The 72,089-nt window shown below is 35.7% G+C and overlaps 4 protein-coding genes and 1 long non-coding RNA gene across 6 annotated transcripts; 2 read left to right on the top strand and 3 right to left on the bottom strand.

The window, feature by feature from the left end:
• Positions 1–6,046: 6,046 nt before the first annotated feature.
• LOC103724145 (ankyrin repeat-containing protein At2g01680) lies at positions 6,047–10,286 on the top strand. The gene is made up of 3 exons (XM_008815311.4): positions 6,047–6,409; positions 7,573–7,982; positions 9,027–10,286. The coding sequence occupies exons 1-3, from the start codon at positions 6,118–6,120 to the stop codon at positions 9,897–9,899; spliced, it is 1,575 nt and encodes a 524-aa protein (XP_008813533.1). The 5' UTR covers positions 6,047–6,117; the 3' UTR covers positions 9,900–10,286.
• Positions 10,287–11,620: 1,334 nt separating this feature from the next.
• LOC103724146 lies at positions 11,621–12,237 on the top strand. Its single transcript, XR_606769.4, has 2 exons — positions 11,621–11,760; positions 11,855–12,237. It is a non-coding gene; the product is annotated as an uncharacterized LOC103724146 (long non-coding RNA).
• Positions 12,238–15,759: 3,522 nt separating this feature from the next.
• Positions 15,760–31,595, bottom strand: LOC103724147 (protein VAC14 homolog). 2 transcript variants are annotated; one of them, XM_008815314.3, is made up of 20 exons: positions 31,172–31,591; positions 30,952–31,065; positions 30,733–30,798; positions 29,384–29,473; positions 29,161–29,280; positions 29,041–29,069; positions 28,810–28,952; positions 28,624–28,718; positions 28,272–28,358; positions 28,057–28,164; positions 27,877–27,968; positions 27,614–27,695; positions 22,688–22,753; positions 21,788–21,903; positions 21,545–21,665; positions 21,285–21,446; positions 21,075–21,203; positions 19,123–19,191; positions 16,632–16,910; positions 15,760–16,298 (listed from the first exon to the last, which is right to left on the bottom strand). In XM_008815314.3, the coding sequence occupies exons 1-20, from the start codon at positions 31,259–31,261 to the stop codon at positions 16,275–16,277; spliced, it is 2,082 nt and encodes a 693-aa protein (XP_008813536.1). In that variant the 5' UTR covers positions 31,262–31,591; the 3' UTR covers positions 15,760–16,274. The 2 variants fall into 2 exon arrangements, 1 of the variants encoding a protein (XP_008813536.1); XR_003383082.2 differs by lacking the exon at positions 15,760–16,298 and adding an exon at positions 18,422–18,511 and having other exon boundaries at positions 16,778–16,910; positions 31,172–31,595.
• A 6,345-nt stretch (positions 31,596–37,940) lies between these two features.
• LOC103724148 (E3 ubiquitin protein ligase RIE1-like) lies at positions 37,941–59,031 on the bottom strand. Its single transcript, XM_039129393.1, has 5 exons — positions 58,364–59,031; positions 48,464–48,583; positions 47,587–47,719; positions 47,330–47,488; positions 37,941–38,547 (listed from the first exon to the last, which is right to left on the bottom strand). The coding sequence occupies exons 1-5, from the start codon at positions 58,852–58,854 to the stop codon at positions 38,386–38,388; spliced, it is 1,065 nt and encodes a 354-aa protein (XP_038985321.1). The 5' UTR covers positions 58,855–59,031; the 3' UTR covers positions 37,941–38,385.
• Positions 59,032–64,736: 5,705 nt separating this feature from the next.
• LOC120111744 lies at positions 64,737–65,201 on the bottom strand. Its single transcript, XM_039129630.1, has one exon. It carries the CDS (start codon positions 65,199–65,201, stop codon positions 64,737–64,739), a length of 465 nt encoding a protein of 154 aa, XP_038985558.1.
• Between the last annotated feature and the right edge of the window lie 6,888 nt (positions 65,202–72,089).

Raw genomic sequence — 72,089 nt, 5'->3', positions numbered from 1 at the left:
CCATGCAATCTAACATTTAAACTCTATATAATTCGATAGATTATGTTTGGTAACAATCATAACAGTGATCCAAATAACTTGAAAGAAAATAAGGCCCAAATTCAATAGAAACATAAATTCAGTTGAGCAGCTATCATTATTTTCTTGCTATCCTTGATCATTATTTCAGGTTATCTCGTCAACAATGATACCAAGAATCCTACTTCTAGTTTTTGCCCATCCATAATGCTTGATTTCAATTTAGCCTTTAACTTGTGGTTGCTTACTTTGGAACTTGATTGATAGTTCATGCAGAGCTTAAAGTGCCAAAAGTTGAGGATAAATATATCTATCACATACCTACCGATATTATGGGCAGGCATTATCTTCACTACTTGAAGTTTCCGTTCTTCTAGCTTGCTTGTGGGGTCTTTCTTTATCTTCTTTGTCCTCTTGGTGCTACAAACAATGCATATGTATCTCTTATAGTTGACACTATTCCGATTGAGCTATTTTTCCTTAAGCCTGCAATTTTTCAATGATAAGCAATTGATATAGAACATATATCATTATGTCAAACTAGCGCTGTGTGTTACCTCCCAGGCATCTTTAGTGTAAAGATGAGGATACTGGAGCTTGAGTTTCTTTAGCTACTGAGTTTTTGCAAATTTTTGTGTGATACCCAAACTCACAAAGCTTGCATTTGTGCATCCTCTACGATGTATTCTCGTATATACCTTTAATTCTTTTTTTTTGGACTTCTAGAAGACCTTAGGCTAAGCTTAGGAGGCAGTACCTTGTATTCAATATTAACTTTCACCCATTGAGCTTTGTCAAGTAATGGTTCAATTTTCTACTATATAGGTAGCCTTGTACTTCGCAATAGTGAGTACTTTGAGACATAATTTTCTTGATTTTCACCTCTCATAGTAAAAATAAAGGTTGCAACATACATAGAAGGAATGCTTGATAGCTCCTACAGATGGCAAGAGGATCTTCGTTTATTTAGAATTACCTCATATCTTCCATTAGTCTCAATTACTTCCGCTATAATATAATCACTGTTGTTGTAAATATTATAATCACCTAACTTAAGGTTATTGTCTCTTATATATTTCATTACAGTAGGAACTAAATTTCTCTTCCAGTGCGCAGCCATCCTCTTTCTAGCTTTCACCTTCACCATAATCTTTTGCCTCACAACATCCAATAAATCAAGAATTAGCCTATGTCTAGCCTTAAAAATTCCAGCATTGAATGACTACGAAAGGGTTTTCGTCATATAGGGGTACTTAGGTGTAATGCCAAATTGAGATCTATTCCATAAACCAGTATTTTTAGCACTAAGATACTTGAATGCCTCCAAGCTAGCCATGTTAATTTGATCCACAACATCATAATGCTAAACTTTTATGATGCCCTTGCGGCCTCCCATACCTTGATTTTAAGCCAGCGTCCCGATAACTTTGTTTGAAAGCTTTTGTACAGGTACTTCATATATTTTATATATTATGCTTAGGGTATACATATTGTACTACTTCTAGTCTTTTCTATGGTATGATGTAAGTAGTAGATCTTCAAGAGTTCCAATTGATTCTTTAAGTACTTCCAAAAACCAAGTCTAGCTATCACCATTTTTAGATTCTATTATATTAAAGGCAATTGGAAACAAACCATTATTTCCATCAAGTGTTGGAGTAGCCATCATCATATCCTTGAAATTTCTTTAAGTGACAACAATCTAGGCCTACAAAAAGCTTTAACCAGCTAAGAAGCTCATACTTTAGGCCCCCACAAAAATAAAGAAGTGGTGAAAGTAATACTTATCACCAACCACATCTAACTTCAGCTTTACTACACTATTTGGGTTTCTTCTCAAAAGCTCCTCCTTGAAATCCTCAATTCTCTTAAAAGAATCTGCCTAATTGCCATGAATCATGGACATGACAAGCTCTTTTCCTCGCCAAACTCTTTAACATGGAACTCAAGATGATGGAACTACAACAATCTCCTTCTTATTTTAATAGATGACAAGTTACCATTTTTCCTTAGCCAACCAATCACCTTGTCACATATCCGAAATTATGAGGCCTTCTTGTTGCTGCACTTGTTCACAGGTGAGCATGTATGAGGCTCCTTCAAATTTTAGACTTGCATATACAACCACAACAAGATATTAATACATGCAACATCATCGATAAGCTAATATAAATGATGGATGTTTGAACCATAATACCTGAAATGTATGACATCACATAATAGCAAAGTATGGAGCCTCCAATTACAAGCTTCATCTTTACAACTAATTGTTATTCTACTTGGCTCACTTTTGAGAACCTTACAACAAATTTAGTCAATTTAATATACCAACTTAGTGCTACCTCGAAAAATTTCTTTTGTTGAAAATGAGATAAACCTATATAAAAAATAAAGGAATTAAGCATGGTTTTTAGCCTACTTCAAATTTACGCCACCACTAACAGATTGAAGCAAAACATCAAGCTCTAAAGAGGACCTCCGCTCCTTGGTAGTTGATTGTGACCATGGATCAACAATCAATCAACCAAGAAGAGAGCAATAATGGGAGAGTCTCATACTCCGACAACAAGGAGAGATTTGGTGAAGAGAAGGAAGAGAGGAAATGGGGAGAAGGGCTGTTGACGGTGGAGAAGGGAGTTGAGGGATGGGAGATGCTAGACCCTACGAGGTGGGTGAGGGAAATAGAGGGTTTGAGAGAGATTAGGAAAAACAGTAATTTCAAAACAGGTAGAGAGGGAAACAGAGGCGCAAGTGGAAGAGAGCGATCAAGAAAGAGAGAGAGTTTTTGTCCTTGTTTCTTGGGCACCCCCACCTCTTGGCTATCTCAAAGTAAATTTCGACAGCAGCAGGTTAGCAGATGGCGCGACCGGAGGGGTTGGCTTTGTGATCAGAAACCACTGTGGTAGGATGCTGGCTGTAGGTAGGCGCCGGACACCTGGGCTTATTGGTTGTTGGGGCAGAGCTGCGGGCTGCCTGGGAGGGGTTATCCTACGCCAGGCAGGTGCTTGGTGTGGAGCGAGTGTACCTTGAGGGAGACTCAGCGGTGGTGATCGATTGGATCCAGGGGGCGGACAGGTATGGTGATGGTCATCCCCTTATCCGGGAGACACGCAGGATGGCTCAGTCGATGGGCGGCCTTCAGGCAGTTCATGTGTTTAGGGAGGCGAACAGAGCTACAGACTGGATCGTCTCCTATGTCGCCCGGCACTTCGGGGATTTTTTGTGGACATCCGGATCAGATGTTTCTTCTGCTTTGTTGTCTTTACTTTTCCGTGATCTAGATAGGTGTACTAATATTAGACTTATATGAATGAGTAGCCGTTTTAACTAAAAAAAAAAGAAAGAGAGAGAGAGAGAGAGAGAGAGAGAGAGAGAGAGAGAGAAGGGAGATGGATAGGTTGGTTTTTTTTAGACAAGTGAGACTTGTTATCTGCTTCATAGATAACATAATAATTTCATAATTCTAATTATTTTTTAATTTAAATAAATATAATTTTGACTAATGAGTTAACAGAACCATGATGGTGGGATATTCATACAAAAATAATATTTTATGAGGATATTTATACAAATCTCAATTTTATGAAGGTATTTATGCAAATTTGAGTTCTTAGGAGGGCATACATGTAAAGACATCTAAAACAATTTCTTTATAATATGGTGTGAGATAGCTTGAATTTCAAAGTAACTTTTATTGTAATACTAGTGTGTTCATTATCTTGATTTTGAGAAATTAGTATTGCTAAATTATATATATATATATATATATATATATATATATATATATATTGCTAAAGCGGATGATTCATATAGTTTGAGTATGGATACATCCAATAAAGTCAGAAAACAACAAGTTCTAGAGCACTCTAGGCAACTCCGCTCTCTAATCTACAGGATTATTTTAGATGTTCCATTAGTTGTTGGGACATGGAACTTAATTATCTTTGGTGCTCGATGAGTTATGGCATGGGAATTCAAAAAACTTTATTTTTTGAGCGAATCAAATTCTAATGGATCTTCGTTGTATTAAATATTATCATCATAACTCATTTAATCCAATATCTATGGGTGTAAGGGCCTGGTGTGCATTTTTTTTTCTTTTTTTCTTTTTGAATACGAATTACATTTTTTGCATATTATGCTGTAATATTTGAGGGCAATGTTGTTATTTAATTAGGGCAATGTTGTTATTTAATTGAAATAGTTACCTTTTAACCCATCTATACTTTAGTTAGAGTACTGAAGGAACCATGATAACAAGGGTATTGCTTAAAAAAAATCCAAATATCAGAGGTATGTTTATAAATGTCAAATTTTCATGAGTACATCTATTACGGACTGACATTAATTTTTAAACTATTTTTGTCAAATATAATTAGGTCACTGTTGACGTTGTTCTTTAATTGAGATAGTTAACTTTTACCCCATCCGCCCACCAACAACCATGCTCTATCTCTGATTTGACCGCCATGAGCATCATCCTTGCGAAAGTCACTAATGGTCATCCCTTAGTCCACTGTAACCCAATCCCTATTGGTGTTGTCTCCTTTCCTCGCTGTTTCTACCACTAGTGGCCCCATTGGAAGACGAAGGAAAGAAAGGAGGAGGAGGGTGGGGTTCTGCTGCCACCCAAGGCTAGGCAGCCTAATGAAATTCCTCAGACATTCCATTTGGGAGTTTTGGGGAGAAAAGAAAAAAAAAAAAAATTTTAATAAGAAGGAAAAAGAAAAGAAAGGAATAGAATAGACTTTTTTCTCCTCTTGTTTAGGAGTTTTAAGAGGAAAGAGAAAGTAAGTACTTTCTCTTATTTGAAAGTTTGGAGAGAAAAGAAAAAAAAATATACCTTTTTAATTTATCCTAGGATATATTTGTCCTTTTAATTTGATACTTCTTTAATTTAAGGGTAAAATAGGTATTATAAAAAAATTATTAAGTTCCAATTCTTTTTTCTCCAAATCCTCCCACTTATAGGAGGAAAGAAAAGAGAAAATTGGAATCCAAAATTTTTCCTTCTATTCCCTCCCAAATATCAAAATTTTTAACTTTCCTTTCCATTCCATTTCTTTCTCCTCAATTCCAAGTTTTCAAACAGAGCCAGGTAGAGACCATATGTAAAGGTAATGGGTGATTGATTCAAGGTAAAAGTAGTTATAAAAATAATTTAAAATAGAGAGCAATTTAGTCAATTCATTTATCTAAACTTTAAGTTTTCTACTCAACAATAATAAGATTAAAGCTGATCATTGGCTAGATACAGAAAATATCAAATTTTATATAGATCCGGTCCTAAGCCCTAGCAAAAATAAGTATAGTTTTAATCCACGGTCAATAATTAGCTTTACATAAGATAAAATACAAACACAAAATTCTTGCCAAAGAACAAGATAGGCCTCTATCAGGTCGAGCACTTACAAAATTGATATATAAATCTCATATCTTTGGAGACATAAGCTTAGCCATCCTTTGATAAAATATACTTTTCACAACTAATATGATAAAGGCCTGTAACATCATCCAAAACTTATTTTAATACAAGTAGAGATAGTTTAACTTTGTTTGAATTGGAGATATCTTTGTAGACCAATAACAGGCAATGATGGAGTTCAGCATTAGCTGATTAACTTTTTCATGCAAGATTTATATTAGTAAAAATGCTAAGTATGATCTGAATTCTTTGTGGAATACTTCATGCACCCTAGAGATCCAAAGCCGCTAGTTACCTTTTACCACAAAAAATAGCCGCTAGTCCACTTCATGGCGTTTGGATTTTTGTGGTGACAAAAGTGGGTTGGTGGAGGAAAGGGAGATTTATGTTTGTCGGCAATCCCTTCCAATCTTTCTACCCCAATCTACCAAGAATTTTTTTATCCAATTATCTTTAGTAAGATCACCTCCATGTTTCCCCTATCAAGCATCTTCTCTTCTTAATTTTTCTTCAATTTAAATATCAAAATAAAGTAATCATTCAGTAAAATCATTTAAATAAGGACCTTAAGTTTCCCTAACTTCTATAGTGGAGACAGCGACAGCGACAGAAGCATATCTATCCTAAGGGGAAGGGCTGGGTGCGTGAGAGAGAGAGAGAGGGAGAGAGAGAGAATGGATCTGCGGCTCCGATCGCACCAGGCCTTCTGCTTGGCAGTCCGGTCTGGGGACCTGGACGGCGTACGGCGGCTGGTGGAGGGCCCGGACGCCGGCGTTGAGGGGGCCGTGGCGGTGCTGATGGCCGCGCAGACGGAAGCCGGGGAGACGGCGCTGTACATCGCCGCGGAGAACAACTACGAGGAGCTCTTCCGCTATCTGCTCCGCCTCTGCGACTTCGAGACCGCTACTCTGAGGTCTCGCGTCGATCTCAACGCTTTCCACGTCGCCGCCAAGCAGGGCCACGCCGGTGAGCTTCTCTGCTCTGCGTCCACCACCACCAAGATCAAAACTAGGTTTTGTTGTCGATCTCCGTACTCTGATTTGGTTTTATTTGATGGGACGCAGTATTAGACTAGAAATCAAGTCAACTTGAAGTCTGATTGTCTTCGCTTTGAACAAAACAAAAACAAAAAAACATATTTTTGCTGAAAAATACAACAATATGAGACATTTCTGATTTATTTAACTTAAACAACCAAGATTTTTTTCTTCCTTGATAATTATGTTCTACTGACAGAATCAGTACTAAGCATAACTGGATTCAATTGATTGTCATTGAAAAAATTGAAAATTTTCCATAATTCAGAGATGACTTTTGTGCTTTTTCAGTCGAATTTCTAGTGAAAGTGAATATTCTGGGCTGATTAAATAATTTTCTTTTAAGGTTCAAGATTCGAACTTGTAACCTGCAATATTGTGGAGAAATAAGAGATGAAAAGAAACATTTTTCTGCTTGTTGCTAAAGGAAATGGTAATTGATAAATTGACACGTTGAACAAGAAAGACAAGAAATTAGTTTTCTGCTTTCTGGGTTGGTTTTCAGTTGAAGCGAAGATGTTGAGCTAATTGATGGCTGTTATTTTTTTATGGTAGTATATGTGGTTTTAGTAAACTCCAGATTCATCTGTTTACTGTTGCCTCAGAGTAGGCTCCGACATGTTCTGAATATTTCAGTACTGTATTGCTTACATGTGATTTATAAGGCATGAAAAATATAGCGGGAACATGCATCCATGACTTGAAAGTATTGAGATTTTGGAGATACAGAATGAATCTTAGCTCTGTAATCTGCATCTTGTTCATGCAGAAGTCACTTTAACCGTAATGTCAATTCTATGAGAACTTAACTAGGACGATTACTTCAGATAATAATTTTTGAGAATGGAAGTTTTTCGATGCTGTACCCTGTCCTTGGTGTTCTTCAAGCTTCTCAAAACATAAATACTTTCTTGGAAACACTTCCAGTAAGAAATTTGATAAGTAATTTTGAATGTTTTCAGACTGTGGAATGAACTTATCAGATGCCGTGATGCATGCTTAAGATTAGTTCATATAAAATTTGTTGCTTGAAGAAATGCTTAGTTTGTGGCCAGGACGTGAAATATCTGAACCAATTTGCATGTGTCATAGGGATCGTGAAAGAATTTTTGTGTGTGTGGCCTGCACTCTGCAAGTTGTGCGATTCATCAAACACTAGCCCTCTTTACTCGGCTGCTGTTAAGGATCATTTGGATGTGGTGAATGCTATTTTGGATGTAGATGACAGTGTGATAAGAGTTGTTAGGAAGAATGGGAAAACATCACTGCACACGGCTGCAAGAATTGGTTATCATCGGATCGTCAAAACCCTGATAGAGAGGGATCCAGGAATAGTTTCCATCATAGACAAGAAGGGCCAGACTGCACTTCATATGGCTGTAAAAGGTCGAAATCCTGATGCTGTGGAGGAACTGTTGCTTGCTGATATTTCAATACTTAATCTGCGAGACAAGAAAGGAAACACAGCATTGCATATAGCCACAAGAAAATGGCGGCCACAGGTATGATGATTTAAGGGGTTTGCACTTTGGAATTGATTTCATACATAATAAAATAGCATTTTTCTGATTTACTTTGATAATGTTGCTCGTATTGGTTGTATAGCACTGAAAGTTGCATGAACATTTGAATAATTTAGTTTTTTGTGTGAGAGCTTATTATTTGTCTCCTCAGGAGTGTTTTCTCAAAAAGATAATACTGCCAGTCCCTTATCCTTTATGCATTTTTTATGGTTTCAAGTTTCAGTGCAGCTAGCAAAACTTGTTAAAAAAAATTTAAGCATAAAGTTGAGCACAACAAATTGTCCTGACACCATTTGCTAACTTCACTGTCCAGAATGTTGCACTTTACTATTTTGCATATAGTGCTTACCTCAGAGCAAGATAAAAAATGTATAAGGACATCTTTGGATCATGCTAGTACTGTTTCAATTTTCAAAATTGCCTGCTGATTCTTGTTGCTCTTTGGTGTTTTGCTATTTGCCATGATTCACCTAATCTAAATTACACCAAATTTTCTTCTTTTACTTCTTCTTCTTTTACTTCTTCTTCTTCATGTTTATCATTGGTGTCTTGCTGTTTGACATGATTCACCTAATCTAAATTACACCAAATTTGATTTGGGATTATGAGAATATTATCTCGAATGAATTTGATTCACCTAATCTAAATTACACCAAATTTTCTTCTTTTACTTCTTCTTCTTCTTCTTCTTCATGTTTCTCATTGGTGTCTTGCTGTTTGACATGATTCACCTAACCTAAATTACACCAAATTTGATTTGGGATTATGAGAGTATTATATCGAATGAATTTGATTCACCTAATCTAAATTACACCAAATTTTCTTCTTCTTCTTCTTCTTCTTCTTCGTGTTTCTCATTGGTGTCTTGCTGTTTGACATGATTCACCTAATCTAAATTACACCAAATTTGATTTGGGATTATGAGAGTATTATCTCGAATGAATTTGAGTATGAGGAATTTTTATCACTGCACTATGCACAGCTAGTTGATGATATGACGCTCATTTTCTTTCCCTTCCTCAGATGGTCCGACTTCTATTAAGCTATGAATCTATTGAAATCAATGCGATTAACAATCAGAATGAAACTGCAATGGATTTGGCAGAAAAAATCCCGTATGGTGAATCTCAAATGGATATAACGGAAAGCCTAATAGAGGCTGGTGCCAAGCATGCGAGGAATGTTGGCCAGATTGATGAAACATCAGAGCTCAGGAGAACAGTGAGCGATATAAAGCACGATGTTTATTCACAACTCATTCAGAATGCTAAAACTAACAAACGGGTTACTGGGATTGCGAAGGAGCTGAAAAAATTGCACAGAGAAGCTGTTCAGAATACCATCAATTCAGTAACACTGGTAGCAGTATTAATCGCCTCCATTGCTTTCATGGCGATATTCAACTTGCCTGGTCAATATATTACACAAGGGAAAGATGCTGGCAAGGCCCAGATAGCTGAATATATGGGATTTCGTGTTTTCTGCCTTCTGAATGCCACTGCTCTTTTTATTTCCCTTGCTGTCGTCGTAGTTCAGATCACTTTGGTTGCATGGGCAACTGGTGCTCAAAAGCTGGTTGTCTCGGTTGTAAATAAACTCATGTGGGCTGCCTGTCTCAGCACTTGTGCTGCTTTTCTTTCATTAGCTTTTGTGGTTGTGGGAAATAAAGCTTCCTGGATGGCTATCACGATAACAGCAATTGGAGGGCCTATCATGGTTGGGACACTTCTGATTATGAGCTACTTCGTTCTTCGACAGCGGTTCAAGTTTGGTGAAGATTCTCAGAGGCGTATTAAGAGGGCAAGCGGCAGCAAATCCTTTTCCTGGTCTCTTTATTCAGCCTTTTCCGACCCAGATGCTTTGTCCGATCATGAGAAGAAGATATATGCTCTGTAACTTTTCCAGAGGAATGCATATAGGATGTAGAAAGAGCCAGCTTGCTACAGTGTGTGTAAATATCGTGGCAAGTCATATAATGGCAAGTCTGTTCATTGAACTATTGGTGCTATCTTGCTTGTTTGTACGGTCACGAGGAACATGATCCAGACACCACTCCTGGAAAAATATTAACAAGAATCAGATGCTTCTCTCTTCCACAGGTGCATTGAATCAAGTTGGTTCTCTTGGTAGTTGTAAACTTATTTGGTAGTTGAATTAAATTTTATTTGACCCGGACTGGGTGCTTGTGTTTTGATGCAAATCAGGTCATTTTCAAGATGGTATCTGCTTGCATCATCCCCATGTTTGAAATCTTTGGCAGATATCTATTGCGTGTTTTATAAAGGAGTAAACCACTGGTTATAGGTTAAAGTTTGTTTGATAATTCCACAAAATCGATAGTAGGAGTTGCATCAGTACGGTACCAATTTGGTATGGTATGATTTGTATCGTCTGCCAAGATAGGCTTCCAATATTTCGTTCTTACACTTGGTTATTGGTAAATGGTAATATTCAAAACAGGTTGGCATCGGACGGTACCGGATGATTTTACTTGGTTCGAGCGGTTGAAAATATGTTCGTCTCATATATTAAATCGAATCTTGATACCATACTCATGATGGTATTGGATGGAAGAGGTTAGTTTTATGAAAATGATGTTTGGGGAAGGCATGAATTATAAAAAATGATGTTTGGGGATGGTATGAATTGGTAAAGCACGACTTTTGTTCCCAATACAGCTATAGATGTCCTCCGTTTTCTTAGTCCATACGTAATCTTCTAAGCCAACCTCCAAACATTTCATATAATTAGTGATGACACCTTGATGGAAGCTTACCTAACCATATTGAATATTAACCACTAATTTTTTGTTTCTTGTAAGCCATGATTGTGGGAGAAGGAGACATGGTGCCAAAGAAAATGAGCCGCTTATCAGCAAGAGAAACTTCCACAGCGATCATGTTTTATCATCAAAAAGTCTTTTTTTCATAGAGAAAAATATCGCCTAGACACCCAGAGTCACCATCGCTATTTGACAATTATTGATATTTGTCTACGAAAGCTAAGTAAATCATTGCTAACTTCTCTAGTGAAATTTAGAGGACAATTGGTGATGTACCAAGACGTCATCTGACCCAATTATCTTGTTGAAAAAAATTTCCCCATTTTTTTTCTGGATTGAAATGTTCAACCCTTTTCTACTTAACTGAAGAATTTTATTTTACTTGATTTGGGAATAATTTATTCCATGGCAACCCATCAATTTTGGTCTCTCATCCAAAGTCCAAAACTTTGGTATTTTCAGCCTGGTAGGTTGGGTTAGATTGAAAAATTTATATTTATTTCTGTACCATCATAAAATACTGTTTTTACACAAATATTTTTAATATAACGTTGTTCTAATACCGTTAGTAAAAATCATATTTATTTTAATTAAAATAAAATAAAATTTTAAAATTATTTTTTTATTTTTCATCGCGATCATCTTATAAATATTATTTTTTTTGCACATCTATCTATTAAAAATATTTTATTTATTTTAATTTAAAATCATTAATTTTTTTAACGATATTAAGTGGCATGTATGCAAAAATAAGAATAAAAAATAGAATAACAAAACAAATATTTATGATATATATATATATATATATATATATATATATATACCGCAAAGAAAATGGAGGATTTTTAGTCGCTTGCCTAGCTGCCTTTCCGCCGGATCAACTCCTCCCCTCGCCGGCCCTCCCTGAAGAAAACTCCAATGGCCTCTCTCGCCCCAAGGACTGGCGATGCGGTCTTCGCCAACGTCGAACGCGTCGTAAGGAACCGACACCGAAACTCTAACCCTAATCATGTCGTCCCGTCCCCGATCCATTTCTCGATCTCTAACTTCCGTTTAATTCTGCGAGTAGAATGCAGAGCTCTTCACCCTCACGTATGGCGCCATCGTGCGGCAGCTCCTCACGGATCTGGAGGAGGTAGAGGAGGTCAACAAGCAGCTCGACCAGATGTAATTTTTCCTCCATTATCCCTCTTGCTTCGCTTCAGCTTATGTGTTTGCAGACCCAAAGATTGTGTCCTTTTGGAAGTGATTTCTTGATTTGAAGTTGGTATATCGATCAGCTTTTAATTTTGAATGTTATTGTACATGCTGTGAAGAAAAAGGAAACTGGTTTTGTTACTTTAGGGACTCGATTCAGAAAAGGATGCGTGTTTTGTGCTAATTTCAGTTGGAAGGAGGAATTGGTAAGGGTTACTTGGTTTTGATTTGGGGATTTCGGTCTTTTCTAGGTTTGATTTTGCTCTTGTTGGATTTATTTTACGGTTATGGTGCTTGCATTGCAATAAAATGGAAATTCATGCATCAAATGCAAAAGATATGCAAGTTAACCTCTAAAACACTGGGCCAGTAGAAGATGTAAAATGGGTCTGACCGCTTGTTGTGGAGGTATTTTGATAAGTTTCTCAATTTCTCTTTCATTCATCATCCTCATGCTCAACTACTAAGTTGACTAGGATAAATAGTTAAATTGCTGCTATAACACTGAACATCCATCATCTTTCATTAGAGTCGTGTGGAAGAAAACATTTTATTATAGTTTGAGCAATGCTACTTGGAGACTCCATTTTTAAGCTATCTTGGAGTGTCAACACTTTTGGACACTTGTACGTGACATAACATGATATGACACGGTTAGAGACACCAAATTGAAGTGTCCTACTGATGTCAGCAAGAGGAAACCCACACAGCACTTTTTTTTTTTGGAGTGCCATGTGGGGTACTCGTAATTTTAAGTGTTGGACACCATAATAAAGTGTCCTTATGGTTTTAATATAATAAAATTGAGGGTTTATGGACACTTTAAGTGAAGTGTTGTTATGTTATTATTCAATATAAAGTTATCAAGATTGTGCTGAGACTTTCATCAAAGTGTTATCATATATGTAACATAAAATTATTACAATTGTGTAAACACTTTTTGTAAATCATCTTTTAGTTATATATATCATGGTTGATAATCAGTTTAAGCATTGAAAAAGTCTGAAGTATCTTTAAATAAACCTAGTGAATAAATTAAATAAGTTGCAAACAATGACTATTCCATTAATTTGTTTGTTATATAACATCTGTAGCTTTTCTACATATATACATGTATACATACATACGTATGTTGTGCCAAGTGCCTGGGTAATGTACATACATGAATGTATGCATGCATGTATGTAACATGAGATGGTCTTTTCTCCTCTCGAAAGGAGAAGATATCTACTTTTCTTAACCTTAAATAAATAATAGGACATTCCAATTAAAGATCCATACTATTGATCATGATCTATACTACTAAAACTGTCTAGCAATCAAAAATCATTTGTTTTGGAAGTCTATAACCTATGCATCATATGGACACAAAAATGGATGTTTTTCATTGTGCTATTGTGCTAAAGTATATGATATATCATTAAATTGATAATCCATCTTGTTGATTATGATTTAAATATTTTAAAACATATATGAATTGAAAATCATTTTCTCTAAATTAAACTTAAATTTTACAAGTTTTTAGGAGCTTTGGAAGCATAATAAATTAACAATATTTGGTTCTAAAGAGAATTAAAAAGGGCTATTATCTAGTTATGGTCCCAGCAATCTGGGATCTTGGGAGGGACGTGCTGGGGATAGATCTAACTTTTGTTTTTTTTTTTTGCACAAAGTGGCTTCCTCAGGATTTGAACCCTAGACATTGCCTTTGTTAGCCCAAATCTTTTACATTGCACCAAGCAATGGCCCTTTGGTTCCAGAGAGAATTAAAAGAAAAATAAAATTTCTCAGATATGTTTGCTATCCTAGAACTCAAATCTCATGAACATTTGTATTGTTATTTGTTAGGCTGCCATCAAATATTAAACAGATATGTTACACTCCAAACTTGATTGTTCGATATTTTATTTTGAAAAATAATGATTTGATTCTTTCAGTAAGAAAACCTTCAAGGTAACATGTACGAAATCCTTAAACAATATATATATATATATATATATATATATATATATATATATATATATATATATATATTTCGAGATGATGTCTAATTTGTTTATTTATTTCACTAGGCTGGATGGGTATTTTTAACTTTTTTTTTTGTTCGGAATTGCTGAAATTAAAGAAGCCACAGAACTACTGAAATTACTTAAATCAAAAATTATTTTGCCATGCTGGTAAGGTAACCAGAATTCATTTTACAATGCTGTATAGGAATTTTCCTCTTGCAAAGCATGTAAGGTTTAAAATGCTGGCAATGTTTATGGATCATTGATGCTTTTAATAGTTCTTGCTCCACTGTCATTGTTTTTAAAACTTTTAAGTTTTATCGGGTATTCGATAGTGGGGATGCCTAGTACTTAGATTCTAGGTGGGTTGTCAGAAATAAAGAAACTAAATATTCAATATTTTACATGGAAATAATACCTAAAAGAGATCATTATTGAGAGATAAAGAGAGGGTAATTATTCAAATACTGAAAGTAATAAAATATTTGTCTCAATAATTCCATCTCCATACATTTTCTCCTTTTCTCCTCTCTGTTGTTGTTGTTGCATCTAGCTGTTGTTGCTAATGCCTAAGTTGTGGCTGCTATTGCTGAATTAGAAAAGTGAAGGAGGAAGGAAAGCCAAGGTGGTTGAGGGAAAGAAAGAAAGAAAGAAGAAAATGAGGAGTTAAAAAGAAGAAACTGTTAGCTATTTGAATTCCTTAACTGCTGGCCAATTGGCATCTGCTGAAGCTAGATTCCTCCATTGTGCCCCTTTCCACTTTTGAATTGAGAATCTTAATATCCCTCAAAATCTGTAGTCATTTACTCTTTTAATTTGAGGAATTTAGGGCTCAAATTTTGATTTCTTTTTGTCTTGTACTTGACTAGTGCAAACCTGATCCAGCCTCCTGAAAATGTTCAAACTTATATTGCTTTCCCTGATTCATGCTATGAGAAATCAGTATGTTCACCAGATCACCCAAATCAAAAATCCTCAACAGATCATCTACCTTTTATTTTTATCTCTAATTTGGGCTGACCCATTCCGAAGCTAATCCCATATATTTATAAATATAAATTCAACATCTTGTCAATAGTAGCCCAACCCACGAATCAATCATCCAAACAGATCCTTCGAACCCACAAATTGTATAGATTTTAAGCTTAATCATCCAAACAGACCCTTCGAAGCATCAAAAATATATGAGATATCACCCATCAAAACCCCGGAGGAAGAAATATCACAACAGGATACGATTAATTAATCAGAGCTAATTTGATGAGGCGTTCACTCAAAGCAATAAAAGCACCAGACATATAACGATACTGCTAGTCAATGTGCCACAGAATCAACTATTGGCCATTCTATATGGAACAGATCAAGTAATAAAGTAATTGCAGAGACCACGGCAAAGAAGTGAAGCAGAGAGAATGGAGATGGCCAACGGCCAAATGTCTCCCGCCGACGGGATTAAAAAAAAGAAAACGTAAACCCACCGACATTTATGAAATGAAAAAATATTTTACAAGGCAGAGTTACATTGCTCAGACCAGAGAATGTTGCATTGCTGCCATGTTGCAAGAATCACCATGCAATAATTGCTTCTTTCAGAATTGGGGTACACAAATTTAGGATTTAAAATATATTGAATTGATAATGTATTAAGAACAAACTCCATTTTAGACATGGATGATGCCGGCAACAAAGCTTTTGATGTTAAACCAACCTAGGTTAGCAGTAGTGAACTACAAAGCCATTCACCCAGATATCAAGAGACCAATAAAAATAATGAAACAATTTGCAACAGTTTAAGAAAAAAATATAAACAGAAAAGTCTCTGACTATATCATAATTGGGATTGTCGAATCAGCTGAATTTGTGCAACCAACTTAACCCCACCATACAAAATACTTCCCTTGGCTCTGGCTCATATGGTCCTCACAAAAAAATACAAAACCATACGAGCATACCTAGTCTGATAATACAAGGAATAGCCCTGACACTGGTAAAGCCTGTTTAGATCATCCACAATTCCTACCATCTCAATTCTCAATCCCATAGAATATGGACCAATGGTGAAGGGGGGCAAAGACAAAAAAGAAAAGAGAGGATTTACAACTAAATCTCTAGCATGTAAGCCTACTGATTCATGTAATTTTTGATGCCGAGATTGATCCGAAGAGATCCAAAGCAGCACAAACTAAACATTGGAGTCAGTGTTATGATTGTCCTGCAGTTGACCATGATGACCTAGATGAGGGGCTGCTGATGTCTGGAACTGGTGAGGGGCGGCTAGAACCTTCAGATCTTCAGAACCTTCAATTCCTGCACATTTTAAGAAAACTCAGTAACTCCAGTTACACAGATAAATTTGAAGTATCAAAAGCCGGTAATGAGACAGACAAAAGTTACATCTGTATTCATGGCACTTGGCCATAAGCAATATAGGGCGATAATGTATCCTAGTCATTGTTCGTAAAGTTATCTTGACATAGTACATCAATGCAGAAGTTTGGTGCAAATGCAAATTCATGCTACATCAAACAACACCTCAAACAAGGGCTGCTGCAACTTTTTGAGTTGTGATAATTGTGAAGATAGCAAGAAGCAAATAAAAGCTGATCTTTTGACATTCTACAATTTGCCATGACCCCAAACCTGTGATAGCATTGAAGAAGTTGAATGGCGGGACTGCAATTTCGTTTTCATATGCATGCGATGTCGCTGCTGCATGTTCCGAAATTGTTGCATCCTAGATGGAAAGTTGATTGCACTGCACATGTTTCCTGCATCATGAGTCTTATTTGTGTCATCAGTAATCTGAAGAATCTGTGAGTATGGGTTCCCTGATAATGCACGCTTGAGTTGCTCACTATTGAGAGCATATGATGGCACTGTCTTTAATCGAGTCTGTAATATCTTGAAGGTTGCACTTTGCTGCATTCACAAATAAAGATATACATAGCATAAGAACATACTTCCCAACTGAACAATTCTATACAGTACCAGGTCAAAGCTATAAAGAATACATGTCAAAAAAGAAAATGATAGGGGTAAGTAATATGAGCACTGGATGCACCAATCTGGATTAAAAGTGCCAGTCCGTACCATACTGTAGCTTAGTATACATGATGTGTCGATATATAATTGATACAGTATAGGGGTCTGTTGAATTGCATCATTCACATTGGTCCATATCACCACGTATTGTCTTAAACCATGCATGAAGCACTGGTAAAAGATGAAGCATAGCAGCACAGGTCTATATTCTTCTTTTTATTTTTTATCCTTGATCATCCTAGACAATCTATGGTTTCATTTTTTATGGCTCTTTACCTTTCTTCTCAATTTTTATTTAGGGTAACAGATATATTAGTGATTTGGACTGGACCATCGGAAAAAAAAAATAGTAACTACACCTCCAGAGGCACGAAAGGTCTGTTTTCCTGGAGGCATGCTAAAAGCATGGAGGCTTAGGGAGGCCCTCCACATGACAAAAATGGAAATCAGATATGCTAATATAGGTTAGTTATAGGTCGAGAAAATTCTTCTCATGCTTCTATTCTCATATTTACATTGATTTCACATAGAAAGATCTTATATTCATTCAGCATTTAGTTCATTAACATGTACAAGTTGTAGGATACAGGACTAATACAAGCATGATTGAGACATCCCTTGGTACCCCATAAAAAAAGAAACAATTTAATTATTTGGGATCAAGGCATTATTTAATGCAAGTTGCTTATACCAAAAGCTATATGTTTCATACAACATATTTATCATTATTTTTTGGCACTATCAAGCCTACAAAAGCAATCCAGGCTGATATCCTAGAAAGTTTTCCCCTTCCCCTTTAGTAAACTTTTCTCAACATACCCATCTTAAAAAGTGATAGTTTACATTTGGAAACAAGCACTTGCAATCAGTTTAATAATAATTGCAACAGCCAAATCTCTACAGCCAGTATTTTAATAGTAAGTCACACATAAATTTTTTTAGTATGGCAGCCCAGCCACAGACCAGTTTCTAACTTGTAATTGAAACATTAAGGTTCTATTCTACCACTCATATTGTAGTCATACTGAGAAAAACTCTTGCAACAGGCAACTGTAGAAAGTACTTTAAAAAAGAACCGACTGAATAGCAGAAACCTCAGTTTCCAGAAGAAACTTCAATGTAGGGTGAAGTTCAACTAAGCAGTGGCGCTCTACTTGAGTCACATGTGTAAACTACAATCTTTTAGGTTTTCAGCAACATAGTGGAAATAAATGTCAGATTAAGTAAAAGCGATATTATAAATAGCTTCTAAATGAAAAAAATATTATGTAGTTTCAAAATTGTATAGTTCTGAAAATTAAGAAGACACCATAAAATTTAAAAAGGTGAACGATAAAGACAGATATGTATGGAAAAGTTGCCATTTCAATATAGTCTAAAACAATTGCCTGTGGAAGTCTGCTTCCCAGCATGTTCACTTTGGATGTACAAAATGTCAAGCTTGGAGAAGACTAATAACTCAACCTTAGATGATGCTTCTGCCCAAAGAATAAATGTACTGTCACCAAAAAAATAATCAATTGTTTTTATTGATCTCTTTGATAATTCAAAGCAAAGGCCTTGATCCATGCACACTATATAATCTTCTAAACTTTAATAAGCTCATAGGTATAAACAAATTGATCCAAAAGACTATCATGATTTCAAATAGATCTTAACATTAGTTTAATTGCTGTCTTGGAAGAAAAAGAACCTACAAAGATGCCAGAGCACAAGATAGATAGGAATAGAAGCAAATATATTTATACATTTGCTAATGTGTTATTGATAACTAGCATACTTCTATATCTGGATCACTAGTCATTTAGGAACTAAATGCAACTATGGCTTTGACATGTACTGAAGACACATGTGAAACATTACAAATAACATCAGATATGGATAGAAAAATATATACTTATACATTTGCTATTAGTTTTATTTATAACTAGCACACTTCTTAATCTGGCTCACTATTTATTGGGAAATTAAGTAACCAAGTTTCATCCTCTTAGCTACCAAATTAAATGCAATTATGGCTTTTACATGTATTGAAGACGCATGCGAAACACTACAAATAACTTAAAAGATATAGAGCACATGAATTTACCTGGGGTAATAACATCAGAAGACCATACAATGCCCTCAACAACCATAAAAACTTTCCAGGCTCAAGGAGCTGCAAAACATACAATTTTAAGTTAATGGAATGAAAAAAGATCCATATCTTACTAGCTTCCAGAACACTCAGGTTTCTCAACAGTGATACTAACAAGAGAGTGATGTCAGCAAATTTACATTATACCTATGCAAAAAAGATATTAAACCCAGTTAATAGGACTTCCAATGCATATGGAAATTGGTAGATTAACTAGATTTTTTTAGAGATCAAACATAGTTAGCAGCTATGAAATTACAAGAAATCACAGTAAAAGAGTAGAAGAATGACAGAGAACCCAAAGGTAACAGGAGAATTTCTTGAGAAGTGACAGTCCTGTATGGCCAACAAAAATAATTTTACTCCCAAGCTACAAAAACTAATAAATTGCAGAGTATATTAAAAAAATTTAAAAGTATGTAAAAGCACATTTGCAGAATTAGTGCAATACTCACCTTATATCCAATAATAAATATCTAATGTCTTTTTTTCCCAATCAATATGAGTTCACCTATACTAATTTTGCTATACCATTGGTTATTATCCAAGGACAAGTTTGACAGGATAGAAAATCTCTTTTAAGTCATTTCTCACTACTTCCATCCAAGCCTTCTGCATCCTCCTCATCCACCTACTATGATTTCCCTCCCAACTAAGGCAATTATAACCCTCACGTGTGAAATACCTATCAACCATTTCACTCTTATCATGCAAAATGCACCAGCTTTTGCATCAACCACCACATCATTTGAGGGGAGGACTTCCCATGGCTGCCACCTGGCTGTTATCCCACCCCTTGCACAAAAAGTAAACGAAATGAAGACAACCTAAAAAGAGATATTTTTAACTCATTTTGGGGCTCTCTAGAATGAAATCGGAGTCATTTTGTCTCAATATCTCAGCATGAAGCCAAAAATGGCGGAGAGTGAGAGTGTGGAGTTGCAGTATTTGTGCTTATCGTCAATGGAGCTCAGGTGTGACAGGGTGCAAATAGAATGGCGGTGCCGGAGCAGAGGAGAAAAGTGTCCATGTCAAACAAGGACATGAAGGGGTGCAAGCTTCTATAGATGCCCCTTCAACCCACCCAAGAAGACGAGGGTTGAAGGCTCTGTATATGGAAAATCATTATGAATGATTTTGAAAAAGTATAAGGGAAATTTGTTCTGCTAATTTTTAGCAAGAACTTAGAAATCTCTTGTAAGTCAGTATTCTCTCTCCTTTTACTATTGCCAATTGAAAATTGTAATTAGAGACATGCTTTTCTTTTTCTTAGTCTTCCTTTTTTGGGAGGGGGAAGACCAAGGGGAGCTCAAATGGCCTAGAAACTTTTTCACTTATCATATTGAAAATTCGGGTTAGAGATATGGTTTTCTTTCTTATACCTTAGGAAGGGAAGATCAGGGAGAGTTCAGCGAACCCTAGTGCTAAATTAATTTTTTGTTTGCTTCACAACGGGTTAATTTCATCCCCTAACTCAGAATGGTCCCATCGAATGCTTAAAAAACTGGCTGTCAATCTGTTATTCATAACCAAGGTGTTCACTATAAAATAGGTGGATGTTATATGGGTCAGATTGTAAATAGGGATAAGGTAGGTCTATATACGTAATATTGGCAAAATATTGAGACTGATGCAAAAAGCCCTCAGGATCATATTTCTTGGATTTATAAAGGAGTGGATCCCTTCAAGGGACTTCTCGATTCTGGATACCTGATAGCATATATCCTTGCAAGAGCAATTTCAAATTAATACGATAACCAAATCAATTGGTCAGACAGAATATTGAGCAGTTTTAGAAACAAATATGCAGCATATGAGAAAAACTAAGTTCAAGCATATAGAGTTTGACTTGACTCAGAATGATAACATTTACATACAAATAGAAACAAAAAGAAAGTGCATACTTGCAATCTTAGATAAGCAAAAACTGGAGTCTCAACCAAGCGGATCAACTTATCTAGTTGTCTGAAGAACTTCTCATTTATGTCGTCTTCTCCTAGTGACTGAATTATGAAATTGGTGTGATGGTAAGCCTGTAGAACAGATGACAATTATTAAAAGAATAGGAAGAACGATCCAGGCAAATTGCAAGTAGCTGTTAAGAAATATACTACCTGAGCTAGTAAACATAAACTAATCAGTGCAACTGATGAATGGCACCAGGAAGAATACAAAGAAATAAATAAGTCTTTGCCAGCAGGATGCACCAAGGATTTCTTTAGAAGTGCTCTTAACCCAGTAAGCTCAGATGAAGTGAGTAAAATCACATTTAAAGCCTAAGATCAAAATAATGGATCATAGTAAGCAACTTAGAAATCTTTCATTTTGATTGTTTTCTCTTGAAGCAAATTAGAGATCCTAGAAATCAGAAAACCTGAACCATAATGGCTGCAAAATCCAAGTCATCTTCTCCCTCTAAAATTGCAGAAAATTCTCGATAAACGCATTCCGCATCCAAAAGCACACAAAGTCGGCGTATTATCAAAGCACCGCGCCTGAAGTATAAAGTAATCCATTTTTAGTTATTTTCTTTCCAAATAAAAGGAGACTAAACCTTTGTTTCTTATTTAAGGGTTTGAAAAAAATTGCACTGCTGAAATGAGAGGCCAAAACTTACTTTTCAAGAAGCAAGTGGTTTGATCGAAAATTATGAACTAGAAGACCAACAAGTTGGCGGAAGTGTGTTATATCTCGTGCTATGCTTGCATGCACTTCTAGCACCAGCAAAACCACCTGCATGTAAATAACACAATGTCTTGATCATACACAAGAAAAATAAAACTTGAAAGCTCGATATTGCTTTTGTATATTATGATGCAAAACATAATACTAACAAAGCTGTTAATGATCTGTGGATGATTGAAACATGATATACAAGTCTATGACTACAAGTTACAAAATTCAAATAAAATTGCAGCCACGTAGATTTGAAGATACAAAATCGAAAACAGGAAAGGCAAAAAATTATCATCTCTCTCTTTTCTCAGTTCAATTCACAGGGGAGGCAAGGCAAAAAGGTGCTTGGAAGAAAGCTAGCAAACATCCAACAGGCACAACAGGACAAGATGTAATGTTATCAGTTCCCCTAAACTAACAAAATCAGGGCCCTCTTATTATATATGTACTCAACTGGGGAAGATTCAATTTCTGGATGCAATAAGCCTAAAAAGGTTTGTAATATGCCTGAAAGTTGCATCAACACCTATTTACTTATGAAGGTAATCAACAAGCTATCTGCATTTAAAGAAAAGACCCTTGTGGATCAGAACAAAAAAATAGATACTCAATTTTGACGCAGTCCAAGTTGAAGATATGGTTTATGAACTACATGGAAATTGTTTGAGGAATTATACTTCTTGATTTTTTTAGCCAATTTCATGAGAGAGGGTGGCATTCTGCAAGTCTAAATGATATGCTTCAGATGGATGAGATTATACCACACCATGTTCTTTTCCCTTTTCTTCCCAACCCAGGTCCAAGAAATTGTCTAGTAACCCACATCAGTGAAGAAACATACCTCGTCGGAAGGATCTGAAAATGCCCTCAAAAGAGAGTCAACGATATCATTCAGGTAAGAAATGACCTGTTTCACAAACAAATATGAAATTTAGAACTTCTTCATAAACAAGCATCATTCGTCTGCGTAGGCGTGGGGGGTGGGGGGATCCAGAAGCGATATGAATACTAATGCCAGATTCCAGCATCCAGAAACAACTTAAAAACAGCAATGAATCGGCATTTTGCTCCCAATATTTAAAATGGGTGCACAGAAAAATCAGCAAATACAAACACCTGAATGAATAATCACAAATATATTACGTTCATATGTATACACATGCATTCACAAGAGAGAGAGAGAGAAGAAAGAAAATGCATGCTCATTTCTTCAACATTTGCTTAAACTACAGCTGCAAATATGCCAGGCTGACCAAGCCCAATCTGAAGCTGACCATGCATTACACTATGACAGAAATCAGATTTAACTCTACATGTTAGACTTTCTAATCTGAATCAATTCTTGCTCACCCAAAAAATGATCTACATTAACTAAGATGAGACCTGAGCAAATCTTAAGTCCTAGTTCTCAGATTGGAATTTCTACATAACAGATAGAAATTTTGTAACTGACATTGCTTGGATGAAAATTACCAATTCCACTGCTGCACGTCTACCAGCTAAAAGAAGTTGCAAGGATTTGAGCAGGGTTTTTACCTTCACAATGCAGGTGTGCATTAAGATAAATCATCAGGAAGGTAAAAGCTTCAAAGTATGTCATGGTGCAGCACTGAATAGTCATTATATGTTGATAATGCCATGGTTTGTGACTACTATATTAAGATTGACAAATCTTAAAATACCAGCAGGCCTCCCAGAGGTGTTTGGCTTCAACAGAAATTTGAAGAAGTTCTTTTGTTGGGATCTGAACTTTGGGGTTGAGGTGTTCTGCAAACAGGAATCTTGACCTATGACCTAGTTAGGATTTCCTCTGAATTAGGAGAGAGAACAGATCATTAAGACACATTACAGAAAAGATTTGATAAAAAGGTTTGACACATTGCAGAAAAGATTTGATAAAAAGGTTTGAAACAAAAAATCATTTCCACAAATTCTTATAGATTATATCTAGTCCAGCCTTCATACCCAGAAAATGTCGATACATACACTATATAGGCTCTAGATTGGGTATCCATATGCTATCCAAATTAAAAGAACTAGATGTGCCTTTCTTTGGCGAAGAGGAATAAATTAAGACTGGAAAAGATTCACATTCTGTCAATTGGAATAAGATGTTTACTTACATAGTGAATTACAAACCAGTTGGAAATAGAGTCCTTTCTCGAACATGGTTTAAGAGGTTGGCAATGAGAAAGCAAGTAATATAATGTAGGTATTATGGTAAAAGTAACAGATGGAGAACGTCAATATCAATATTTAGTAGGGCCAGTTACAGTTAAGCCTTCTTGAAAGCCCAACTACAAGACAATTAAAGCTATGCTCAAATCCAAGCCCAGGCCTACACATCAGAACCAAAAATCCAAGCTTTCTCTTAATTATTTCTGGTTTGGGTCTGTTTCCACTCAATTCTACTCAAATCAAGTACAAGTCAAGGATTTCCTTCGGCAAGCCAAAACTGACCCATTGCAAATACAACTAAGTGGCATAAATTGTGGAGAAAAGTGGGGGAAAAAAGAGAGAGGTAGAAGGGACTTCTGCAGGTTAAACTTATTTTATCTGGGGGTAAAACAAGTTTAACCTGGTTAAGCACCTTTTTGGTTGAACTTAGTCCGAGATATTACGACCTTGTATTTGTGCTCACTTAACTAACATGTTCCTTCAAAAACCAATGCTTCATCACAACTTCAACATTTCATTGACTTCCTTGTAAAAATAAGATACACTTTAAAACCTATAAAGTCTTCAATATTCACTGAGATTTATTTACTTTTCATTATATCTGAACAACAATCACATCCTGCTAATTCAAACCTTGATGTCACCTTGCCGATACGCCTAAAATTCTCTCTCTCTCTCTCTCTCTCTCTCTCTCACAAACACACACACACACACACACACACACACACAAAAGTATGCATGCATAGCCAAGCATGCAAAAGATTACACCAAAGGTTCTAAACCTCGGTTTTTGGTTTTGTTTTCAGTTTGGAACCCCCAGTAGAGTTTCAGTTTTGGCAGTTTCAATGGTTTGGCTGGTTCCACTGCGAGTTTTAGAGCTTCCATCAAAAAAGTCAAAATAAAATCCAAAAAATAGAAAGCTTAAAAAAATAAAAGAAATCAAGGCAAGTTATTTTACATCAATTATTTTGTATTTGAGTAATAATTTTATTACAAAATAAAATATTCTCTTTTCAGTTTTTTTAATAAATTGACACTATTTTGCTTAATAAGGCAGTTCATTTATTGAGGGAACCTTAGTATTATTATGGTCTAGTATCTTCAAGATTCTGTTCTAGTATCTTCAAGATGTAAAGCATACAGCACTCACTTTTTCTTGAATCTTAGAAGTCATTGTTGCTCACATTTGATATAATGGTCATGCAACAGTAGCTTGCACATGTCAAAATTTTCAAGTATGCTCATGAAAGACGAAGTGATATTGCTTAAAGTTTAATCAAGATATTTAATTAGATTATGTAAATATATTCTGTTTCCTTATCTGAATGCTTTATATACATGGAAATTTACTTGATAATATATGTCCAGTGTGTGTTACTGATAAATTAAACATGTGGCTAGAGCATTACCTGTTGATGCTTTAATACCAAATGTTGGACCCTAAAATCACTCCCCCACTTTATGAATGGCCGCACATAATCTAGATAATAAGCCAATTAGTTTAATGACTTTAATCCTTCTGGGACCTTTTTCATTGTTCCATTTATAGTCATTTAACATCTTTTTAACAAGAAATAATAGTTTCAGGCAGTTTCAGGAAGCTGGGGCTTCTAAACCAGTTGAAACTGGCCAAAGCTTACTGTAACTGACTGAAACTGAAATTTCAGTCAATCTCGACTCGGTTCTGGTGGAAACATATATCCTTGACCAAACTAAAGGTTTTTTACTAGCCAAGGCGCATTTAATACAGGAAATATGATTTGGGTCCAAGTTTTGATAGACCCTGGACCATTTCCAGTCAAGTTTATTCATAAACCTATAGTGTAGAAGGGTTTAGAGGTAATAAGAGCTTTCGACTAAGCATTTTGAATAAACTAGGATACACAATGTCATTATATATTTAATGGATAAGTAACTTTAGACAAGGGAATTGTATGAGTTTGTTTAGTTTTTAGTATCTGATACAGAATAACCTTTATCACATGATCAGTACTGCCAGAAAATCATGCTAAGACACATAACTATTGTGGTAGCAAAAAAGTTGTTAAACTCACATTTAGGAGAAACTAAAATGATATTGAATTTTAAAGAGGTAACCCTCCTTATTTTCCGGTTCATAATGATGCTAAAATATGAAGACAAAAGCACAAGATTCTCTCTTCCATGAGATTCTTACACTAAATACAAGCCACTGTTTGGATAATTATCCTTAAATGGCATTCCCTGAGTTTATCTTTTAAGAGGAAACTTAATTTTGACCGAATGGGTACGTTTTGTGGTCAAAAAAGATGAAAGCTCATCTTCAAATAAGTTAATCTCAAGACAATTTCAAAGTTCTTTGTTATAGCCAATTTGTGACTTCTTTTGACGTCGTGTGTCTGTTGATGGCTTTGAATTAAAAAGTGAAAGGCAGACAAGAAAAAAGATTTACCATCAAATCCTAATGCTTCTAAGTTTGGTTTCTGGCAATAAGACTATCCGGATAGCTATATGACACTAAAAAATGGGGTACCCCAACTGCCTTGGTATATGCCTAAAAAAAATTTAGATAAAAAAAAGGACAAAATCAAGATGAGAAAGAACCAGAGAAGGGAAGTCCAGAAAGGAAAGTTAATGAGATAGAGGAAACAACAGTAAGAAAAAGAAAAAAAATGGAAATGACCGAAGAGAAAACATAACTCAGACACCTAAATTCAATACAACTTCCAAGTTAATGTATTAATAGTTTACAAGTTGTAGTTGATATGTTAATGGAATAGACATCTTTAAAACACCAAAAATAGAAAGCCCCTTTAACCATCTCTTTTAGTGTTATTATCTCTTTAAAAATTTACAGTACCTAATCTAAACTCCAAATGTTTCAAATAAAGTCACCACATTATTTTTGGCCACTCATTTGTATGTAAAAGTAAGTCAATTAGACCTTTGTTCAAACACAATGCACTACCAAAATCCACATAATCTTAGACTTATGTAAAACTACTTATACATGCACTTGCATATCTTTTGATCTTTCCTTATTGGTCCCTCTTCCAGTCTCAATTGAACATGACCAAACCATTTCAATTTACAATAAAAGCTTTATCCTGTATCAGAATAACTATTAGATTTACTCTCATCAACTCATCACCGACCATGCCTTCCTTGCTTTACCATATAACCACCTCAAGGTATGACAAAATGACCATAGTACAGTATGTACTACTCCTTAATGTCCTAAACCACGATACCTACCAGTACATATTGCATGTCGTACTGCTCCGCATCAGCAAACCATGAGCATATACAACGACGTATATCTATACATACCATCCTGGTGTATCACCAATGCATCCCCATAGTATGGTACTTTAAACCTTGATCCACCAAGAAATCCTCATCTATGCTAAATTCACCCAAAGAGCAATATTTTTTTATTCTAACTCCTACTTTTACAACATTACCGCATCAAAGAGAAATACAAGGTCATATTTGTTTAGAAAATAGAAATAATGAAACATATGAAAGTGTCCCCCTAACTTCAAAGGACATTTCTTTCATACATACAAAAAGAATGCATCATCAAGATGAATGAACAGAGGCTTACTACCTCAGCTCGATGCTGCGCCAATAGTGTTGCAATCCAATGCAAAGCCTCAACTCGTGTAGCTTCCCATTCACTAGCTAATTGTCTGATATCGAAAATCAGAAAAAATCATGAATGTAAAATATATAGCTTTTCAAGTATAAAAATAATCTCCAAGATAATCATACAGAAAACAAGGACTCATTCCTACAGAATTTTCTCCTGTCACTTATGAAGTCATAAGAGCTCCTGGCCCTAGTTATTTTATGTAATAGACAAGAAAGCACCTCTTCACAATGGAGAGAATTGATCCTATGTCAAATCCCTCGGATGGATCAGCACGATTTGCACGAAGCATTTCATTGGTTTCACGAGAAACCTAAACAATCAAAAGATATAAGAAAGCATAAAGAAACTTTTATTCAAAACTTATATACAGGAATTGTAAAAAGAGGGCTAAATCTTACTATTTTGATCTTCTCTTCCTTGTCAGATATGCAGGGTAGTATGGCTGCCAAAATATCAGCGTAATAAGGAACAAGCTGGTCACCACCAAGCCTTACAAATTCATTTATCTGCATAGCACGATCCAGTGGATGCAAAGAAAACATAAATCCTTAGCGCAAAAACCAGCAAAAAAATAAAAGATAAGTAATGTGAAATATAACAACTTTATTCTTACCCATGTGATAGATGTCAAACGTGTGAATTCGTCAGTGGAACTTGCCCTTTGTACCAATATCTCAACCATCCGACCGTAATCTACATTCTTCAGGGTAGCACTTGTTAAATTAGATAAGTAGAGGTAATTGAAATGTTAAGTGTCCTCAACACTTGAGCAATAAAGAATGATTATAAATTGCAGCAGATTTCCAGCTACAGTAAAATAATCAATTTTTGAAATTTCTAATTACACATCAGCAATAGCCAATATCTAATGATAGCCCTTAAAAAGAAACAATCGTCAGGGGCTTCTAATGTAATCTCAAAGTAAATTATTATGAAACATCTTTGCTTGACAATGAAAGCCTTACTGGACTGTTCTTTATTTCTTGAAGAAATTCAGAAAGTGCAGAATCAGCTTGTTGTCGTATCTCATGGCTAGAATCACTTAACATGTTGAATAACCCTGCTTTAAAGAATTTCAGTAAGATGCCATTTAAACCAACAGGTAAGTTATGCAGATGATATAAGAGGTCATAGTATTTCAAACATATTACCATCGAGAAATTCTGGAAGGAAGCCAAGCATATCAATTTCTGGAACACTATCCAGTACGGTGATCCATCCCACCAAAAATTGGCGCACGTAAGGGTTGAGTACATTCATGCGCTCTCTCAAAAGAGGTATAAATTCTTCTATGCTTTATGAAGAATAGAAAAGAAAAATGTAATGGAAGCATGTTTTCCAACTAAAGAAAAAGTTGAAGCGAATTGGGCCAGATGGTGCACCTGAATTGATCACCTTCAGTTACAATATCCTGTTTATAAAAAACAACCAGAATTATAACACAGAGAGAGAAGCTAAAAATGTTAGAAACGAATATACAGAAGACTCAAGTCTTGCATTACCTTTACAAGCCGATCTAGAAGATGAGCAGCACTCTGCACATTTGCATCTGAGTCCGCTGAAAGCTTACAAAGTGCATCAAATATTTTATTGAAAAATATGATGGAATCTCCTCTTACAACCTACGCAACAGCTAGAAAAAATCAGTTAGGCATTGCAGAGCATAAAGTTGCACTAAAAAAGGATACCCAAGGGAATCCAAGTAGCTACATTGACTGGGCTCACCTTTGCTATATTATAAAGTGCTTCACAAGCATAATAACGAACCCTGCTGTCTTGATCAAGGAAGGAGTTAAGCACAGGAGGAACAATTTGCTGAAAATTGAACACAATCAGAACAAATATTGATGTGGGCAAATGTAGCTGATATTTGTCATATATTTCATATTTGAAAGAAAGGAAACCACGTGGATTATCGAGTCAGATGGTTTCCAAGCCCAAATGCATTTGGCATTTATAATATTCTTTCTCCATATTTCTTCTATTCTAAACCTATTGGAATATGACAATAGAACTTATTAGAGGACTTAATTCCTATCTCTTGATATCTTTGGTTCTGATCTCTTTTTTTCCCTCAATCACCTGCAGAGTATGTTCAGCTCATTTTGTTTTAGTTTGTCTTATCATGAACACTAAGTCATGAGCTACTCCGTCAGTGACATAATGCTAAATAAAAATATGCAACTCTCAATTAGGAAAAGATGCCTTAGTTAACATCATTGTCTTCAAAATGAGAGGCTAGGTAAGGCCTAAATGTCTCATAGATGCAGCAAATATAAGCCTACTTCTCTTTGAAAAACAAGAACAACTCTTCCATGGTTAAGTAAATCTCTATGTCATTTTCTTTTCAAATTAGATAAATAGGTTAATCACATAAGTATGGAATACAATCAAGTAACTTTGACAGCTACAATCATCCTCCATAAGGTATTTTGATGAGTTTATCAGCATCTATTAATGGGAGACAATGAAAACTTGAAGGGGAAAAAAGAAGCCTTAGGAATTCAAATTAGAGTTTATGAGATCCACCAAAAGTAAGCAATCCATTCATAAAATAATTTATTCTTATTGTATAGGTTTTGGCTGCCTCAAATGGAGGGGAAAACAAACCCTAAACAACTAGAAATCTTGCCAAAGAGTTAAACACCCAGTAGAATCATAAAAAAGCTTTTCTAGCACGTTTCAGATTCCACAGGCATTGTGATTAGACTCCACCCAACATTTAAATCTACAATCAAAAACCAAATAAAGCTTCTAACAAAGCAATTGTAGTGCTTGAAATCAGCTCCAAAGCAAATGGTGACGCATTATAATCAGACATCCGTTCTTCAAACTACAGTTCAAAAAGTCAACTGGCTCAATTTATCTGAATATTGTACATTTGTGATCTAACACCAGTGCGTTCACCGTTTCCCTTTAATTGATTAAATCATTCTTCTCCTGTTTTTCTACTCTCCACTTCTTCATATTATTCCAAAACAGTTTACATCATCTGCCCCTTTTGCCCACCCTCCTAATCATCATAACACAAGTTTCAACCAAAATGATGTCCCAACGAGAAGTGCGGTTCATACCTCCAGAAAATGAGCAGCTTCTTTTGTCAACCCAACTGTCACCGCAGCAAGCCCTATCAATCCACCCTGCAAATGTAAACAAAAAACAAGCATTAAAAATCAAATAAAACAACAAAAAGAGAGATTTATAACACAGAAGGAAACTGCAGAAGCACATCTTAAATTTCTTTTGAAAAAAAAAAAAACAGAAAAGGACTCGGTTCCACCAATGCAACCAACCTTCCGATGATTGGCTTGCGGAGAGAAGGTGAAGTCCTCGTTCAACAAATGAATCACCACATTGATCTTTTCATGCTCTCCTGCAACTGCGAGCTGCTTCACGATCGATTCCACCTAGTTTTACCAATTTCAAATCCCAAGAACGACTATTAGGAACTCCAACACCCCTGAAGCCCTCAAGAACCGAGAGACAAAACCTAAAAAAGGAAGATACCCATACCTCGAGGGCCGCATTCTTCCGCTTCTCATAAAGCTTATCCGCGAGGTTCCTCAAGACGGCCGCCGGAATTATGGACATATAGTCGCCCATGTCGCCGGAAAAACCCTGCCAGAGATCTTTAACCGATCAAAATCGGACCACAGAAGCCCTTCCGGACCTTCTCCTCCTACCACTCGAATCCCGTCCGATCGAGCGCCCAAGTTGGCGATTGCGAGCGATGGAGAGAAGCCCTAACCCTAAGCGCCACAAGTGAGGAGGAATCGAGAAGACGATGGAAAAAAATTTGAAGGTTTCTCGGGCCGTATTCTGATTTCGCTTTCCTTTTTGGAACAATTTCCTTTCCCTCAGCTGCTGCTTCACTACTGCTAGCTGGAGTCGGTGCGCGTCCACCGCGTTCTAGACTGAAGCCTGTCCAAAACGGGACACAAATTCCTAATTTAAAAGAAAGTTACTAAAAAATATTGCTTTGAAAGCGAGAATGTCACCCTTGGATAAGGATTGAGAGGAATATTCGATAAAGTTAAGAAAAATTTATTAATACTTAAGTGAATGCTAAGCAAGAACATTGCACTTGATAAGCAAGATTAGTCATAGATAACTTTAAAAAAATTATTTTTAATAAAAGTTTAGATTGTAAATAGTTGCCATAAAATAGTGAGGTCATGGATCATAATCCGAAACATCTGTGGATGGTTTTGTTTTCCATGAATCATTATGAGATAAGTCTAACTTGCAGAAGGCATTGGATGATGAATTATACTTCGTCGATCTTTGGTATATTAATTAATTCTTTAATTTAGATTAAGATATAATTAATATCCTTGTTAGCTCAAATGATGTGCCACAATATACTACGTATACTGCTATAATACAAACTCTACGCATGAAATACTTAGAGTTTCTCACATACATCAAGTTTATGAGGTTCTAGTTTCATCTGGAAATCAAATTGTATTCTAAAAAGTAAATTTTTTAAGATTTTAGCAATACTTTATATCTTCGAAGATGAATAATGTTTGGTGTATCCAGCAAATACCTCAATATGTACCCTAGTTAGATTTTTCATGAACTATCGAGGGCAAAAGGGTCATTTAAGCCTCCTGATCATAGGTATGCACATACCTAGGGTATACATAGCAATACTCTTTACAAATAGTTATTTTCGTAGTTAGTTGCTACATAAATTAATATTGTAATTTAGATTATGCTGAAATTAATATCTTTATTAACTCAAATGAGTGTTAACATCTTCCAGGGATGAAATTCAACTCATGTCCTTTACTTTTTGAAAATGCCCTTATGGTTATCACCAACATACTCACCTCTCACATGCAACACATCAATGTGGTTCTAGTTGTCCTACAAATCAATTTCTTTTCAAAATTAATTTTAAGTTATTTGTATGAATATCTTCTTAAATATTGAATTTTGCATGAATACCCTCCCAAAATTAATATTTGTATGTATATCCTCGTAAAACACTTGTTTTGTTATTTTACCCTTTTTTTATCATTACTTTTGCAAATGTACCTATGTCATCTAACGCCGTTAAAAAATTAATGGTTTTAAATTAAAATAACTAAAGTATCCTTAATGGGTATATATACAAAAAGAAACATTTAGAAGGTGATCGCGATGGAGAACAAAAAAGTAATGCAAAATTTTATTTTATTTTTAATTAAAATAAATAACATTTTTTATTAATGGCGTTAGAAGAACCGTTATATAGGAGTATTTATGCAAAAATAGTGTTTTACGAGGGTACAACAATAAATATAAATTTAAAAGGGTATTTACATAAATTTAAATTTTTAAAAGGATATTATGCAAAAAATATCCATTAATTTTTTTGAGTTTTGAACAATACCTTATACTTTCAAAGCTAAATAATGCTTAATGTACCCCAGCTCATACCCCAATGCTATTTGTGAACTACCAGGTCAAAATAGGTATTAAATCTCCTTTCAAACTACATGCCTACTGTTTATGGGAATATTAAACTCTGTTTGTACTTATCCTAGGTATATTCTAGGTACACATAGTAAAACTCTTTGCAAATGGTTGTTTTCGTAGTTATCTGCTACATCAATTAATTCTTTTTAAATTTAGATTTTGTTATTATTAATGTCCTTGCTAATTAGATGGCATGTCAACATCTATTATTATAATGCGATCTTTGGATATGAAGTTCGATTCCTATCCTTTGCTCTCCAAAATTGCCTCTATAATTATCTCTAGCTTTGAAGCACTAGTGACCTGTCACTAAGAGTACCTTTATATGCTCGCTTCTCACATGAGTCATGTTTGAGAGGTTCCCTGTTTGATCTAGAAATCAAAATATTAAAAAACTAAAATAAAATTTTTGAGTTTGCAATAATTCTTTATATTTTCAAAGATGTATAACTCATGATTTTTATTTTCCAATACTAACATACTCCAATTTATTTCTATTTTTTCACTAAAATAAATCCCAATCACTTTTCTGTGTTAATGTCTGAAGCTAATTTTATCTAAATGGCGTCATCTATAAGAGGATAGCAACACCAAATGATGCTACCTTGGTTGCATGCAACCTGTTTACATGCCACCTAGATAGCATGGCTAGGTGCTACTACCCTTTTACAAGCACTACCAATTATGTATATTTCAAGAACAACTATTAATACATTTTTATTAGAATAAAAGAGCAATTAATAGTTGATGATATATAATTTAATGAGACATATGTCACTACTGAAGCCATTATTTTCTAATGAGTGTAATATATAAGAGATAGCATCATGATGGTGCTACATCTAGGTAATATCTAAACCTCATATGATTAGGTACTATCTAATTAGCATCATCATGCTGTTACATACTAGGTATTGCACACATTTTGAAGTAAGATGGCTCCAGGAAATGGCACATCCCTCCTATGTTATAGGTTTTTGATTTTTTTTTTTTTTAAGTTTAGTGAATGTATGTCAACAAGTTGATATATATCAAGTAGAATCTAGATGCTACCTAGGTAGCACCATCAAGGTTTCTACCCTATGCATTGAAATGACATAGGTTCTAATAATTAGTGAATGTCCCTCCTAAATTATAGGCTACCAATTATTAATTACTCTTATAAATTTTAGTAGTCAACTGTCAACCATCAGAGCTAATATATTTCTACTTGGCAGCTATGAAGGCAAGCAACATCCAACCATGTTACACAAGTCACATGTAACACATTCCCCATACCTTCTCACAAACACTGCCAACTTGATATATGTTAATTCTATTTGCTAATAGATATCTATGAAAATTTACAAAAATAATCAAACAATTGTCGATCTATATTTTTCGGGATATATCGGGCATTGGCGCCATCTCTTTTCAAAAAGAATACAATACATGGGGGTAGATACTATCTAATCCTAACCTAATATTTAACAATACTACTAGGTTGCACATAACCCATTCCCAATATAGAAAGAAGAAGGTATCCTGACTGTTATCTGCCAACGCTAGAAAGAAGCGTCAATAAGTTGTCTACCACACCAAAATTTTCCGGCGTAGCTTTTAACGTCGACAGATAACGACACTCAAAAGCGTCCGCAAAAAGGGATAAGAAATTTTCGATGCTTTATGATAGTGTTGTTATGTTGTGATAAGTATCATCAGAAGCCAATAACAAAACTTTGCTTATAAGTATTATCGGTTCCACATATTTCCTAATTCTTCACCCGACCCACCATCATCCCCTTTCCTTTCTATTCTAGAGCGCTTTTGCCATCGCTGAGCTCCTCCTCGTTGTCTATCAATCTTTCATCTCTCCTTCATCAGGTCGGCCTCTTTCTCCTCTTCCTCCACCAGCTTCCTCCTTCTTCTCCTCCTCCTCCCCACCAATAGCCACCGCCAATCCATGGCGTTCTTCAAGAGTTAAGATCCGCCTCTCCTCAGATCTCAACCGGCCCGCTCTCCTCTTTGGTGATTTTCCATTTTCTTTCTCTGGTGAAATTTTTTGCTTGATGCCTTAGTAATCTCCTTTTGAAATCATCCCTTAAAGATAGTGATGGTATCATATAATTGTTATGATTCTTTTAATATTTCTCTGCAAGAAAGGATGTAAGCAATGGCTTGTTTAATGGATGCAAAGAATACATTTTTCTATTACCAATTTGATATCCTCTTGTGGCATCTAATGATCTACTTTCCTCGAAGCCTCTTGTTGTTATGGCCTTTACATTTCCATTCACTGCTTTTAGTACCTCTAAACATTTTGTTGACTCAATGTCGTTCCTAAAATGATTGTGGAAGGTGCACATGTAGTGTTTTATCACAAATATGTACAAGTTGATGTTTGTTATTTTTAATTAGGAGTTTTTGATGCAGGGCAGATAAACCATGTTATTTTCATAAGATTTGTATCAACTATGCTAAGATGGCTTGGTGAGCTTGACTAAATAATAAATGTGGAGACAGGTTTCCAGTCATTCGGAAACATATAGGAACTTGTTAGTCCAGTAAAAAAAGAAAGGAAGAAAGCAATTTGGTTGAGCTTCTCTTGATGGGGAAAACAATTGTAAGTGTCCAATTAAGCTGAACCCAGAAAAACTCCTTTGAAAACAGATCATCCCACTCATCAATCTTTGTCCTTTGCCAAGATTGACCCTAATCAAAGGAGGTTTCGTTCAATAAAACCCGAATCAGGGTATGGCCCATTCAACCGAGACTAGGTACTGGTTTGTTTTATGCTCCCCAACTATCAAAGAAGTTTGCATCCAAGGATCATGCAGCGTTTGTGCAGTTTTCAAGTCATTGGAATTGTTATGAATTTTTACAGTGGGGCATGCTGTTCTACTGCAGGTGGTGTTATAGAAAAATGAAAGTTAGCATGAGATGGTATCTCCAAACAAGTTATTATCCTAACCATCTAACCTTACTCCTAACCTTATACCTTTCTCTCAACCTTGGCTTTTTTATATGGAAGTACTTTGGTAGACCTTAACAAACATGAGTGGTGTAGAAAAGTTCTTTGAAGTGAAAGGTTTGGTTTTGGTGGTGGGTTGCATTCAGAAGACCATGGATTCATAACTCGGTTATTGGCTCCTACTAGCATTTGGTCTTCTCTGGTTTGGGGTCCTTGCCTTAAATGTTCCAACTGATTGGACTTTCTTCTTAATATTCTTGACAAGCCATGGCCCATAAGAGAAAGGAATATGAGTTGCCCATAAGAAACAACCAGATCCATGGCTTCAAGTGGGTATTACAGTTTAGGCAGGGCTACTTGCGGCACCATTCATGACAACATAAAGGCACTAATCTTTTTTTTTCTTACTTGGGTTTTCATGTGGGACTTCTTTCAATCACCTGGTGTCAGGCACCCATGAAGGTACCATGGACTAGCTTAGATTCACCTTCAAATCATCTCATTGAATGCACCTCAAGGCAATCATGAAACGGTTCGATTTTTGGAGTATACCACCATTAACTATTTGTACAGGGGATGGCGAATTCTAGTCTAAGTATCATCCATAATAGGCCCTGATATTTTGTGACCTATTGATTTATTTATCTAGAGTAACTGTATGAGCAGCAAACATAAATTTTCCAATACTTAACAGAGCTCCAAATTGCCACATATGTTGAAGAAAGTACACTGGCCTCAAACATTCGACGTGTTTCACAAGTCAACGCACATTCCATCACTAAAACCGGTTGAACCTGAGAAATTACCTCCTGTTTTAGACTGTTCATCCAACTTATTTAGAGACCTTCTAATCCTCATAACTGAATTCTTGTCACCTAGCTGTTATCCCTATTTTATAATGTCCAGATGTAAGTAGAAGATATGCAAACATTTGTACATGAAAATTAGAAATTAATGCAAAAGAATCTAAAGCCTAGCAACGTGGGGACAAATTCTGAACTCTGAACTTATGCTGCTTTCAACTAAAAGCGTAAAATATGGCGCATTTTTTTTTTTTGATGGTGAATGGAACAGTCTAAAGGCTGAGTTGGTGCCTGTCAAGGGTCTAATTTGAGATGCCAGTGTAATTAACTATTGCAGTGAAACAATTAAACTGAACTGACAAAAATTTTGACATCTGTGATCTATTATATCCCGCCATACATAATCATAAGTTTGGAGCATCCATGTGTCGGTAGGCTGTCCAATTATTTCCGCCGTTAACCACACGAAACAACTCACCATGCTCTTAAGATAATCTTTTCCTTTGAAGTGCTAATTAATTTATCTTCATGCAATTGCTTTCTTAAAAAGTCCCAACATAAAACTCTAAACCATACTCTTGCATTTATTTTTCTTGACTGTACATCAATAGTCTCTCACTTATATCCCTTAAACTTGCATCTCATGGAGTGAGCAGCGGAAAGCATCCAGCAGAATCGAGAAAGATTTGCTTCCTGGTTTTTAGCCAATGGGTTTTGGGTGCTGTACTTGATGCCACTCATACTAGTTTACAGAATTTTTAGTTTTGTTGGTTTTGAGCACAAAATCCATCTAGTTGAATGGTTCAGGCTCGGATCCCGCACATCGATCCGGCTTGCACCAGCAGTGTAGGCGACAGCATCGTGCTGAAGCTAAGGGAAAATTTTCTGAATGGGCATTAAGATAGCCTTAAGATAGCCAGGATCACTAAACAATTCCATTCTCAGAGCAACTCCACTCCTAACAAAATTAAGCAACTAAAGAAAAATGGCTCTTTTTTTTTTTTTTGGAGAAATCCCAAATACATATATGGAGAGAAGCCAGCAGTTTAGCTGATATTTGATGACCGCCATAAACAGGGTGATACTTTCATCAAAGGCTTGAAACATCAAAATGATATTAGCAAGTATAAAGAACTTCAGAGCTGGTACAGGAAATGCTGCCGAAATAAAACCTTTCTGATCTTGTGTAACAGAAAAAGCAAAAGCTGTTACAAGATTAAATATTTACAACAACGTTAAGCCAAGCCACGGTTACAAAAGACTTAATCTTCAATCAAACTAGCTACACCAAACATTCATCGACATCAAGCAAGTTTGTTACGAACACTCACCAATCTATTTTGAAGTATCAGCTCACCGTGCCAAGCGAATGTGAAGTCAATAGACGAGGCAATTTTTGGCACCAATCACTGCATCTGCAAATACTGCACTTCTTCATTCTTTTGCATTCTTTATGTACAAGCAAGAAGACAAACAATCAAACAGAAGGTCATGATGATTGTAGTTCTTCACAGAATATCATTCCCCTTGAGAATGTTGTACTTGCAAAGAGGGCAGGTTGCATTGATATGGAGCCATTTGATAATGCACGTGGAATGGAAATGATGGTTGCATGGAAGTGCATGGAGTTCGGTTCCATCTTCATATGGCGTCAGACAAATACAACACCCCTGAAAGGAGAGTGGGGATCAGACATCAAAAATCCAACCGAAATCACACTATTTCAAACATAACAGAGATAATACCATATCCTATCCTTCGTAAGGACTGCCACAATCTGCACCAGAATAGTAATCTCATTCAAGCAAAACTACATTGTTATTCGTAGAATCTGGGCATGCAAGCTGATAGCATTCGAGGTTCAAATACATGATCATCTGTCACACATTAGTCCTAACAGCCCCAGAAGTACACATTATGAACTTATAGACACGACTATAATTAAATAATAACAAAACTGAAAAGGTGTAGGTAGTTATGCAAAGTGCAAAAGGGGCGAAAATCAGAATGTTTTATGGTAAAGTCAGCCAACGAGAGAAGCAGGTTACTAAATTAAAAACTGCAGCACAGGATCAGTATAAGAAACTTCAGATATGAATATATATTTGTGGCATATAATCAATACAGAAATAAGGGATAATCCCAGAAGTTTGCCGAATGGGCGCAGGTATCCTGATTTAAGTTGCAAGAAAACTGTAGATTAACAAAGTAGCAGTCAAGTTACCATGAATCATAATCGACAAGATGGACAATCCTACGTGTGGGCCAATTAACATCTACAAGTCTCCTTAATTGAAGAATTAAGTAGCAGTGCCTACTGGCCCATACCAGCCATAATGCACTGCACTAGTAAGGTACCACTAAACGTGGGGTACATCATCTTGCTTTTGCCATGCCAGCACTAAGAAGCATGCTGGTTTCGTACTCCAGCAGGTATGGCAGGTATGGGTACTTTGATTCTTTCTTCATCATACATTTCTCCTGTAAGAAACAAAGAAAGAGTTGCTTCTTTAGAAACCTTCCCCTGCACCACCCCACAAGCCTTCTCTCGGGAAAAAAAAAAGACAGCTTATCTTCTCAGTAACTTAAATAGCAAAATCCTGAATGATGAAAGGAAACATTGGGATAAAGTGACCAGTCTCTGAAAGAATACAACCTCCCTGCAAAATTTCCAATCTAATCTACAACTAGACAACCAAACTCTGATGGCCGACTTCTGGGATAGTGAACAGTAAATTAATCGGAAAAACAGAATCAAGTGACTTGACATAAAAATTCATTGCCGAAGCCTATCATCTTCTACATTTGCACCTGCAGTCATTCAATAGATTTTAAAATGGAACTATAAGCCCCAGACAAAGTTCACAACATGGAAAAGGAAGCTTGAGATTCACTGCTTGTAGGATCAAGGTCACATACAGCTAAATCGCTGATAAGATAACAGCTTCACTGGCCAGAATGAGCATTTTAATTGACGGCCATCCCAGATACAAAGTTGATCATATTGAACCTTGGCTCCTCCCCACAACAAGCCCTTAATCAAGCTAGACATTAATCGGTGCTTTTCAGTCTCTCGGAAATGCCTGACCTCGAGATTAAAGTTACAAATATGATCACATGATTTACAAACAGAAATGGCTGTGTAAAGACTGGGTTGACTGCCCCCTCTCATATAGTCTCAGACAGAGCCAGGTCCTAATGGTCAAACCCACGAGACACCATGCTGAACGTACTAGAGCTTGGCTCCTCCCCACCACAAGCTCTTAGACAAAGTCTGACCTTCATTGGCATTTTTCAGCCTTCAAAATAAATGTTTGAACTATAGGTTTAAAATTGTAAAGCCAATTAGACCTCATAAAGTCATTCTAGTAATAGAAATACACAATTAAAACTAAGAACCTCCATCAGTGCATCCTAGATTAACTTATGTCTTGTACAAAAATATGTCAAAATTTGAAGATTGAACATTCTTTGTTGATGAATCACATATATATGAAATATCCAAATCAAATATGAATATTGGCTGCGGTTTGGGTGCTCAATTTAACAAATTGATTTATTGGATCATTTTCATCCGCTAGTGCAACTTGACTTAATGCGAGCAGTAAATGCGACAGAATCACATCCAAACTCTTAACCTGAATACCAAATGTCAAAGTCCAAGAAATGCCTGTATTAATCCCAATTTAGCCTCTTTCTAGCTTCACTTGGTCCTCATTTGCTCTATCTAGAACAGCAAAATCTACATATAGGCCTTCTACTTCAATCTTTTTTGCATTAATTATCTATATTGATATCCTATATGGTTAACAACTTTGTGTTACTGGCATTAAAACAATTAGGTTAATTCTCTCATTATTACTTGTCATAGTCATTATTTAATACTGTTTTTACACAACTTTTCAGAGGACACAGGTTTAATGACTAGGTAATGGGTGCAATTTTTATTACCTATTTTAAGTGTTTTTATGATTTATTTGTTTGCGCATGATGTGTAGATTTCCAAGCGACTCCAGAATTATTCCACCATTAGATTGAACAAGAAAGTAGCCATCATGGAGAATTTCCTACCAGAAGATGCAATAGTTTTCATGATTCTTATTACTCATGAAATCTTCGTTTAGCATTTGATAGGCATGCAAGAATAGGACCTTTACTTTCAAGGTGATGATAAGAATAATCTCTATGTACATGATTATAGTTTTACAAATTTTGTTCCTTGGAGAGAGAAGCAAGAGACCTCATCTATCTTCATCTTTTGCTTGATTACTCAAACCTTGTGGAAGGATGCAATTGATATGTACAGATTTGAAATTCAAAGAAACCAAATCAAATTATTTCTTGGCTTGACAATTTCACATGCAATGCTGAGATGGATACAGACTGTTTCAACCTCCTCTATGCCTGGTTTGGGTAAATCCATTCAGCTAAATAAAACATACAAAATAATGGATGGAAATAGTTAGAATAGTTGCAAAATAGAAAAAGATTTGTAAATATTTATAAATAAAATTCAATGGGTGAGCCTCATTACAACCATTATATGTACTACATAAGTAACATAGGTATGGATTTGACATATGCTGTACTTCCTTGAGAAGACACATATATTAGTTTGAACATTAAATACTAACATAATCGGAATATATTACATTTATACCAAAATCACTTAAATAAATACCCTTGGATATCTGTTTCTTATTTAGCATGTTCCTAATAATTAGACTTTTCCAAATTTCGTAACCTTAGAATAACACCTTCATATGATACAAAGGAAAACAAAACAACATGCCATGATGATAAGCAATAGCATGCTCCACAAACAGTAACTTTTAGACCTTGTAGATGAGGTTCAGTGCTGTGGAATTAACCCCCTCCCCTCCTGAAAATGGTTAAAATTGGAGATGCAGAAAGCAGCAATCATGAGCTAATCTCAAGCATCCTATTAATGTTTTTTTCGAGGAAAGGTAGCTGAAAATAAAATTTTAAGTCCCTGAGGCTTAGAGTTTTTAAATGATAAGTTTGCTGGCCAGCTATTCATTACCCAGTGATTGGTTTGCAGTTGCCTAAGAAAGGCCTAGAAGATGCTTTTTAGAAAAGGGGATTTAAAAAAACCCTTAAACACCATTGACAGGATCAAATTGTAAACCCTCTTGTTAGCACTTTGGGTTCTCAAGCATGCCAAAAATTTTATATTATGTCCAGAGGTGCGAGTATTGTAGGTTTCCCTTTTCTTTTGGTAAAACATGATATAGTTGAAACCAAAAACACACTCAACTACACTTAACAGACCATTATTTTTTAACACTATCACTAACCTTTTGCTAAAATTATCAGTTGGAAAGAAAATATTAATATTTCAAGAAAAAAAATTCTAACCTTCTAGATTTTGATTGTCTAGAGTATGGAGCTAGTAGATTGGCAGCTACCCATTGTACAGAGATTGATGACCACTAATCCATTTATGTACACATATGGGGTTCTCTTCTTTTAAGTGGCTAGTGTCCTCAGTTCTTGTATGAGTTTCCATTTTCTGTAGCGAATGTTAATTCTTTGTCTACTGTCTTCTACAGCGTATGCCGAACCGGCCCGTACCGGCCGGTACGGGCCGGTACAAACCGGTCCGGCCAGCTACCGGTACGGCGGAGCCGTGGAAACCGGTACAGGCCGGTTTCTTGCCGGAGACGAAGAAGACGAGGAGAAAAAGAGGGAGCGCGGGGAAGAGAGGGAGGGAACCCACCTTCGGCCGCCATCGGACAGCCGCGGAGGGGCGTCGGAGGCCGGTGGGGGGCGGCGGAGGCTTTTAATTTGGGGATTTTTAAGTGAAGTCGGCAACCGATTTGCCGACTTCACTTAAAATCCCCAAATTAAAAAACGCGGCCGCGTCCCCTGTTTCTTTCGAAACAGTGACGCGGCCGCGGCCGCGGCCTCCGCAGCGCCCCCGCGGGCTCCCCCGCCCCCCGCCGGCCTCCGCCGCCCCCCACCGGCCTCCGACGCCCCTCCGCGGCTCTCCGATGGCGGCCGAAGGTGGGCTCGCTCCCTCTCTTCCCCGCGCTCCCTCTGGTTCTCTTCTTCTTCCCCGGTTCCGGCGGGGAAGAGCTTCCCGGTTCGTACCGCCCGGAGCACGGTACGAACCGGCCCGTACCGGTCCGGTAGGCAACCGGTACGCCTACCGGACCCGGTACGGTGGACCTTGGTCTTCTATCTTGTTATTGTATGGGATGGGACCTGTTCTTTGTATGTAGCTCTAAATTTCTGGCTCCTTTTTTTGTTCCGCATGTCCATGCCTTTGATTAATACCTTTCCCTTTATTCTAAATTAAAAAAGAACAATCAATGCCTTTCTGCACATGTGACCTTGGATTATGGTTTCAGTTACATAGCAAGGAACAGAAGGAAAGCAGCACGACACTTTGGTTAATTCAATCATTGTTACCCATGATAGTCATTAATTAGTACTGCTTCTACACAACTTTTCAAAGGACACAAGTTTAATGACTAGGTAACAGGTGCGTATTTTATTATCAAACTTTAAGTGTTTGAATGATTTAGTTGGTGATGCATGACATGTAGATTTTCAAGTGCTAATTATTCCACCACTAGATTGAGCAAGAAAATAGCCATCATGGTGAACTTCCTAGCGGAAGATCTGCGATAGTTTCCATTATTCTTGTTACTTATGTCAATCTTTGTTTAGCATCTGGTAGGCTTGTGAGGATAGCATCTTTACTTACAAGGTGACTAGAATAATAATCTCTATGTATTTGATTATATTTTACAAATTTTGTTCCTTAGAACTGGAAAGAGAAGCAAGAGACCTCATCTTCATTGTTTGCTTGATTACTCAAACCTCATGGAAGGATGCAGCTGATAGGTACAAATTTAAAATTCAAAGAACCAAGTGAAATTTAATTTCATGGTCTATGTGAAATGTGATGCTAAGATGGATACAGACTGTTTTGACCGCCTTTAGGCCTGGTTTGGGTAAATCCATTCAGCTACATAAAACAAACAGAATAAAAGATGGAAATCAGTTAGAATTTAAGTTGAAAAATTGGAAAAAGATCTACAAATATTTATAAATATAATTCAATACGTGAGCCTCATTACAACCATCATATGTTTTAGACAAGTAACATTGGTGCAGATTTCATATATGCCGTACTACCTCATGAAGTTACGTATAAATTTAAAGTCAAATTAAATACTAACATAGTTGGAACATGTCACATTTACACTAAAATAACTTAACTAAATAACCTTAGATTTTTGTTTCCTTATTTAGCATGTCCCTAACAATTTGACTTTTTTATAATTTTGAATCTTTAAAATAACACTTTATGGTATCAGATAATTTCATATGATAGAGAGGAAAACAAAATGATATGCCATAATAAAAAGAAATAGCATGACCAAGAAACAAAACTTTAGATCTCGTGGAGTGGTGTAGAATTACCCCTCTCATGAAAATAGTTATAAATGAAGATGAAAAACAGCAATCAAGAGGCTGATTCTCAAGCATCCTACTAATGTCCTTCTCTAGGTAAGGTAGCTGAAAAAAAAACTTCGAGTCCCTGAGTCCTTAGAGTTTTTAATTGATGAGTATACTGGCCAGCTATTCATCATGCAGAGATTGGTTTGCAGTTGCCTAAGAAAAGCCTAGGTCATGCTTTTAAAAAAGTAAAAAAAATAACTTCAAAACCCTGCTGACAGGATCAAATTGTAAACCCTCTTCTTAGGTCAATGGGCTCTCATGCATGCCAAAATTTTTACACCATCTCCAGAGGTGCAAGTATCGTAGGTTCCCTCCTTTTTTGGAAAAACATGTTCTAGTCAAAACCAAAAGCACCCTCAACTACAGCAAAAATCAAACCATTATTTTTTTGAACATCTTATCACTCACCTTTTTATGAAATTATTGGCTGGAAATAAAACACTAATATCTAAAGAAAAAAATTCTACCCTGCTAGATTTTGATTGTCTAGAGTATGGAGCTGGCAGGTTGGTAGCTATCCATTGTAAAGAGATTGATGAGTAGTAGTCCATTTATGTATATATCAGTGGTTCTCTTCTTTTAAGTGGCTAATTTGCTCTATACTTGCATGAGTTTCCCTTTTTTTTTAGAGGATATTAGTTCTTTAAATCGTAATGAAGACAAACCCAGGGAAGCACAAGGTCATCATGGTCAGACAACAAACATACCACCATGATGCAAATGGTGTAACCACTGAAAAAAAGCAAATAGCTAGTCACAGGACATTCAATGGGCTTTTTATTTAAATATAATCCAACGAGTGTCTACATAGACAGTTAAGCATAGAGACTAAGCAAAGACTAACAAATAACAATGCTAAGAGTATATATTCAAGAGGATCCAGATGTTAAGAAAGGTCAATATAAGTAGAGGATGCTTTACATAAAATTGATGCAGGATGGGCTAAAAGGTCATGTGAGATATTCATGGGAAATGCAGTCATTTATGGGAATACCTTAGCTGATCTAGTAAGGAACTACAGCATCATCTTATAGAATTATTTGTAAAAAGGGTAATTTTTATACCACCCCCTCATGCTGTTAGGATTTTTCAGAAACTCCTTATTTTTTCGTTTCCTCCAAATCAGCCTAGCAATTAGTCATGGGATTATTATACTCTCGTCTCTAATCCATCACAACTAATAACTGAAACCATCCAGCTGTCATGTGATTACTGATTTTGTCCTCTGATTTTGTAACAATGTGAGTCCGCCTGCTCTCACACACCATCACTTCTTTTATCTAACTGAATGAGAAAGCACCAGCACTCAGACCTCCCACCCATTCCCCACCCCTTCCTATCTGATCACCCGTATCCCTATCCTGCATGTGTCCATGTAGTCAGAGAAAAGGAGAGAAGGGGAGCTGAATGGGACAGTGCCCACCATCTTATCCTCCATTGTTTGGATTATCCAAAAGCTCCAATATTTTGTCCCCTCTCTTTCTCACTCCCCTTTTAAGTCCAAATCCATCAAGCCATCAACTATCATGATGGTCTCTTCAAGTCAGTAGCAACAAAAACACTTCATGGACTTTGCTCTTTACTGACTCCACCTTTCCACCATGCTGGAAACAATCATGCATAGAATCAAAATATGATCTCATGACGTTAATTCAATTTCTTTCAGAACTAAGCTATGATCCTTCTTATAAAAGTGCTGACTTGATCATGAAGTTGAAATTGAGTTTCAATATGATAGAAATCAATTCATATCATTGACGAATATTAACCATGCATACTGGTATGTAGAAGAGAGTGAAATGAAAGCCTTGTCAATATAGAACAGTTCTTATCTAGGACACAGGAATCGGAAAGGGAAAAGCGTGGAACTGCAAATCACTGAATAAAACATTGAAGCAATCTATAGGATCTTGGGCTCTTCATTCCTCGAGTTGTCTTTAACTGCATATCCATGCCTTTGATTGATACCTTTCCCTTTATTCTAAAAAAAAATGAAAATAAGAACAATCAATGCCTTTCCCTACCAATCTCCTTTCTTCGAATCTGCATATATGAACTTGGATTATGGTTTCAGTCACATAGCAAGGACGGGAGGGAAAGCAATGGGATGGTTTGGTCTCCTTGGTTAGAGCAAAGAAGAGCAGGTAGGAGAAATGGCAGGGCATGAGTTGTAGCAAAATCATTAATGAGGGAAAGCAGTTATTATACAGTAATTGGGTGGACCTTGTTAAAGAGTTAACGCAGAAGCATTTTGTAGGGTATAAAATAATAGGGAGTCTACAATAAATCATGAAAGCATATGGTTTCATATAAAAATCCCCTTGTAACACAATAAGGAGCAATGCGAGGGAATGACCAATCTTGTGGATGTAATGTTTCTCATCCGCATCCAATCTAAAAGGCTAACACTATGTTTTGAAAATTTGGAAATTATGTAAATCATGGTTCGTTGTACTGGCCCAAACCGGGCGGTATGGGGCGTATCATACTATAGCGGTTCAGTACCGGTACCCAGTATGAGTGATGTACCGATACTTGGTATGCCAAAAAGACTCCGTACTGTACCATACCGGCACAGTGCTAGTGTGGCACTGGTACAGGATCCGTAACTGAGATGGCGAATCTTGATGTAAATATTCAAAGTCGCTATCAACATCAGTCTTTATACCACAAGTACCAAATCAAGCTTTAAGAATATGTTCAACAAATGTATGCTTCTTTTATGTTCCTGAGAAGTGGTAGGTAATACCAACATAATCTCACAAGAGGAAAAAAAGATTCATGTCGCAGAGGTTACTAAACCTCAATACCAAAGGTCTTTAAATGATGTACTAATGATAATAATAATTGTGACATGACAAACAAGATACCAATAGAAACATGTCAAATGAGAGTTTTGGTCTAAACTTCCATGTAATATGATAGAACAAAAATTTTATGAAAGACAAGAAGCCTTACTGCATCCTCATGTAGTAAAACACGTTCACATGTTGAAATTCCATTGTTGTTTACAATTGGAACCATTAATCCTTCTTCAGTTGTCTTTGGTCCATTGACACAAGGCTCAGAATATCTATATCTCGGTAGAATGCTAATATCTGCATCTGATGCACCTTGCTGTTTATTCAGAACAAAATAAATGAAAATAAGTAGCCACCGTAAGCTCTTTCAAATAATTTCTTTATTTGTTGACTATGAAATCCTCCAACTCTTACCTGGCCTGCCACAGCATACAGAATTGCAATAATGCACGGCAAGCAACAGCAAAGTGCAATCCCAATAATGCAGGCCAATGCCACACAAAAGATGGCAAAGAAGACATCAAATGCTAGGAAAACTATGGTCAACCTGAGAAAGTCATGACGAAAAAAGATACACTGTCAGGAAGTAATTGCATATGCAAAAAACCGATTGTTTTTGAAAGGCAATCAAGCCCTATTGCCATTCAAAAGCCAGAAAATTCATTGATGAAAACAGAAGTGGGGAGGGGTGGGGGGGAGGTGTAGGTGATTGAATTGTGCATTTAGTTCCCTTTTCATTTAGGCGATGATCAGCATCATTAAAAATCTTCAATTCAATTAAAATCAATTATTGATAAGGGGGGAATTGTGAGAATAAGCAGATACAACTTATTGAGGCCACTTATTTCAACAGAAGAAAATTCGGTGCTGCCATCAACATCCAAAATTCAGCATAAATAGAAAGTAAGAAAATATATTTAATCTCTGTTTTTGATAAATTCATCAAAATGTGATCCCCATAAAGGTTCTGAGGAAAGAACGAAAAAATGGTCATTATCATATAAAAACTTCAAAACAATCAGCAAAGATTTAGCAGGTTTATGATCCAAAAAAGCTAAAATCAGCAACATAAAACAATCTTGACAAGATGTTCTCTCAATAATGGCCACTAGGAGGTGTCAATTTCTTCAGTCAGCAGGCTGTACCGCTCAGGACCAGAATCCTAGCTGATTGTCAGTGGACATCCTAAAAGCTTAAGACATTGGTGATCATTGGCGCATAAAAATTAAACTAGATATTGATATCTTGAAAAAGGGAAAAAAGTATTTTTCAAGACAAACATTAAGCTTACCAGTAAAGCCTTGGAGCATTTTGCAAGAGAGTTTCACCACCAGAAACCACCCAATAGAAGCCAATAATCCACCACAAAAAGGATGCCATGGTATTAAGAGATTCACATCGTTTTGCAGCACTGGCACCAATCACCATCACTCATTAGAATTATAATTTTGCAAAGCAAAGAATTAATATATATTTGAAACACATAAAGCCAAAAATATTTTGCTCAAACGAGAGGAGCAAAAATGTCGAATAGGCTGCCTGAGGTTCCAAAGAGATTTACTCTCTTTTGTTAATTGATATAGAGACTACAAAGAGGTACAGCATTCTCTTCCAGGGGAAAAGACCTAAATAATTCATCAAATTATTACGTCAGACATATCAACATATTATTTTAGTCAGATTTTAAATGCCACACGGACAATGTTAAGTTTATCAAATGACATCACATATTGCAGCATAACACTGAAAAATGTAACAAAATTCATCGCTCACATGTGAAACAACTTGTTTTCTACATTCCACTAATTCAAGCATCATGTTGTATTACCCATGCTGCATGATTATTGACACAGTAACATAGTAAACGTTGCATACTATACTATTTTAATAAATGTCAGTCCCCTATTTCCATGTTGCATAGCATATGCTGCAACAATGATCAGCATGTGCCATCATAAAATTAATTGCATATAAAGGTAAATCCACCCAAACTCGATTATGTCAATCAGGTAAATATGCTCGCCATTTCTCTTTCCCAAATCACTCTCTTTTTTGCAAGCCCAGGGAGTCTGATTTGTAGATTGTGTGTGTAAGTGTGTGTGAGAGAGAGAGAGAGAGAGTGAAGGGGAGTTGAAACTAAATTGATCCAGGACTTCTTTTTTTTTATGCTAACTGCATGATTTATTCATTTTTCCTTATGAGATCAATGGATTGCAGTAAATAAGGTGACAAATGTGTTCATATGATTTCTCTTCCAAAAGATTATAAAGTCAAAGTCCCAATCAATTTTTCAGACTGGGCTGAGCTTAACTAATGTTGGGGTTAGCTTGATTAGCAGCTTAACAACATCTTTCTCCAATATTATTCAAAAGTACAAACAGTTCTTACAGAGCCAAATAACTTAACAACATTTTTTTACATTTTCAAAAAGTATAAAATATTTATAGATTTCCCATAGATTGAAAAAATATACATCTTCTATCTCATCTGATAAATGAACCTATACAGATTGGCCTGTTTATTCATTGATAATGAGCAAATTTTCAGATTATAAATGGCTCCAAAACAAGCAAATAAAAAAAGGTAGGAGAATTAGTCCTGTTTGGGCTACGCCAGGCCCAAGCCCTAAAAGCAATTATAGGATTGTGCTCGTGATTGAATGATTACACTCAAGGCAGTGCTGGCATGCAATCTTTTCCGTTCTTTGGTTTTATGCATGCATCCGTGTTTCATTCAGAGGGAAGATAAAGTCACTCATAGATCTAACCAGTACAGACAAGTTCCAAATCAGGAGAATATATTCCAGGCTTTGCTAATTAAATCTCAAGCAGCAAGATGACTTAATTTCATAGGTATAAAGCAAGATATTTATAATAAAGAGGCATGCCCTATTTGTGAGAGGCCACACTAAGGCGTTCATGTGTAGCATCAGATTATTATACAGTTTGCCACAAACTATATAGAAAATGTGGGAACCCATAGAGGAAGCACAAAAGGCATGTATGCGATGAAATGTAACTAAAATGTATAATGATCATTATGTTGCTTTCTCTTTAGACCTCCACCCACTTGTCCTTTGAAGCCTTATGTTAAGGAATTTAATATGATTTGTACGAAGGTTGCTGAAAAGACCAGCTATTCCAGATTTTGAAAGGTTTGTATTAGTTGGCAGAAATATTAGAACTCATCTAAAAGAAAAATGATAATTGTCTAAACTTCTAAATGAAAAGCCTTGGTAGGGTAAAGAACCCTTTATGATTCTTCACTTCATATAACCCACCTATCCTCCAAAACCAAAATGGATCTTCTCAATGAGAGACTGCTACATGGGGACAAGAAGAATTTGAGGTAAGGTAAACAATCATACCAAGAGCACACATGCCACATGTGCAAAGCATTAGCAATCATTCCAACAAGATGACAACAAGCGATACCAGAAAAAATGTTAAGTCTCAAAGTGAATGGAAATTCCAAAAATAAAGCCAAATTTATTCAATAACAAGATTAGAGAAGAACTATCTGTGACTTCTTTTAAGTAAACACTTTTTATTATAAATGGAAATCACCAGATGGCCTCACACAATCATCTAATTGGACAAAAGCACTTGCATCGTAAATATTAAAGGTATAAAAATTTTATAACATAACATTAAATTTACATTATCAAGAATATTGTCAAATTTGAGAATAACACATCAAAAAAAAAAAAAGATAAAGTGGAAAACCAAACAGAACATAAACTCTATTTATGTTTAACATTATTTTTTTTTTAAACAAACCAAGTACTTCAATTAATATCATAACCTAATTAAATTTGCACTTATAAATAAAAACAAAGAAATAAAATGTCTTAGGCCCTATTTGGGAGAGCTATTGGCAGTAGAGCTTTTGAAAGTAAAGCTATTAGAAGTAGAGCTTTCTGAAGTAGAGCTTTTATAAAAAGCTGTTTGCTATTTAGTAACTACATTTTTAAAGTGCTGTGGAACTTTAACATATGTTTGGTAAACAAACTGAGAAAGTACTTTTGTAAGAGAAAATTACCATAAAGGAAAGTACATAGTATTATACAACAGAGCATAACAAAATATAACATATATTAATATATAAATATGTGATATAGTATAATATTATTGTAATATAATATAATATTATTATAATATAGTAATATAACATTATATACTATAACATAATAATTTAACATAATATTAAATTATTTAACATAACATATTAATATATTATGATATAATGTAATATAATATTATATTTATAGTATAATACAATAATAAAGGTACAAAATATTATAATTATGAGCATACATTAATTTTTCATAATATAACATAATATTAAATTATTCAACATAATATTTTAATGTATTATGGTATAATGTAATATAATATTATATTTATAGTATAATACAATAATAAAGGTACAAAATATTATAATTATAAGTGTAAATTAATTTTTCATAATATAATTTAATATTAAATTATTTAATATAACATATTAATTATTATGATATAATGTAATATAATATTATATTTATAGTATAATACAATAATAAAGATATAAAATAATAATAGGAAACAAGAATATCTTTTTCTGCACTAAAGGGAGTCTAATCCACGGCTAGGATTCTTTGTTAGGGCTCCAGCCGATTTTTAGATTTATAAGGGGACAAAGTATATAATTGTTATATTTTATTATGGGTATTTTGGTCAAAAAACAGCTTTCCAACAAAACTCAAAACAGCTTTTTCGTAAAGCTCTAAAATGAAGCTTCTCTCAAAAAGCTGGTTTTAGCTTTTTAGAAAAGCTAAAACAGCTTTCCAAAATTTTTACCAAACACCCTTTTTCATCCAAAAGTGCTTTTTGGCCCTCCAAAAGCTCCCCTAAACAGGGCCTAAATAGTTTGGGATTAGTTGATTAGAAAAACGTCTTAAATAATGAGTTTTTTTGCATGAATACCCTTATAAAATTTTAAATTTGCATGAATACCCTCTTAAATTTATATTTATTTTTGTACCCTCATAAAACACTATTTTTGCACAAATGCCCCTAATATAACCCAATACTGGGACTGACTGAATTATACAGAGAGAGGAAAAGCAGCAATCCAAGCTCTTTTTGAATCGGATATTGGATAGGCTAAGCTAGATGTAGCCCGCTCTCTCTACGGTTTTGCTGAGGAGATTTGTAAAAAGGATTCCCAATTCTTTAGTAGGGGAAGACCCTTATTAAAATACTTAGCTCGAACGTCCAGAGTAAGATACTTAATCCAACGGATTTTCTAACATCATTAATAAAAACCATATTTATTTTAATTAAAAATAAAATAGAATTTTAAAATTATTTCTTTGTCCTCTATTGCGATCGCCTTATAAATGTTTCTTTTTGCACGTCTACCCATTAAGAGCATTTTACTCATTTTAATTTGAAATCATTAAGTTTTTAATGGCATTAGATGGCGTAGGTACATATGCAAAAACAAGAATAAAAAGCAAGGTAGAATAGCAAAACAAGTGTTTTACGAGGGTATATATGCAAATATCAATTTTGGAAGGATATTCATACAAAATTCAATATTTAGGAGGGTATTCATGCAAAAAACCCTAAATTATAACTAGTCAGTAGACAAAAAAAATATAACTATATAAGTTTAACATTTTTTCTCATTTGTAATTGCATTCAAAGAATGCAGCAGCTTTCCAAATGTAAATTGTGTTTACATAAGGTCCAAACTTCAAGGTCATAATTTTATCTTCATAAGTAGTTTTTCAGGGCTCTTCTTTAGCTACAAATGAAAGATAAGGTGCATGATAGACAACTGACACTTGCCATGAAAATATTAAAAAATAATGAGAATGGCTAAATTTAGCAAAAATTATTTCTGTTGTATATGTTGGATCAATACATTGTGGTGTCTTTTTCCAGATAACCCTATTTCTTCCAACATAAATCTTTCAAAGTAAAGCATGAAATTTAAAATCCTTTTTTTTTGAGAGAGAGAGAGAAGGAGGGGAAATCCCCACTGAAAACCCTATACCATAAACATGAAATATAGAATCAATAAATTCAACTCCTGAACAAACAGTAATTAAGTAAATCAAGTATAAATACCTACCTTTTTGTGCAATAATGGTTCAAAAGTTTGACAAACATGTATTAAGAATAGTGTTTTTTATCTGTTTGATATGACTATAATTTACAATCACAAAACTCTAAATCAACTTCCCCATGTAGTTTTGAAAATTCTGCATTTGAATATAATTGCTTAGTTAACTGTATTGATCTGTAATATATAAGACCTCAAATTCATAGAAAGCCTATTTCAGCCCCAATACATTTATTGCTTTTTTCAGTTCAATATATCTTTCTTTAACCATCATGTACTTGGTCATATTTTTCTGAATTTTGACATATTCAATTTCATTCAAATGTTCTACTATTTATATTAATGCCTTCTGACAAAATATAAGATTTAAAAGATGAAACTAATTAATTTGAAGATGCATGGCAATGACATTTTTCCATAGGAATAGTAGAAGAAACATTGTGGATGTGTTGTATAAATATAATCTAAAACTTGCATCAAGTTACATTTACAGTGCACATATGTATCTTTTACAACTGCATCCAAAAATACTTTTATTGTCATTTAACCAAATGAACATGGTTTTAAAAAAGATGGCTGCCTAGATGGTCTGCTTAGGCAGAGCCACCTAGGCACCTACCTTAGCATTTTGCATCATGTTTGAGTATGTATAATGACATTAATTTGTAACTTAGTATTGGATGGTGCCAAGTTGAGAGTGACCGTTGACTTAATACATCTTATTTGATAAGTTATTTTAATTATTATATTATAGCTATTTTTTTGGGTTTCTCTTTTTATATATTATTCAGTCTTAATTTATTATTGTTGGGCCACCTCAACTCTGGGTGCCAGCAAAGGCACCCACATAGCACCTAGGTGCTACGCAGGCCCCTGGCTGCCTCTTTGTTGCCTTAAGAACATTGTAAATGATATTTAATGTGTTTTTTAATCTGTTTAGATTCAATATCTTACCAAGAAGGTATTGCATATAAATTGTTTAACAATAACATAAAATCAAATATCTTCTAGTTTAGCCAATGGCAATTTCTGACCTCTACAAAACCTATCCAAATTTAACGGATTCAAGTAAGGGTTTTATGATCAGATTAGGTTTAGGCAAGATTTTAAATCCCATGGGATGGACGTGTCCTGGTTTCTCCATAGAACGGGATGCCCTGCTGTCCCGCCCCATCCTGACGGTTGTCCTAGTCATACATCCTAGTAAATTTCCTCCATCTCTCTCCCCTTCTTCGTTCTTTTTCTTCTTTTCCTTCCTCATTTTCTTTCTTTTTCTTCTACTTTCATTTCTTTCCTTTTTCTTTCTTTTTCTTATCCCTTCCTTTATTTCTTTTTTCCCTTTTTCTTCTTGTTTCTCATTCCTTTCTTCCTTCTTTTTTTCCTTCCTTTCTTTCTTTTTCTTCTTCCTTACTTTCTTTCTTTCCTTTTTCTTCTTCTTTCCTTTCACTTTTTCCTTTTCACCTTTCCTTCCTTCTTTTCTTTCCTCTTTCTTCTTCTCTCCCCACATGGATGGGACAGGACGGCCAAGACGCCCCTCGTCCTGCCGGGACCTAAAATATTGGGTTTAGGTTACCTAAGATCAAGTCAATTATCAATAAGTGAGGTTCACATTTAGGCGCCAGACTTAATAAATCATCATGGATTGGACAGGCTCTTAAAAAACAACCCTAGGCCCCTAGAATAGTGACAATAGTGTTGTAGGTTCTGGACAGGTCAAGGTTTGGTTTGGGAAATTACAAAGGTTGAACAGTTCCTTGTTCAGAAAAAAACAAAAAAAAATACCTAAGAGAAAAGTGGTGAGGATAATGTGTTCAGAATTTATGACATTCTCTTCTCCACATTAATTTTCTCTGCTTTCTCTCTCATTTTATTTGAATGTCTACCTTAGATCCCCCTCACTGTTCCTATTTTCTTCTCCTTTTTTAAAGTGGACATTTGACAAAAAAGAAAAAAAATAATTAGGTCAGCAGCTTAGGAACAAGTCTATATTTCAATTATAGATGGCTTAGTATGGATATGGTTTTTTTCTGATATAACCTGAAACTGCCACTAAGAGTATGGTTCAAAAAAGATGACCAAAACTACATGATGAATCAAAAGCGAAATAAAGAACAAAATTTAACATTTCTGTCTGCATAGCTTTTAGGATTTAAATGGCTCCATATGAAATTAAGGGCTTGTATTCTATGAACAAATTAGCCGACCCCAAATAGTTTGGGATTCAGGCTTAGCTGAGTTGAGTTGAGTATATTCTATGAACAAATGGAGTTAAAGAAGTGATTAGGTGTAATGCTGAAATCTCAAATATAATCCTAGACTTTGATAACAACCAAGTAGTTTCATGACCATACAAATTGTGAACCTAACAAATGGATCAAAGCATGATGCTTGAAACTTTCAATTGTTATATGAAAGGTAGCTAACAGATTTTTTTACTTGATTATTATTCACCAATATTAGCTGTTTGGTTTATTGAATTTATATTTTTTTCCATATTTTTAAGTTGAAGGATTTGATTTTGGAAGCATCGAATGATCCAGAAGAAATGCCATGGTATGTGAACCCTAAGCAACAAAAAAGATCATCTGTTTTAGCTATACATAATATCAATTACATAATAGCTAACATTAGTTGTCTAACTCAAATTTCATCTATAGGTATGCGAACGACTGCAAGAATTGATTATGAAGATGAAGTTCAGCCAAGAAATACTGGATTCAATATTAAAAAATCTGAATTTGGTGATGCGCAGTAAATTTTTTTAAAAAAAAGCAACGTGGAACTCGAATATCTATACCATGTTTTATCTCATGTCTCAATAGTTAATTAAATCACGTTGGCTTCCTTATTTTAATTTTAGGAGAAAGTCTATGCAATAACTGGTCTCAGGAATGGAATGAAGTGTTTGCACTATGGAGTTCAAGTTTTCGTGTTGTTTCCTTTAAATAAAGTTTCACTGAGCTTGCATATTTACATTTTTTTAGTATTATGTTATAATTATAAAAATTTCATATTTCTAATAGCAATAACAATAGTACTATAGCAGTAATAACTCATATGCTTGGGCTTTGTTTGATGATTTTGTGGCTAGTAGATGTCCATATATAAGAAAAATATATTTATTAAAAAAAATTAAATAGTTTATTCATAGATGCCTTCAGATCATAAACATCATCAGACTATCATTTTTTCTTAAATCCATCACATGCATCGAAGAAAGTATCGCCTAATGATAAGGATGTCCAGAATTCAACAGATCTTTGTCCATACTCAATTTCCTTAGTGTGATCTATCTAGACTTTGCAGAGCCTCAAGTTTTCATACCCACAGGCATACTGTTGATTAGGAACACCAGCTCAAATACCAATTTTCCCATAGAGGAAGCTGTTTCAACAAACCAGAAGAAGCAGAATCACTGCATTTGAAACATATAGTCGGAAACTTCTATCTAGGGTGCCGCACTTTGAAATCTCTTAAGAAACTCACTCCAAACCAGCTTCCTAAGTGTTTCCTTTTGAATTTTTCTAAGAGATTCACTGACCTGAACCTGCGCCAACTCTGCTCCCATACCTGCTCCAGCTTCAGGTACTAAGATTTAAATAAACTCATTAAAAGTCCTAATCAACAGAAAAGAACCGAAAAGAATGGGAACACAAGCTATTCAGTCATTTCTAATATAGAGGTTGAGATCAACCTTCTTCATAGCCATCTCAGTAAATTCGAAACAAGAACTAGATGTAATCTGATTGACATAATTAGACACAATTTAGCTGAAATCAGACAACATTTCAGGTTGAAGTAAATTGCCAGTATATAATAAATATTTAAGGCATTATTTTCTGATCTCAATTTGGTTTACATTCAGTCAATTACTACTAGTTCAAAGATTTTTCCAGATTTTCTTAGTCATATTTATGGATCTTAAACAAATGTTGATCTTGTCTACCAAAAGACAAATCTTGAGCTTTAGGCAGAAACTTCTGTTAAAAAGACTTGAGTGGGTTAAGGAACTTCCAGCCACATTAAGTATCCTCCACATTATCTTCTTGCCCTTTCATTCGTTCTTACCTCTGTATATTCCTCTCATACATTTGTCATAATCCCTCAACATTTAAACCATGGAAGTGGATCCAGTTCGTGAAAGTATATCAAAAATCCCAAAACATTTAATCTCCATATCATCAGTACAAAATAAAAATATTATCCTATAAACTAACAATACAATGAAACTCAAGCTCCAAACTACATCTGATACACACTTTCATCCAACACTATAAGACTATGTCCATTACCCGGGCACAGGGTGCAGTCCATGAATCCAAATATAGATATTTCTCTCCTGTGCCACCTCACATTCTAATCTAAGAAAAGAGTTCTCTTCCTCAATAAGAAAATCAAGGGCAAATGCAAGTGAGTCCCATTCTTTCAAAAATATCAAGCACTGTTGAGCTGCTGAACAACTACTCACAAACTCTTATATTACATACAACTCCAGACCACCTCCCGATCATCAAAATACTCCACGTTCGTGCATCAGAATTTATCAAATCATGTCCCCCCAAATTTCCAACCCTCACATCACAACCCCATCAGAATTTATCAAACCATGTCCCCCCTCCCCCCCCCCCCCCCCCCACCCCCCCTCTTTCTTCCCCCCAAAGTAATCTCACATATTCTACATCGCACCAGACTGTGAACTGCATAAAATCATTTTAGAAAAATTATAATAATCAGATAGCACAAGAATTGAGCACAAAATTCAATCTTTCCTCTCTACTTGAAACCTCGCTTATTTTGGTATAGGCTAGAGTTCAACACCTAAAATTCTAATATAACATCGCAGCTCTTCATCTGAAGAAACGAAAAAAGGAAAAAGAGAAAACCCAAGAGAAATCAGTCACATAGACTTTCATATAAAAGAAATATGCAATATCAGATAACAACAATTTCTCGATACCTGAACTTTAAACCACCAACTTAAAAACCCAGATCCTAAGTATAAAGAACAAAGGAAAGAAAAAAATGACACCTTTCTTGAAAAAATCAACAATTTTTAACTCAAATATCAATCTGCTCCTACCTAGACTGCTGGCTTCTCCCCGCTCCGCCCTCCTCCCCATCCTCCTCGCTGTCCCCGGCATCAGAGTCCGACCGCGCCCTCTCCCCGCCGCCGCGCTCCTCCACCCCGCGCCGCTGAGCGCTCCGCCGCCGATACTCCGTCCAGACCAGCGCCACGTGGACCACGCACTGGACCGCGTACCCGGCGATCCAGACCCGGACCGGCGTGTTGGGCCGCTCGCCGGTGGTGGCCCCCAGCACGGCAACCGACACGGCGGCGAAGGCCAGGTTCCATGCGATGTCGAGCGCCACTACCGGCCGCGAGTAAGCCCAGTCGGCGCGCCGCTCCTCCAGCTGGAGCGCGGCCGTCTCGCGCACCAGCATCGAGGACCCCCGCTGGCCCAACGCCCGGCCCAGGGTGGCCGCCAGCCGGCTCGTCCGGGCCGGCTCCCCCCGGACCGGCCGGAGCAGCGGCTCCGGGGACACCGTCTCGGTCGAAGCCTCTCCTTCCATCCCCCTCCCCCTCTCTCTCCCTCGGGACTTCTTTGGCTCTCTCTCTCTCTCTATCTAACTAGAAAAGAGTGATACTATTAAGAGAATGCCAAATCCATAAGGTTCTTTGCCTCTTTAGAATAAATCCTTCTTTTTGTCGGCGACGAGCTCTCGAAGTTGCTCTCTCCCCCCCTGAGAAACAGGAATGGCAGATGGAATTTGGAGTAGAGAGGAATTTAATTTTTTTTCCTTTTTGAATGCTTGTAACCTGTAACTCCACGAATAAGTTAACTAATTTCTGTGATTGGATTGTATGGCCACGCGATGCTGACTTTTGTGTGCGGCGCATTTAGAAATTTGTGAAGATGTTCGTGGAGTTGGTCGTTATAAGTATATTTTTTTCGGTTTTAAGGTTTTGACTTGCTGGTGTACAGTGTACTAAGTTAGCGAACAGTGTTTTTATTGTCAGCGAACAGTGTTTTTACTGTCAGCGAACAGTCTTTTCAGCTAATGATGTTTAGTCTTGGTGTTTATGTGGGACCTATCACCTACGTGAGTGGAAATGTACAAGTGGATGTTAGTAGTTAGTGGAAGAGGCTGTATGCTGTCTATGAGAGATTGGGGATGTCTGCTGCGCCCCTGGTTTTATGGTCCGGTGGCATGGAGGTGTTTTCCTTTTTCTTTTTTTTTTTTTTTAATAGAAGACATGAATCATGGTAGCTTGCAGATGATGACAAGAACGGTGGGTCTCACGGTCACAGACTCGTAGACTGGCTGAAAGGGGCGCGAAAGCCCACCTGCTCTTTTATATATATTTGATGGTAAAAACAGCATTCATATAATTTTTACATGGTACAGCCAGCCAAATTAAAAGAGATAAAATGGTATAAGAAAAATAGAATCTCAACGGCACTGGTCCAGATAACCTTACCGAAGTGCCGAGCAACATAGGAGGTTCCAGACTACAACTACAGCAAACACCGAGGGAAAGCTCGTTGAGACCGGCTAAAACTGCAGTTCCATCAACGGTTGGTCCTTCACCTGCATGCTCGTATGCCCCATTCAGATGCTGTTATGCATCAAATCTCGGTGAATCACTTATGTTACTTAAGTTGTATCACTCTATGCAAACAATTGGTCTCAATATTGGTTTGTTGCCCCTAATTTCGGAACAGTGATCTAGACCGTTTTCGTGGAACGACGAGACAATAGACAGGATCAAAGAGCTTGCTTGATTGAATTCTATCGTACCTTTCGATGCTTACGTCAGAGGACGATTTGAGGTGGAAATGGAGGAAGTAGGAAAAACGGGGAGATAAAGTCTCCATAACTATGGTGTTTGTTCATTATTACTTTCATATGAAGAACTTCTGAATTTATTTATAGCTGGGATCTCCACATCTTTAGCAAATTATATTCCTTGAAACTCTAGATCATCCCATAACAACTTGTTAATATGATGCAAATACCTTTTAATTACATATTTATATTGTAAAGTTCGAATTTACATATTTGTCCCTTAATCAAATACCTTTTGCATATTTAACCCTGCCATCACTCTCCATCAAATGGTGTTATTGGACTTCCATCAAAGTGTGATTAAATTTATGAACGAGTATTTTTACCCTCACATAACCAGCTTTAAGAAATTAAAATTAATTAATTAAATTTATTCTTCTTGAAGCATGAAAACAGAATTTAAGCAATATTTATATTGTTTAACATCTACCTATAAAAAAAAAAAAAAGGACAACAGGTTATTGCTGTAGACTAAGATGTGGCTCCTCTCCTCGCCGAGAGAGCCTGTTGGAGACCTTCTTAAACTTTGGATCTCCTTCTAGCTCCTTAGATCTTGAGATTTAGATTTTGTTGATGGTGGTTGGCTAGATGCAAGCTATGAATTATGATAAGGGGATTGAAAGATAGAATTTTTTATGGGATTGAAGCTCTCTTCTCTAGATCTCTTTCTCAAATCCTAATCCAAGGCTTAGGATTTCAAAGTGGTAGGATTTCCCTAGATATATCCAATAAAAGCTTTCAAAAAAGTCCCTAAAAAATATCTCCTGAACCTCTAACAAGGGTGAGGTGCCTATAGACAGAGAAAAGTAGGACGAAGTGTTTAGATGTGGGATTCTAGCTAGATTCTTCTAAAGTGTCAAGCAAGGGTTAGCTTCCTCTTTTAGCCATGGATTACTAACATGGATGGCCTAGATTACAGAGAGAAAGCACAAATCAAATGATTGGCTACTTTTCAGAAAGGGAAGCGGCTAAACTAGTGAGTTGTAGACTGGGATATAAGGCTTTAAAGGTTCAACTAGCTAACTCCATAGCTCAAATTAAATAGGCTAAGGGTATGTTTGGTTACAAAGAAAATAGAAAAACTGAAACTTTTCCACGAAAATAGATAAGCTTTCTGGAAAATAGTTATATAAGGTTTTCAAAATTTATAAGTTTTCTAATGAAATAAGAAAATGGAAAACTAGATTTTCTAAGACAAATAAGTCTCCCAAGCATCATCAAGACATACCTTAAGGAACACTGATTTGGTTGAAATTTGAGAGATGGAAGAATGACTGTCGTGGTGAGAGCTAACTAATTCTAGTCCAAGTTTGATGCAGTTTGACTAAAGTCAAGATGGTCAAATAGGGCCCCAAATTAAGCCAAAAATGAAGAAAATATTAAAAAAAATGCAATTACAATTAAGAAAATAATAAAGTACAAAGCATCTTAATGAGCAAAATAAGAAGCAATTCAAGCATGAGCTAAGTGTGGTGGAAGTAGACCTGACCACGGTTCCGGAACCGTCGGTTCCGGTTCCACAAAAACCTATAACCTTAACTGGAACCGAAAATAGTCGGTTCGGTTCCAGTTGTAGAACCGCCGATTCCGGTTCTGGTTCTAGACGGTTCTGGTTCCGGTTATAAAATTTTGAAAAAAAATAGATTGTGTAATTAATTTGGAAAAAAAAATTAAATACAAATAGATTGTGTAATTAATAAAAAATGATAATTTATACCTCATTTTATTATTTACTCATCAATAGAGGGGGGTCGGTAATTTGGATCCTAAGAATTTGGATTTGGAACATATATTTTCTTGCCTTTATTTGAGCGAGAGGAAGACATTTTTGACAATTAGATTAGGAAAAATGAAAATATAGGAAGGTTATGAAATGTGTAGAGAATTGGAATAGATTGAGTAATTGAGAGAGTGAAAAATTGAGAGAGAAATTTTGAAAGATTGAGTCATTAAGTGGTGTGGTGAAAAAATTAATTTGGAGAGATATATATAGTGTTGGGGATAATTTTTGTTTCCCAAAATGCCCCTCAAACTAGCCGTTTTTTAGTTGTAATGAGGGGTAAAATAGTCATTTCCCAAAATGCCCCTCAACCTAGCCGTTTTTTAGTTGTTAGGAGGGGTAAAATAGTCATTTTTCAGTTTGAACCGGAACCGAACTATCGGTTCCGGTTCCATCAAACCTGGAAGCTTAACCGAACCGTATTCCTCAAGGTTTCGGTTCGGTTAAGAACCGTAAGACACGGTTTCGGTTCCGGTCCGGTTCTTTCCGGTTCAGTTCCGGTCCGATTCTCCGGTTAGAACTGAACCGTGGTCAGGTCTAGGTGGAAGCACTTCTTTAATGCTTGGTTGTCTCACTTGAATCCTCAATTAATTGTTTTCAAGAGTATATGGATATATGTTTAAATTTCTCTGTTGAATATCACTTAATAGCACTCAATATTCATTTTCTTTTTTCTCCACTTTGTTTTGAAAGCATTTATACCTCATAAAGTTGTTGGAAAATAATCTCTAGTCACCGAAAGGACGAAAATAGCCGTTAGAGGAGTAAATTTCTATTCTACACTCAGAAAAACTAGCAGTTTGAATTGTTAGACACAGAGGAGTCGACTTGTGGTCTTTAGGGGTCAACTAGTGGAAAGCTCGGATTGACTCTTGTGCTGCTTGCGTCAACTCGAGAAATTGCTATTTTTCACAAATCCATAGTAGGTGCAGAAAAATGATAAATCTCGCCTCGAACCTGATCCGAGTATTTATAATTCTTCACGAATTCCCTCCCTGAGGCCAAAAAACTTTCATTTGTATACAAAAATAGCTTTACCTGACCTGATCGATCCAACTTGCCCCATCAAACTCTATTTATCTTGCCCTGTCTCAAGACTCTACCTACCCATGCCCTATCTCGAGACATGTATAGAATGGGTATGGGTAATGACCTACCCAAATGATACCCAATCTATTGCCATCCTTATGATATGATGCATCTGCTATTCTTTCTCATGCCTCATCTTTCCAACCAGCTCCATCAAACTCTATCTATCTTGCCTTGTCCCAAGACTCTACCTACCCCCGCCCTGTCCTAAGACATGTATGGAATGGGCACGAATAATGACCTACCCAAATGATATCCGATCTATTGCCATCCTTATGATATGGTGCATCTAACTATTCTTTCTTGTGTCTCATCTCTCCAACATGTATTGTACAATATATTATATTGTTACATATAGGATTTGGATCCTTTCCTCAATCAAGAATTTGGACTTGATACCGATGTCATCTATATAGTACTACACCAAAATTAATTTCAAAAATATGATACCCAATACTATATAATGAAGCTGGTGAAGCTTTGCTATTTTTTCTCGACCAAAAAGAAAGAAAGAAAGATAAAGATACCCAATGCCACTGGTCTAAGTTCGCATTCTTCATGTTAAGCAGCATTAATCAAGAATTAACTTATACTCTAATCTAAAAAATAGGATTGACATATTCAACCAAGATGTTATATAGGTTATATTAGGAGAAAACTCTTTTGATATTTATATAGGAGAAGGAATATATGAGAGAAAGCTATATGTTTTTTTCTTCTCAAGGTTAGCTCCTATGCCACACGTAAAGTCGAGTCTAGCGCCCGCGTATGTGGCCACTAGCCCACTTACCTTAAAGCTTAATTAGGACTTTAAAGGACATAATTTCTATAAAAGCAAGATAACTTGATTTTACATATTCAATGTGGAACTAAACAAAGGGGTATTTTAAAACTTTTGAAACATTCAAAAGGAAAGAGATAAAGTTCCACTTAAAATTTAAATCCTTTTTAAAACAGACAATTTCTAAAAATTTCCAACAAAATAAACCAAGTAGACAACATAAACCTAGGCTTTTATGTATAGGCTATATAAGGGAAAGAATCTAATATTTAATCATCATCATAATCCTCATCATCTATAGAGTTTTTACAAGTTGAAAATATAAAAAACCTCTCTAACTGAATTAATTTGATTGGAGGACCTCCAATGTATGCAAAATAAAACTATTGATGGTAAAAGGATATTCTAATTATGCAAAATGCATTGAGCAAATACTCTAGCTTCAGGCAGCAGAAGAAAAAAAAATCTTACCGACAACTGCCAAAATCTATACAAAAATATAGAGCCATGATAAACCTTACATGATCCACTAGTGTCGTAGCTGATGCGACCTTAATAAAATCCAGTCATCTCGACTAGAAACAAATGGCTTTCACCATCATAATTTGCTAATTACAAAGGCCAAGAACAAAGAGTTTTCTGCTAGCCACAACCAAATAATCAGCAGAAGATATAGATACCAAATAGAAGAAGACTCATTACTACGATCCAACCTGCAGTCATTGTTTAATAGTTGGTACCATGCTAAAAGAATAGATTTTCCATGCTGCAGTCACTTGGGTTCAAAGAAGAAAAATACAAGTGAATTAAAAACATGCATCCGATAATATATATATGTACATGTTTCTATCTTGTCCCATATTTTCTGAACCATCATTTCCTCAAACTTGACATTGCATTTATTACACAACACCTAACATTATCTATTCATTACACCTCCATGATCTCGCAGACTCAAACCACGGTGGCCGGCTTTGACCGGCGCCGGCTGGCCAGCACCGGCGCCTCCACCACGTCCCCTCTCGTCCCGCAAATCGCCACCGCGTGCCGCATCCAGAAGCCGCTCATCTTTCTAGCAACCACCTTCCTCTCTTCCGGTTCCTTCCGCCGCATGCGGTGGTCGTCGGCGGTGCTGCTCGCCGCGATGAGGCGGTCGAGCTCCCTCGTGATCCTCTCGAGCTCGTAGAGGTCGAGGAGAGAAGTTGACGTCCCTGGGCCTGGTTCCGGCGATCCCGAGACCGCGGCGAGTGCCTCGAGTTTGTAGCGGGAGGGGCGGGGGGAGCGGGCAGCGCCACCGCGCGGGATGACGAACTCGCGGCCGGCCCGGCCCTCGTTACCGGAGCCGTGCTGGTACCACGCCCGAGCCGCAGCCTTCACCAGCGCCAGCTCGTCCTCCTCCCCCGATGCCGTGCTCGCCATTCCCTTCCGCCAATCCATGGAGGGAGATGGGGAGTGAGAGAGAGTTTGTTATTCAACCGACGAGAGAAACTTTGAAGGAAGGAAGGAAGGAGGCGTAGTCGTGAAGAGAAGTGGGCATTTATTTGTAGGGCCTAATCAAGTTTAGAATTCTACGGAGGCTTGCTTCGAGGAAGTTTCATGAAGTCATATCACGTGCAGGATGCAATAGCACGATGCTTTTGGAAACTTAGCGTGTATGGAGGGGACTAATGTTGCGTTCCAAAGGAGGTGACGGAGAGGACATGGTGTGGAGCCCGTCGTTGCTTGAGGGTGTCGTAGCGCTTGTCTGCGTCACGAAAGGTTGTGCACGGAAATGAATTATTTGGTGGACCACGGCAGAATCCGTGGCTTGTCTCCTAACACAACTTTTAGGCCGTCTAAATCATCATAGCCTATGCATGCAACGGTGATTGGATTAGCGTGGAAGACGCTGTATACACGGGTTAGTAAACATGGAATGGATTAAGATTTCAACGTTTTTTATTTGCAAGTTGCCCAAGAATTTGACAAAAACCATGAGTGTGTGGTAGATACCCATGTTTTGAGTTAAAAAGAGATCAACAAATCAAAAATTAAATCACTTTAGGTAGTGTTTGGTGATTTAATTGGGATTGCCAACGCATTGTTGATCTTTATTCTAGGATAATCGGATCTTGATAATCTAAGATCACCACGTTTAGTATGCTATATTTTAGTAGTTAAAAATTTTCAGGTATTTATAAGTAACCTATCTGGTAGTCCATAAAAATCAAAGATCACTGACTACATAATACCAAAATTAGCCTTCATATATTCCATAAATATATTTATTAATTGTATAAAATATATTATAATAAAATATTAATATGTTAATTATTAATATATTTCATACAAATGTATCTTTTTTTATAAATTATTAATCCTAGAAAGATCTATTAATTGTTATTATAGAATTAATATGTTTATATGTACTTATAATATATTGTTTTGTAATACTTGTATTTATTTTGATTAGAAAAATAAGGTAAATAAAAGTAATATATTAAATAATTTCATTATGTAAATATAAAGTGCAATAATATATTTCTACTATAATTTAAAATTATCATTGAATAATAATATGACAATAATATGATTAATAATATATTGTGGTATAATATATATCATAAATACAATATATTTAATATTAATATAACATAAGATCACACATATATAATATTGATATAATATATTAATGGTATATTGATATACCTATTTTTTTTTACTCGATTAAAGGGTATTTGTGTCCTCAATTTTCAGCCCAAGATCCTTGCTTTGGGGTGATCGTGGATTCTCGACGACGATATTCCATCACTAGGTTGGGTAGTGATTTGATGAATGTGGTGATTTGGGATCACTGCTATGTAGGATCACCATGATGCAACTAAATACGGGGATCTCATCATCTCCACCCACATCACTCTTGATCTTGAGATGATCACTCCATACTAAATGCCTCTTTAGAGTTCAAACAAAAAACAAACTTGCACCCTCTCAGTTACATGTAGGTCCCAGCCCGTGTGAGTGATAGGGTGTGAAGTTGAGGGTTAAAAAATAGGGTGCCTTAGGCATTACTCAATGTATTACTATATGAATCCTTGGCATTGTCGGCACTTTTTAGGTCACGTGCAAACACTAAAATGCATCACAGAAAGATGCCTCAAAGCTTTAGAAAATGTCAAAGAAGCATCAGTAATGCAAGCATGGAAAGACAATTCCATGATGCTTTTGGTTTGGTCTTTTTTTTTTTAGATAACAATGCTTTTAGGGTCACTAAAGGATGATGCTTTTAAAAAGTGTCACCTGGTGAAATGCCTAAACATGACTTCCTAAGATGGTTTGAAGCATCATACCTTGAAAGTTAATGACGCTTTGTCACGCCGCAAGTTTACAACACTTTTTTGCATCGCTAAATGATGACGCTTATTTGCATTGTCAATTTATCTTTTGCCAACACTTTAAAACATCGTTGTAATTAAAATATTGCGATGCTTTAAAGCATTGCCAACTTTAATATTTTTTTAAAAATAACAAAAAATAACAAAAATCTGTACATAATAACATAATTATGAAACCTCTCTCTCTCTCTCTCTCTCTCTCTCTCTCTCTCTCTCTCTCTCTCTCTCTCTCTCTATATATATATATATATATATATATATATATATATATATATATATATATATATAACCAAACACATATATGACAAAAGTTGCATAATAACACATGTATCATATATACAAATAACAAATATTTATATTATCAAATATAATTGAATGTCCATTACAACTCAAAAAACATAAAACACATAAAACTATACATATATAAAACACCCCCAAAAAGGTCGACCTAAGTCATCGAACGAGTCAGCCCCAGAATTGAGAAAACTAACTCCACAAGTACCACCGAAGAAAGATAGAGCATAGCAAAAATAAAAGAAAGCTTAAGATGACGCCTGAAGATTACGAATCGACTCTTGAAAATCTCGAGTTAACACCAAAAAATGGCAAAGTCGATCCCTCTGCGCTGGACAACAGTAATGACTAGTTTTTCTATGAATTAGAATAGTTATTTTCATCTTACAATGACTCTATTAACTATCTAACATCTAGAAAAGTATTCCAACTTTCTTCAAAGAATTTAAATATATGAAAACACCAAAGAAAAGAAGACCTCAAGCATTACAAAGTCAAATATACTAAAGTCAAAAAGAAAGTAGAAAGAGAGAGCTTGAAAGAGAATATCATTCAAGAGCTTGTATTTCAAACTGAAAGATTACATCTTCAACATTAGAGAGTTGGTGAAGCGCCTTCAAGAGCAATCAGGTCAACCAATAGAGTTAAGCTCTATTTATTGCATTTGTATTCATTATTTCATTATTTAGGAGTTATATTTTATTGTGTTTAAATTCTTTCTATCCTTTGTTGTAACAAGTTTCAGGGATTAAAACTTGAGAAAAAGATCTATCAAAACCTATAATTGGATTATGAAGATTTTGGTTAATTGCTTGAAAAATTAATTGGGTTGTTTGTTATCCCAAGAAACAATCGGTGCAGATTTTGATTGATTTTCTAAAAAAATAACTAGGTTGTTTGTGAACATGAAAAATAATCGGTTGTAGGTTTTGGTTAATTGATCTGAGAAAATTAGCTGGATTTAGTTGTAAACTCGAAAAACAATTGGACTGTAATCTGAGTTATTGATTATAATAAAATTTTTAAGAAGAAAATCTTAAGGAGTGGACGTAGATGCATGGTTAGCACCGAATCACTATAAATCTTTTGTGTTTTCACTGTTTGATCTATTTGCCTTTCATCTTCAACTTATTTACTTATCTACTAACTACTAAAAGTTCATATTTTTCTATCAAACTTTATTCTGTTATATTTCTAGTTAAATTTTTTGAAAAAATCAATTCATCCTCCTCTTGGGTTGCATAGCTAGGCAATAAAACTAAACATATGCTTGCACATGTCCTCACAACTGATGGTTCTCATTTGTGGATAATTTACTCCAACATCTAAATAGGCCTATCAATTTTAATCTTAATCTCACCATAATAGAAAAAAATAAATCTTTTCCATGACCAAAAAGAGTTGTAGTTTAATTTGGATGGAACTGGGAAAGAAAGAGGGGGGGGGGGGGGGGGGATGCTAAACTCCTTTTCTTAAGAAAAAAGAAAAAGAAGATGACAATCTTTAATGACTATCCAAGATTAATAATCTTGATGATAGAATGGATCGGAGATTTCTCCATCAACAAGAAGAAAAAGCTTCAACCTAGTTTTGGTTCTACATACATCACCACCTTCTAGCTTCGCGATGTTCTCTTCATTTTGAAGCTATTAATTTAGATCTCAATGTCCTCATATATTTTTCTCATTATTACTTGTTAGGCCCTCTCAACTATTGATTCTTTTAGCTTTTAGGAGAAGCTTATTTTTTTTATTACAAGCGAAAATAGTGGAGAGAGAGTATGGTTTGTATGTGATTTTCCATCTGCATGAGTGGAAGAGAGAGAACGGGAGAGAGATAGAATTTTATTATCAAACTCTTCATGTCTTCTTGTTTTATTTATTGTAGAAAATGGCACAATAGCTTAAAGGAAAGATTCTTATTTAGGATGGCACAATAGCTTAAAGGAAAGATTCTTATTCAGGGCATCATGGATGCATCTATAACACCCCCGATCATTGTACATGCTGCTGTCCTCATAGTTTTAACATGGTCTGGCCAATGCAATAATTCCATGAAGACTTTTTTTAATATTCACAACTTAATGGAAAGATTCTTGATTAGAGGCATCCGGGTCGCAACAACAAGTTTGAGATTTGCTGCCTGGAGTTAGTTGCTGACATTGACCATCATAGAGCCCTCGAACACTGCAAGCCTTGCTGCAGTCATTGAAGTTTTCACATGGCCCAATGCAATAAGCAGGTTTATCATTCACGGCTCCAGCTGCAAACCATGAGAAGTTATAAGCAAGTAGTTTTTAACTATCTAAGCCATTTATGAACAATAAAAATGCATTTGCAAATTAAAAATGATCTACTTTTTATTTCACTTTTTTTATATATATTTAGACTACTCTTACTTTTTATCAAGAAACAACATAATATGAAAATTTTTGAAATATCAAAATTTTTGAATGCTTTTGTCCTTGGCCCCATGAACAACACCAGCGCTTCAATTCAAGAACAATACAAGCATTTATCATAAATCATGTCAATTCACTATAAAAATATGCATTCATTATAAACAACTAGCTGCAGATTTGACTCTATTTAAACATACATCTAGAGTGTATGTACTAGGGGTAAGGGAAGCATTTGAAAATTTTATAACCATGCCATTAATGCAAAAAATAGAGGCATTGTTGCAATAAATCCTATGACACAAAGATGTTCACATGGACAGAAAGTAGAAACATAAAGTAGTTTGGTGGTTCAATAATGAAGACAATATTTGGAAGTTAAAATAAAAAAAAGGGATAGAAATTTGGAAGTTAAAATAAAAAAAGAGAAAACTAGCGATAAGATTTTAGTATCATAGCCTCACAACCACAATGGGTGGTCACAAAGCGTTATATATTGACAATCAAAATTACTAATATTTAGCACATGTAGTTTATATTATCCATTAAAGAGAAGAAACTTTTGAATGGAGACAATAGAGAGGGAGAGAGAAAGTTTCTTGAGTAATCATGGATAACTCGTGATAAATAATAATTTTCATGACTAAGTAGATAATTCTTAATTGATTCTCTTATCATCAAATATTTTGGAGAACTAGTTGATCAACAATTTGAATCATTTAATTTTTCTCATAAAAGGCATTTGATTCATTTGATAGCTAGGAAAAAAATAATAAATCACAAATTAGAATAATAAGAGCTGGCACAAGAAGGGGGAACAAAAATCATAGAATCCATGAGCTAGACAAGATACAAACATGATGCTATAAGGAAGATAATCAACAAAACTGGAAACAAGTGCTTTATGGCAGCAGGCATAACATTTCTGGCCCCCATTTATCAGCTGTCCTCTCTTGTTGTCTTGCTCTTTTTGATATTGTGACCAAGGACATAATAGAGACCTGAGTATATATAGCTCCAAAAATGCTTCAATATCATAGGAAAGTAAATATTCTGATTTTTTTTCGTAATACAATGGAAAATAGTAAATGCTTGGATGTGATAAGAAGTAAGTATTCAAAAGTTGGATATGGTACCAAAAATGCTTGAAGGATAAAGGGTTTAAAAAATTTCTGAATTTACTCATAATACAAAGGATATGGTACATGCTAATGATTGTAGATCTTTGAAATTTAATGCCCATGAAATGTAAATATGGTTTTAATTTATATGGGACCATATTTTTGCTTATATGTATGTGTTGTATTTTCTCCTTTCCTCTTATTTTCATTGTGATAAGCGGTAAGTCTTTAAAATTTCTTCATGATACATTGGGACATGGAACCAAAACTGCGTGGATGATATAAGAAAGTAAATCTTCTGAATTTACTCACAATACGGTGGGTATAGTACATTCTAATTGCTAGTAAATGCTTGAAATTTAATGCCCATAGAATGTAAATATGGTATTAATTTATGCAGGACCATATTTTTGATTACATGTGTTTGTTGTATTTTCTCCTTTCCTCTTAATTTCATGGTGATAAGCGGTAAGTCTTCAAAATCACTCATAATACAATGGGATATGGTACCAGAAGTGCTTGGATAATATAAGAAAGTAGATCTTCTAAATTTACTCATAATATGGGGGATATAGCACATACTAATAGTGTCACGCCCCAAACCCATCACTTGGGTTGGCCACATGATATGACCATATGAATTCTAGAGCGATGCTCTAGAGATTATCTAAGGCCTAACGTAAACAAATATCCAATAACTCAACCATTAATAACCAAAGAATTCAACTAAATAAATCCTCCATATTTAAATAGTCAAACTCATTCAACAACAAAATATTCAATTGTTCATTTGGCAACAGAAAATAGGATAATTAACTAAAAACTCTATTGCTCAAACTCTATGTCGACTTCCGAAAGTAAGCATTCTCCAACTTTAGAAAAAAAGAAAAAAGATGATGTGTGTTTTAAGCCTAGTAAAAATCCTCCACGCATGCACACTAGCATGAATATGGAGAGCATCTCAGCTGATATCACAAACGCCATATTTCACACGTGTAGTATGAGGAGGGGGTCCTCCACCTGAAGATCGAGCAGCTTAAGGCTCGAGAACAAAGAGCACTGAAGCAGGCTCGAGATGCGGTGCAACTCTTCCAGGAGTCGGAAGAGTTCCGCGATTTGA

Source organism: Phoenix dactylifera, chromosome 8 (assembly GCF_009389715.1).
Source record: "Phoenix dactylifera cultivar Barhee BC4 chromosome 8, palm_55x_up_171113_PBpolish2nd_filt_p, whole genome shotgun sequence".
NCBI classification, from domain to species: domain Eukaryota; kingdom Viridiplantae; phylum Streptophyta; class Magnoliopsida; order Arecales; family Arecaceae; genus Phoenix; species Phoenix dactylifera.
Note: the sequence above shows the minus strand (reverse complement) of the source record. Positions and strands in the feature narration are given on the sequence as shown.

Bases quoted from the DNA above. Each gene is read 5' to 3' on its own strand.
- LOC103724145 (XM_008815311.4), top strand. From the start codon at position 6,118: ATGGATCTGCGGCTCCGATCGCACCAGGCCTTCTGCTTGGCAGTCCGG. The intron at 6,410-7,572 runs GTGAGCTTCTCT...CATGTGTCATAG, and splicing joins CGCCAAGCAGGGCCACGCCG to GGATCGTGAAAGAATTTTTG. The intron at 7,983-9,026 runs GTATGATGATTT...TCCCTTCCTCAG, and splicing joins CAAGAAAATGGCGGCCACAG to ATGGTCCGACTTCTATTAAG.
- LOC103724147 (XM_008815314.3), bottom strand. From the start codon at position 31,261: ATGGGCGACTATATGTCCATAATTCCGGCGGCCGTCTTGAGGAACCTC. The intron at 22,754-27,613 runs GTAGTAAGCCTC...TTTGTGAAACAG, and splicing joins TGGCGCAGCATCGAGCTGAG to GTCATTTCTTACCTGAATGA. The intron at 19,192-21,074 runs GTATGCACTTTC...TATGTTTTGCAG, and splicing joins TTGCTTATCTAAGATTGCAA to CTCCTTGAGCCTGGAAAGTT.
- LOC103724148 (XM_039129393.1), bottom strand. From the start codon at position 58,854: ATGGAAGGAGAGGCTTCGACCGAGACGGTGTCCCCGGAGCCGCTGCTC. The intron at 47,489-47,586 runs GTAAGAGTTGGA...CTGAATAAACAG, and splicing joins TGTATGCTGTGGCAGGCCAG to CAAGGTGCATCAGATGCAGA. The intron at 38,548-47,329 runs GTAAGGCTTCTT...CTCTCCTTTCAG, and splicing joins TTTTACTACATGAGGATGCA to GGGTGTTGTATTTGTCTGAC.
- LOC120111744 (XM_039129630.1), bottom strand. From the start codon at position 65,201: ATGGCGAGCACGGCATCGGGGGAGGAGGACGAGCTGGCGCTGGTGAAG.